Source organism: Crocodylus siamensis, chromosome 2, assembly GCF_052110815.1.
Source record: "Crocodylus siamensis isolate JL-2025a chromosome 2, ASM5211081v1, whole genome shotgun sequence".
Lineage (NCBI taxonomy): Eukaryota > Metazoa > Chordata > Crocodylia > Crocodylidae > Crocodylus > Crocodylus siamensis.
The window spans coordinates 126,932,254-127,004,342 of NC_143396.1; the positions used below are offsets into that span (position 1 = coordinate 126,932,254).

The window sequence follows — 72,089 nt, forward strand, 5'->3', positions numbered from 1 at the left end:
ACCATACTGCTGGTTCCCTCTCCCCAGGTGCAGCACCCTGCACTTGTCCTTGTTGAACCTCATCCTGTTCAGATCCGCCCACTTCTCCAACCTATCCAGGTCTGCCTGGATGCGGTCCGTGCCTGCCGGTGTATTCACTTTACCCCACAGCTTGATGTCACCAGCGAACTTGAACAGGGTGCTCTCCACACCCTTGTCCAGGTCACTAATGAAGATGTTGAACAGCACTGGCTCAAGGACTGAGCCCTGGGGGACTCCGTTGCCCACACCCTCCCAGGTCAACATCGACCCATCCACCACCACCCTCTGGATGCGTCCCTGGAGCCAGTTTGTCACTCATGTGACCATGCATTTGTCAATGCCGCAGTCCCTCAGCTTGCCCACCAGAATTGGGTGGGACACTGTGTCGAAGGCCTTCTGGAAGTCCAAGAAGATGACATTGACTTCCTCCTTCCCATCTAAGCTCTTTGTTACCCGGTCATAGAAAGAAACCAAGTTAGTCAGGCAGGATTGGCATTGCACAAACCTATGCTGGTTACCCCTCAACATCACTTCCCCTGCAGGGCTCTCACAAATGTGGAAGCCAATGAATGTTAAGATATAGATTTAATAACAATAGAAATGTAGATTTAATAAAAATAGAAATGTAAGATGAGTTTCCCAGAAGTAATCCAAAAGGACCTTTTTTATGAGATGCAGCAGGAAGTGAAAAGGAATATTATGAATTTTAGATAGGACCAGTGAAAACAACAATGAAATCATGTGTAAATTTGCTCCTTCCTATTTAATATTCAGTACTGAAATCATAAGGAGTTCCACTCCTTTTATGTTCTTCATAGGTCTAGTATGAATTCAGTTGTTTTCTAGTCATGGCCTGACAGGAACAGGAAGTTTGTCTATTCTTCTTTGCACAGAATTTTCCTTTTTATCTGTAACTGTCTGACAATCTACTGTGAACTTCATTTTAGTGGGTTTGGAGTAGCTGGGGTTCTCAATGCTGAACAAATAGGACTAGGAAAGCATCATAAATCTAATGTTTAATATGACAAATACACTAACATGACAAAGTCTGAAAAGGCTCCTGTGATCAAAACTTAAGTCTTGGAAAGGTTCCGTAAGACTGAGTTTACATTTGGTCCAGAATAGGCCCACCTTCATCAATGAGTGAAACTTAAGAAACCCACAAGCTTTGTTTGAGCCCTTCGCAAAGGGAAAAATGTGCCCTTCATTTTTTATGCTTCCCTAAGTAAAGGCCCAACCTTTTTCTTTCAGGGCTGCTGAAGACCAATAGATTCCATTGACTCCAGTTCCAGACAGATGGTCTGATTTCTCATAAAATAAGCCACATTCGCCAATATTTTTGTATAAGCAAAATTTGATTTTCAATAAAATCAGCCCTTAGATTATCCTATTCTTGTAAGAAAAAACTTGGAAATCTTCATATATCTTATTTCAAAATAATGGCATAAATTGAATGGTAGGTGTATGCATTTATATTGTGCATCTACACTGCTGATGCACAATTCATTTACATTGTAAATTTTTCCTGATCCTGTTACTGGTTTTAAAGCTGTATAATCAGCACACATACTTTTAGGCAACTGTTTATACATTCATTTAAAGGTGCCTTACAATAAAACAGATACTGAAGTAAAATAAAGGAAAATTTGTAATACGTCTAGAAATATTTGACTAATATAATGTGTTCTTAAACAACACTGTCAATGCCTGAGGTGTCTGACAACTGTAAAAACAATGTCCTTTCATAGGTAGCACTATCAAACAATTATTAATTTGCACTGATAGTGGCATTTATTTTGTCTGATAATCTTGTGAAAATTTTGTCTATGAAAATATTAAGATATAATTTCTTTGGTTGTAATACTAAATTTTAGGTGACAGGCACTATTCTCTGGGTTTTTTTGTTGACAACAGTAACAATTCCCTCATAAATAGCTGTATAATGACTACAATCTGCAAAATTCAAAGTCATTAAAAAAAATCTACATTCAGAGAACATAGTCCTCACTTCTTTCAAAGACTGTTCCCTTATTATGACTTTTTGCATTTTGATTGAGACAGATGCTGGCAAATTTCTTTTGGGGTCTATTCTTTAAAAACACAGAGCAAATTATTAACACCAGCCAGAAGCAAAATAACAACAAAGAATATGGGTTGCTATAATAATGTCAGAAAATAGCTGCCATACACCATATGCACCCATTTTTTATCCATATTTTTGCTGCTGAAGAACAGGGTCAGCATTTTAATTGCATGCACCAGGGCCCAGAACTTGGTTTAACACAGCTGAGGACTGGACATGAGAGGAGAAAATGGATTTAAGCTGTCTTTGGACTCTTGCTATACTTGGGGCTGTTGTAACTGACCCAGTTTTATATTAAATATTTCAGATGTCTTGTTAGTCAGACCCATGTCTTGTGATTAGGTCCAAGAAATAAAAATAAGTTTCGTATCAGTGTCCCTAAATGTTACAACCATATCAGAAATCGTATAAGCAAAAGCAATGACAAAACTCACCAAAACAAACATGCCCATACAACAAAGATAATCATTAACAAAAAACTTCTCTATTGTGTAGTGTATATTACAGTAATCAGATAGCAGCTGTATCACTTTCATTTTAAGTCTCAAGAAACCCATCATTGCAACACATGACATATATTAATTTTTTAAAATATAGTTCTAGCTTAATTACTTAAATACGTTAACATTTTTTCCACCATGGCAATCTATTATTAGTTGGAATACTGCCTTTGTGAAATAGCAGGTTTCAATATTTTCTGCAAGGATGTATATTAAGGATTGCTACCAGAAAATATTGCATACCCACTTTTTTTATTATGCTTACAAATATGAAGCTGCAGCAGAAATTAATGTATTATTTTATGTTAGTTGTCAGCTGAAAATTTGTGGACTACAGTGTATTTAGGATAACACCTAACATTGCTAAGTCTGATTAATTAACGGTGTATGCTTGTATAACCCTGCTTAAGATGACACCTCTGCAACCTTGTATCATGTGGCTCCAGCATAACAGGGGTAACTACAAGAGAGGATTTCAAGAAATGAAGTATCTCAGCACCTGCTCAATTGGCTGATACTATCTGCTGGCCTGCCTATAGGGTGTTTTAACAAGATCCCTGTAGCTGAGTCATTGTCTCCGTCATTCAGCAGATGTAGTGTAGAGTAGGTATATATCTGCCATAGTCGGGTAAAGTTACACCAAGAAAGGGTTTAAGTGCTGACTGGAATTCAATCTTCAGCTGGTGCATGTAGCAAGTTATGCAGGAGGCTGCGTAGCATTTGAGTGAGCAAGTAGAAGGACATCCTCTGTGGGCACTGCTTAATGGTATAGTAATGGAAGCTGTAACAATGAATGGCATTAAGTGTTATCAGTATTTCAGGAAATAAAATGGTAGCAGAGCAGGCTAAATTATTTGGTTGACTGTATATTTAGGATAGCTAGGACCATGGAGTGTGCATTTGTGAGAGGCAGGATATCCTATTGAAAAATAAAGTTTACTAAGTTTGATAAAGTTTATTTAACTGTGCCTTTCCCTTGTGTGTTTGTCTTTCTTTGATATCCCTGTTAAAATCTTCAGAAAGTGGTTTGCCTAAATCTCCTTTTCAGTTTTTCCCAGCTTCTCCACATATATACATTCTTGACTTTCTTTCCAAACCCAATACCTTTCTTTTGACTGTACTCCTAAAATATGGTAAGTTCTGCTGACCATTTATAAGAAGCTGGTGGACTTTATTTTGGCTATGTTATTTACTTTTCAAACCAGCTCATCGTTGGACCTTTACTATTTTGGTGCTGTGACAGGGCCACATGGATACTGAAAGATATTCAAAGACCTGCTGTGCCAGAAGTAGGCATGATGGGAATTAGTTTTATCTTAGATGGAATGGCTATATACTTTCTCGTGCCCCGCAGGTAGGAGTTCCTTCTTACACAGAAACCATATAACTATTAGATACTACAAACTCAATATCTGTATCTGAACATATTAGACTGCCTGATGAGCCGCATGGGCAGTTGGCCTCCACAGTAACGTTACTTTATCAAAACCCTTGAATGCCCGCTTATTCCAGTAAAGAACTAAGATCTTTATGTTGGTGAATACACAGTCTACAGTATTTCTGCTTGATCCTCTGTTAGTCAGCCAGTTCTGCACATGCAGCATGTTGTAAGTCCCATTTTATGTCTTCTAACTGAGATGCCAAAGGCTGATTAACATGACTTCAGGGAACAGTAAGTGAAATGACCATCTTCTCTGTTCTCTTGCTTGTTGCAATTCAGAAAGATGGCCTTTAAAAGGGTGCAAGTATTTCTGGCATATTTGAACCATAAGATTAATTGTAATTCTTGGCAGTAAATCCTATCCATAAATAATATTAATGTGTGAAATCAAGCATTTGAAAAGCGTAAGTTTATTCCAGCCTAACCCATATTTTAACAGTAAAAATATGGCAACAAATGAAGGCATTTACTAAGCTCAATAGTAAATTATGTATACCTTTGTCATGGTGCCTGTGAAAATTGATAGGGTGATAGCAACATCTCTGGATGTTTCTGTAAGTAGATGGCCAATGCTACGTCACTGTATAGCTGCAGGTATATATTTGTTGAAGGAAAAATCTCATCTATATTTTCTTTCTATATGATTTACTTGAAGAGAGTACTATTTTCTTTTATTTTAATGTGACATTGCAAAAACTGTCTTTACTTGCTACTATGAATTTCAGTAGCACTTGTGAAGATCTTTTATTGTCCAGCTCAGTCTGGAGTAAGTTGATGCAGCTATTCTGGAAATTCCTGGGCCAAATTCAGTGGCCAAACAAAATGTTGGTGTGAATTATACATCCTCATTTGGTAAAACCTTTCAGTTGAACTGTTGGAGACTGGTTGGGGAGGAGATGAAGGGAATACAAGACTACTGTGAACAATGATTTGGGTTGATAAGAGATTTATGTCTGTCTCTGTATATTTTGGGGAATTAGATATATTTTTGAATGTTACATTTGTTATTTTATGGTTTGGATACATTAATAAAATTTAAAAAGAAAAAAAACCTTTTCAATTATTCACTTTACATTAGCTAAGAATCTTGCCCAAAATGCACATTATTCATATTTAATTAATTCACAGATTTAGTTGTTAAAGGTACGAAGCTGTATTTTCAATGAACTCCTAATATTTCTGATGTTTTTAATGCTAAGCATTAATTGTTCTCTCATAACCTATGGGTTATATAAAAATATATTACAACCACCAGAACAAATATGGACGGGTCTAAACATAAGGGGAACTTTCGGTGGAATACTGGGCTACAGTTGCCCATTTGCTACAGAATTTTCAGAGGGTTTAGCTGCTATACTTTAATAAGTTTGCATTGATTATGTCTGCTCCAAGATGCTTCAGAGGCTCATAACTTGCCTAAATTCAGGGAAGTTTTCAGAAGAGGCTCATTCCTGAACTGTGGGAAATCTCTTCCTACCACACGTCAGGTTTCTGTTGAAGGCACTTGAATTTTTCAACAAAATGATCTTATGATCTTTTTTTAAATGGGGCAAAACAATACATTTTCCTATACCTTATTCTAAGAATAAGCCGAACTGTTTTAGCTGAAAATGCATGTTTAAAAAAAAATAGTTTATAGTAGACACCTAACACAGGAAATTTCTGCACAAGCCCTTACAGTTAGGCAAATTTAGAAGCAACTGAAAACACTGGCCTTACGAAAAAGGAAAGGTCAGGCAGCACTCTTGGTTCTTCCTATCATATAATCTTATAGGGTATATAAGCCGTGAAAGAACAAGTATACTTTCTGACAAGGCTGGCCCATCCTAACCTGTGGAACCTGAGGCTGCATGGGGCCCTGCAGCCAAAGGGCTGTGCCCCACTCACCACCCTGCCCCCCTGCCCTCCCAGCCTGCGCCATGTTTTAAAGGCTTGAGGCAGGGAGCCCCTTCCTGACTGAGCGGGGGAAGAGTTCCCAGCTCCACTCCTGCCCTGGCCCCAGGGAGGGAACCCAGGTGTCCAAAGCATGTGCAGCCCCAATCCCGCGTGCCCTGCAGCGCAGACCACATGTGCGCAGCCCAGCCCTGACTATTTTATTTCAGTGAGTTTATACTGCAGTTAACTGCAGTTTTGATTTTTTGATGAATCAGGGCCCCCAAAACTATATCTTGCAGGGAGGCCCAAAAAATTGTGGGCTGGTCCTACTTTCTGAGCAAGAAGCCAGCCAATCCATGAGAGAGGCTATTGCAATGCAGATGGCTAAAAAATAAATGTTAATCCCCTTGGCACCAAAAAGTCAGGTAGCTGCTTGAGTAAGTTGGTATAGTAAACTTCTGTCTAACAAGGGGACTACTTCATCACAGCCCTTCTTATGTGTTACTTTTCTTGATACAACATCACCCTTATTCCTTTTGTATCTCAGAGGGTAAAATAAGCCTTTGTTACAGTGGCTAGACTAAACCTAGTTCTAAATGAGCTATCTCTCTGCTCCACTGCCCGATGGAGTGTAGACATACCTTAAGAAATGGAACTGTGTTGGAGACAAGTTTTTGATGCACCATGGATCATAGAGGAAAATAAACCTGGAAATACTTAGTTTGACTAAGCCTGCCCAGAGTGTTTTCACAGCCATGTCTTTAAATATGCATTTTAATATTTTAATATTATAAATTGCCAGGTGAGGGTTGCAGTGCTAGAGGTGTGCAGAGTACTATTTCTGAAAGCTACCTTCAGCTTGTAAATACTGGCATAGTTCCACTGAAGTGAGTGGAGTTTCATTGATTTACATCAGCTGAGGATTTAGCCCTTTGATCTCCAATTATGTCAGTAAACTGGACTTCTGCCTAGGAAGCAGCAATAAAGTGACTGCACTTGAAACAGTATCAAGTCAGAATCATACAAAATGTGGAGGCATTTAAACAGGGGCCACTTTTGAAATCTGCTTTGACAGAGTAATATAACATATCAGTACTTATTCACAGATGCTTGTTGTTTGTTTCAAACAGAAGCAAGGGTTATTTGGTGATAAGGAAAGCTGTTTAAAGGGTGATGTTTGGTCTCTTTTTGCTAGCTTTTTCCATTGGTCTTTTGGCAGGTATGTGCTGTGACTTAGTCCAATAATGCAGGGATTAAGATTTCCACTAAATTTAGGCATAAACTAGCACCTTGCTGTTTGGCATTATCAGGACCTAGATGGTTCTGGGCCTGCCCAACAATGAATATTAGATGTCTATAGACTGGAAATGCATCCAGGCTTTGGTATCAGGTGAGTAGGGGGTTCTGAGGATCCAAATTTTAGGCTTAGGTACCGTAAGAGTCAGTGAAGCATATAAATCTGTCTGTGGATCTAGTCCTGAAGCCAGAAGAATGTGTACCTTTACACATTGTCTGTATTAGTGCCCCCTTAAATGGGTCTTGTTTCAGCTGTATCACTCCAGCAGTGGGTAATTACTAATATCAATATAATGTTTAGTATAGTATAGAAATCCTTATCACTCTGAAATTGTACTACTTCTTGTGATGATTTGGGTAGAATGAGTGCATACAGCTTACGGGGCTTTAAACATTTGCTGATTCACAACTGCCTCAGTGTGTGTGGAGTCATCAATGTGCTGTCAAGGTTGTAGCACCATCTTTCAGACAAAGGCTACTGGAGTCATTTAATTTGAAAAGCTGCCATTGAAGAAGGAGCACCTTAAAACAGGAGATAGCTGATGTTTAGGGAAACCAGATCTGGTAATTTTGTCTGGGTGGATGGGGTACAAAGCATGGGAATCTTTCCAGAAGCAGAACAAAGTAATCAGACATTAGTGTTGGGCCTTCAAAAACAAAGAACCCCAGAGGCTTGGGGAGAATTCAGGGTGATTCCTAGAGACACAGGAACCTTGGACAGGGAAGAGAATAGGGGAGCATGGTTGCATAGCAGTGAAATGTAATTTAAGTGTGAGATCAACCAAAAAAGAAGGAAGCAGGTTTTACTTAAAAAGTAAGCATGCTCATATTGCTTCTGCTATGCTCTGGAGAATGCTTCCTTACCTGCTCTGCTCACACCAAACTCTAAACTGAGACAGTGACACACCTCTCAAGCACTCCAGAGACAGAAGTCTCAGAAGTGACAGCAGGGAGGGTCTCTGCCACACATTTGTGTTTGGTGTGTGTGGAGCAGGAGTAGGTGGCAGGGCATGCTTATAAGCCACTTTCTCAGTAGTAGGGCAGAAGTGGTACATGTATGCCCAGGAAGGTGTCATGATTCAGAGAAGAAGCTATGTAGGGGGATTGGAGGATTTGTTACAGGATGCTATCCTAAGTCTAATGGAAAGGGAAATGCATATAGATTTTAATATGTTCTCCAAATCTGCATATTTCTTCTTATACAAATTAAAGAGCAGTTGGTTTAGGAGACCCTTACAAATTGTGTGTGTCTGTCTGCTCCAACTTATCACATTAAAAAAAAGTGAAATGTAAGCTTGAAGTAACCAAAAGATTTGAACTCTGGAAAAGGATGCACTTGAGTAATTCAGAGAGTGGGGTCACAACTGGTCCTGAGAGCTCAAGCAGCTGGGTTGCAAGATCCCATTTCTGTGCAGTCATACCAAACAGCCTGTGCCCAGGAAGCATGTCAAAGAGATCAAGGAAAAAGCCAGTATTGAAGTTTTCCCATATCAAAGGATTTAAGATGAGAGGATGCAATCATGGCATTCTCGTGAGTGTCCACAGTGACTACAGTATAGACTGGGTTTGGGAAGCCAAGAGAATTCAAGAACGAATCAATAATGGTGTGAAAAATGACCAAGTTTGTGGGTTCTAGTGAAAACTTTTACGCAAAGAGGTAATGTACTACCTCCTTTTCTCCAATTTACTTATAAAGCTTATAATATTGATTTACAAAGATCAATATCTACATATTCACTAGTGCTAGTCAGTAAAAGTCCACCAATAACATTTTAACACAGACCAGAAATCAAATTTCACAAAAGTTCTTTTTGCAGATTTTTTTTTCAGAGCAGCACTATATTGATACAAGATAGGGCAGCTTCCATGTTCATTATTCCTGAAGTAAAGGCTATCTTTTTACTTGCATTAGAAATGATAAAAAGGATTTTTGATGGAAAACAATGCTTGTGATGTTTATTTTTTTCCTCCTCCCTACTGCTGATTCTTGTAAATGTTCAAATTTTTCCCCCTCAATGTAGAGTAAGACTGTTCTTACTCTACCTGCGTGCAGATATATAGGTGATGCAGATTCTCATAAGAAAATAAAACAAAACAAAAAAAATATTTAAAAGGGTATTACAGAGCATCTGTCAGAGCTGAACTTCAATTACTAGAAATAAATAATGAAAATCTTTAAGTGTTTTTATGAAAGGAACAAAAAAGTATATATTGTGTTGTAATTTAATTCACATGACAATTATAAAATAAATGGGAAGTTCTTTTTTGTGCATGGAAAAGGTTATCTGAGTTTTTCACTTTACCCACTTGAGGTTATTAAAAATGTAACTCATTCAAAGTAATAATTTAACACAAAAAATCACTATTTAAGTGAGATTAAGGTTGGGATGACAAAGTGACAAAAGCAAAATTCAGCATTCAAGGTGATATTTTGTCTGAACTGTACTGAATGCTTTGGAGAATGCATGTGGCACACAACATTGATTTGACAGCCTCAGAATATCTTGGAAAAAAGTGGTAAGACTGAAAATGAAATTTAACACAAAATGTCCTCATTTGTGTCTATTTGTAGTAAACTTTTGGCTGTTTATGACAAAATATAATCTTTCTTCATTTATAGTCTTCTCCTCTCCCACCCCATAAAACATAAAACAAAAACAAAGAAACAAAAAAGACTGAAAAATATAAAGAAGTCAACATGACACACTATGCTGGTTACTCTGGAACTGTTATGGTCTACTGTGTGGATATATATAGAAATTTTAAAACATAGCTTGTGTGTTTTGGGGTGGGGGGGGCTAGGCTTTGATTATTGGCTTGATAGATGGTAGTGGCTCCAAATAAGATATGATGATGTATAATGTAAATATGAGTTTGGGGGATTTAAAAAATTAGATTATTTATCTGATCAACCATAAGAACTCATCTACCGTGCAAGTCCTCCTCAGTTGGTGGAACCTGGACACTGCTACTCTTCCTCACTAAATCCATGTGCTAAAATCCTTTATGACATCTTGGTTGGAAAAAAAGTTACTGTTCCTGTGCTTCTTTTCTAAATGTAGTGTGTATTTCCCCTGAAATATCTATCCCAAGCCTTGTTTTTGATGGATATCCAGGATTTCAGTGTGTTAAAAAAACCCATAAACCCCCCTTCATTTTCATAGAGGAGTGCAACAAAGCAAATGTATTAAGTCCTTTCCCTCCTTGCCTAAAATTTACAAAGGACTTAAATTATTTTTCTGGAAATTTGTAAAAATAATCACGCTCCACCTGCAACCTGAGACTGTCCATTAACTGCTTAGTCTCTCTGTTCTGCTGCATTAGACTGCAGCAATGTTCCTTTAAGTGCCAATGCTGTTAGATGTACCAGCAAGAGCTGAATGAATAAGTTGTGATGCATAATTTATTCCAAGAATATGGTCCTTTTTGTGTTTGCAAAAAATCCACAAACAAGCTGTTTTTCACAGTTGCGTTAAGTGTTCAAAACTATTAAACACATGATGTTTAGCTACATTTCACCTTCTTATGGATTCCTTGTGAGCTGTTTGTGGAGAACAGTGAGTTTTCCATATTTGTAATTTGCTGTTTTCACAGGACGCTGGGTCAGATGGTCTGTGCATCTGGCCTGTTTGGACAACTGTCACTCAGAACCAGGCTAGTAATGGAAAGCTACAGGATTACAAATTTAAATTGGAGGTAAATCACTCTCTATGACTGCTGAACCATTATCTTAAAATTCACTATTTTGCTGACCATTTCAGTAATATATAATATTCAAGCAAAACAACTATTTAAAAAAATAGTTAAACCAAAAGTTCCTGGATATATGCTACACATATTTTTAGACCAAATGCTTTATTCATGTGTTTGGGTCCTTGAATAGCACTTGCTACCATGTCTAGTCTCATGTTCAGGCAGTAGCACTCGCAGTGCCAAATTCTGCTAGCTTTAAATAAAAATCAGTAGTCTGTCCTAAGTAAAATCTAGGTAAGCGCTCTGAAGTCTTGCTCAAGATTTCTTCTAACCCATATGATTTCTAACCCATAGATTTCTTCTAACCACTCACACAGTGCTGCTATGGTTACATTTTAGTTATAAATTAAAAACAACAAGAAGCCCCCCAAACTAGCTGCATAGTAAACTCAAGAGAAAAAAATTTAAGAATTAAAATACTGCTGCAATGAGTCCTGTGATTCCCTGAACTGATGCTTCCCTAGTGAACATGCCACTGATCTCTTAGCCTTGTAGACCTCATCCTTCCTTCCACCTTTTTTGCCATCCTTTTTTGCGGTGCATCTAATTTAGGCCCTGAGGGATCTAGGTGCACATGTAAGACATAAATGATCCCTTTGCAGGACTGGAGTGTCTTGGGGGACATTAGCAGTGGTATTTTCCCCCCAGTGCCAAACAGGAGGCCATAGGCACTTCTATTTTTGCCAGGTGGGGGGGCCTAAGATGGACATGTGGAAAGTTTTAAGTATTTCAGGTGACATCTCTCTTCCCGAGAGGACCCAGGCCCCCTGTGTACTCAGCTCTAATACAAATCTCACTGGCATACAGGAGTCACACAATGGCATGTAGCACAACTGTCCTAGGACACCCTGGGTGGAGGAAAGTGCTGTGAATGAAAGGGAAGCAGCAACCTGTTGAGAAATTGGTGGTTCACAGGGTCAAAAGATAGGGGCTGGTGTGCCTGGCCAGTGGCTGCATCTGTAAAGCTCTTTCACTCAAGAGCAAAGCCAGCCATGTCCCTAATAGGTAAAAAAAAGTCAGTCAGTGAAAGAGGTGTTGTTTGTGGCTGTGGGTCTAAGGACAAGGTCCTTTGGGTAAATGCAATCTCTTTTATTATAGGTACAGGTTGTACCCAGGTTGCTCTAAAGCAGTGGTTCCCAAACTCTGACAGAGTATGCACCACCAATTTAAAATGATACAACCTTAAGTACCACCAGCACATTTTTGTCATATAAAGTCATTATAATAAATCTGTTAACGTGTAACCACTGACAGGCTGTCTGTGTACCACTGGTGGTACCCGTAGGGCAGATTGGGAACTGCTGGTCTAAGGACATAGGCCAACAAGGTCCTTTGGGTGAATGCAATATCTTTTATTAGAGGTATAGGTTGTAGCCATGTTGGGCTAAGGACATAGACAGGCAAGGACCTTTGGGTAAATGCAATTTTTTTTAGAGGCATAGGTTGTAGTCTTGGTAGTCTAAGGATATAGGCAGAGAAGGTCCTTTGGGTAAATCTGATCTCTTTTATTAGACCAACTTGAATAGTTCTTTGCAATAGTTCTTTGCAAGCTTTCCCATACAAATACCCTTGGTCAGGCTGAGGAAGCATCTGCAGTTGGTCTAATCTTTGATGAGAGCAACTAATAAACTAATAAGTCAGTGAAAGAGTGAGGCAAAACATGACCCCCCCCTCCCCCCAGGAGCACCCAGGGGAGGCTCAGGGGCGTTTGCACTGGCAGGGAGCTGAACTGGCTGAGCTGAGGGAGGTTTTCCTCCCCCACCTCCAGCTCTTTGAACTTCTGATTCAGGCTCTGCGCATTTGCAGGGCCACTGGGAAAAAAAAAAGAAAGAAAAAAAAGCCAGACTCCAGCGCAGCCACTTCTTGCCGCCTCTCAAGCTGCTGGAGAGAAGCCGCTCCTTCCCGGCGGCCGCCTGCAAATGGTGAAGCGGGGAGGTGAGGCGGGGCGCGCATGAAAAGCATCCTTGTAACGAGCGGGGACCTGCCCACTTCATTGCGCGCCTCGCCTCTGCCTGCCCCCCCGCACACGCCAGCCCCACGCGGGGGAGAGACGGAGCCTGGGAGCCCACGGGCAGTGCCTGCGTCTTGCGGAGGAGGCTCCCGGCCAGGCGGGGCGGGCAGGGCAGGGCAGGGCAGGGGAGGGAGGCGGCGGAGCGCCGCGCGGGCGGGGGGGGTTTGCGAAGAGGAGCAGTGGCCCGTGTGCGCCTCTTGTTCCCGGTGTAATTTGCAGCCAATCATCAGGAGGTGTCCGCATCCCCGCATCCTCCTCACCTCGGCGCCGAGCAGCCCTCCCCTCCCCCCGCACCGCGCGCACACACACACACACACACACACACACACACACACACATGCACACAAACAGAGACTCCCCGGCTCCCTCCCTCCCTCGCACACAGCGACTGGAGACGGACTGAGAGCAAGGCGCAGCGAGAGGAGCCCACCGAGCACACACCGCCGGGCGCTCGCACACACACGCACACGCACACGCACACACACTCACACTCACTCAGTGCCTGCTCTTTCCTCCCCCCCCACCTCCCCCTGCCTCCTCCTCCTTCTTCTCCCTCTCTCTCTCTCTTTCTCTGCAACAAGAAAAAAAAAAGCCACTTACAGGTATTTGTTTAGTGGATTGGCGTCTTTATTTATTTCCACCCCCCTCCTTTTCCACCCCCCTTCGCAGTTTGTTTACAAGTATCAAAGTTGTAATTGAGGAGCTGCCAAGACACATCTGGATATTTCTTCTTCTTCTTCTTTGTGTTAGGGAGGGATGTGCAACTAATTAAAGGCAGGCAGGCTGGGAGCGTCTGCAATTTCCAGCCCCCCAAATAAAGAGCCTGGTAAGTCATTGCTTGGTTCTTTTTCTCTCTCCGTCTTCATCGCCATCATCACCATCATCATCATTATTGTTATTATTATTATTTTTTCTTCTGGTTTTTTTTTCGCTTTTTTTTTTTTAATTATTTTTTTCCCTCTCATTTGTTCCTGGCCGCTGGGATCGTCCGAGCAGATTCATTGCAAGACTTAAGCAATAAAAGGCGCCGCTGGATTAATTTATTAATTAATCTGCGCCTGCCCCTCCTCCTGAATGTTAAATATGACCTTTGATCTCTATGTCTCTGGCAGACCAGACATGCAATATCGAGCATGTACAGTCACATTGGAGCCAAATCCTGAAGTCTGAGGTGTTTTTTTTTTCTTTCTTGGATTTGGTTGGGGGGGTGGCTGTTGTTGTTTTTCCCCCCTAATGTGGGATATAGTTAAGGCAAAAAAAAAAAATCAATAACTACGTCTTGGGTACCCTTTTCATGCTTCAGAGACGCATCGATTAAACAATAATGACCTGGTTGGTGGGCACCATTATTTTCTCGTTTCTGGTGGCAGTAAACCTTGGAAGGGGCTTGCGGGGGGGTGAAGAGGTAGGCGAGCAAAGAAGCTTTGGTGGAGAAAAGCCACTATAATCCGGTGAAAATAGGGCATAAAATGCATGTGCTGTTTCCTATTTTAAATAAAAGGCTTGTTGCCCCCCCAAACCCACCTTTTCCTTGCCAGATGCGTGCATTTCCTACACATGGTTGGCAAAACTAGTTTTATTGAGTAGTTGTTATTATGGGCAGGCGGTTACAGTTTCATTTATACAACCTGGAGGGTTTTCTGTTTTAGTTTGGGGTTTTTTGCTAGATGCAAATTTTTCGCGTCTCTCCACAAGACTGTGTTTAGCCTGGAGCTTTCCGGGGCACCCTTTGTGTTGCCATCAGACCCCTGAAGGGAGCAATAGTCTCAGGGTTGTTTTTTTCCCCTGATGTGAAAATCCAGAGGTGGTTCCCGTGAGATGAGGGTTTTTCTGTGATTGAAAGATGCACGCTGGTTCTTAATCTAGCCCAGGGTGAGGTTTCTTCCTAGATTTCCTCTCCCCTAATCTGGATTTGTTTACATAAACCCTGCTTTTTAGTGTGCAATGTCAGTGGCTAGGCAGTGAAGTTTTTGCACTTGGTAGGTCGGGCTATAAATGGTTCATTAATCTAATTATGTTCATAATGACTATAATTGATAACCATTTTCAGCTATCCATAGCTGAGTGTGAAACTAGACTCGGCCCCATTGAGTGTGCCCGAAGTAAACGTTTGTCATATACAGAAATGGAGAAATACGCTAGAAATACCTCAAATAACTGTTTTGGTAAAGAATCTGGAAGGATCTGGGAGATAAAGAGTTACTGTGGATATAATTGTTGGGTGTTGTTGGGTTTTTTTAAGTTATGTTTTATGTTGTGCTTTAAGTCCTGGAGGCTGCTATAATGTACCTTTCTCATGGATAAAAACTCAAATATTCTCCACCTGATAAGGATGGCCCAGGAGAAATAAAATGAACAGCAAAAGAACCCCTCCCCCTCATCCCAGCCTTAAACTTTTCTCAAATAAAATGAGAAACTAATCATCATCATCATCATAATCAACCCCTTAATCCCAGTGCTGGTTAGTTAGGCAGGTAATCATATACCTTGTGGAGTTGGGGTTTTTTTTTTAAATAGCCTAATGTATATTCCTGCAAGAGGTGCTGTTTTAAAATTTATTTTTAAACAGTCTTGTGCCCCCCCTCCCTTTGGCTTAGAGATGGAAAGCAGCCTCCAGAGGGATTGGGGCTTGTAGGGTCCTTAGTAGAGCTGCAGGCTCTTAAATCAAAAACTGTGAAATGCCCTGGCTTTAAATATTTTTTATCTTGTCCTTTTGTCCCCCTTGCATTTTTTTAACTATTATTATTTCTTGAGCCCAACAAGCACAAACGCCACTCCCCCCCCCCAAGGCCGGTACAATTGAGACCTGTCCTTCCTACATTGAATTAAGACCCTAACAGAGCCAGCTGTGCTGGGATTGAAACTAATGACCGTCAGACACAGAAGGACGCTGTGGCAGCTGGTAGTTTGTTTGTTTTTTCACCCCCCCCTTTCTCATTTTTTTCTGCCTCTTTAGTTCAGATTGTATGGGGGCAGGCTCCGAGCCTCTCCGTTTGCATTGTGTTTGCTACTCTAATGCATTGGAGACTTTTTTCGCAGGACTTCATTTGTTAATTTCCTGTTCATTTTCCCACCCCCTCTCCCTTCATCCCAGTGCTGCTTTCTGCTTTGCAATATTTGTACGCCCTGACAACACTTGTTCACATCTTTCATAAGGTTCCCATGCCCTCTGGTTAGAGCTGCCACAGCCCTTTCCCCCACCCCCGCCCCCAGCCGGCAGCATCTCGAGCGCGAGGCTTGGCCCCTTCCCTCCCCGGCTACTGCCGGCGATTAGCGCCTCTGCGGGGGGGCCGGGGCGAGCGGCGGCGCGATCGCGGGTTTAGTGGCTTGTTATGCAAACGAGCTGGCATGACTGCTCCGTGTGTGTGTGTGTGTGTGTACCTATGGGGGTGTCTGTGTAGCTGTCTCTCTGCGTCCGGGTGTCTATTGTGTGTCTCTCGCTCGGTGTGTAGCTCTGTCTGTTGTGCGTCTATCTGTGTGTGCTTGTGTCTGTATATCTGTATCTGCGTGTGTCTTCTGTGTATCTGTGCTTGTGAGCGTGTGTATCCGTGTGTCCCTGTGCATCAGTATCTCCCCTGCGTGTGTCTCTGTCTCCCTGTGTAGCTGTGTCTGTGTGCACTTGTGCCTCCCCGCGTGTATCTGTCTGTGTATCTGTATATCCGTGTGTGTCTCCCTGTGTGCGTGTGGGTATCCGTACTGTATCTGTGTGTCTCCCTGTGTGTGTCTTCCCGTGTGTCTCCCTGCGTGTATCTGTGCATCCCTGTGCCTCCCCGTGTGCGTGCCCGTGTGTCTGCGTGCCTGCCCGGGTCTCCCAGCGTGTCCCCGTGCGTGTGTGTGCCTCGTGCCCTCACCCCGGGCTGCAGCTGCAAACGCCTCTCTCTCTTGCAGCTGCCGCCGGCCGCCCGCGCCTGAGGAGGAGGATGCAGCAGCGGCGGCTGCCCGGCCCTTCCCCGGCTGCACACACGTCGTCCCCCACGGAGGATTAACCCCCCTCCCCTCCCCTCCCCTCCCTCCCCCTCCCCCAACCACCCCCCTCGCCCTGCCCTGCCCTGCCCCTTCCCCCCTCCTCCTCGCCGCCCGGGGCACCATGAACACCAACGTGTGCGTGGAGAGCGGGCCGAGCCCGGAGGCGCCGGGGCTGCCCAAGGAGAGCCACCTGCCCGACGGCGCGCTGGGCGGCCTGGTGGATTACAACTCGGAGATGGAGCGCTACCGCTCCTTCGCCACCTCCTTCTACAAGAGCGGCGGCGGCGCCTTCCCGCAGGCGGCCAAGATCGCCCGCATCACCACGCCCATCTTCCCCAGCGCCGCCGCCGCCCGCATCGGCATGTCCCCCTGGAACTGCGACTCGGCCACGGCCGCCGCCGCCACCGCCATGCTGTGGGGCAGCAGCTGCAGCAGCGGCGGCGGCGGCGGCAGCAACGCGGGAGGCGCCGCCCGCAAAGCCTCGTCGTCCTCGGGCTCCCCGCCGTCCGGCGCGGCGGCGGCGGCGGCGGCGGCGCTGCAGGCGGGCCGGGGCATGGCCCCGCGCGGGGAGGCGCCGCGCCTGGGCAAGCCGAGCTGCAGCGAGCAGGAGCAGGCGCCCGGCGCGCTGCAGATGGCCAACAACAACTTCCTGTCCCCGCTGGCCCCCGAGCACTGCCGGCCGCTGGCCGGGGACTGCATGAACAAGCTCAAGTGCGGCGCGGCCGAGGCGGACATCATGAACCTGCCCGAGCGCGTGGGCACCTTCTCGGCCATCCCGGCCCTCGGGGGCTTGTCACTACCTCCCGGGGTCATCGTCATGACGGCCCTGCACTCCCCCGCCGCCGCCTCCGCCGCCGTCACAGACAGCGCCTTCCAGATCGCCAACCTGGCGGACTGCCCGCAGAGCCACGCCGCCGCCGCCGCCGCCTCCTCCGCCTCCTCCGCCGCCTCCTCGCTGGGCGGCGGCGGCGCGGCGGGGGGCGGCGGCGCGGGGGGCGGCGGCGGCGGGGCGGGCAACCCGGCCAAGAAGAAGAGGAAAAGGTGCGGGGTGTGCGTGCCCTGCAAGAGGCTCATCAACTGCGGCGTGTGCAGCAGTTGCAGGAACCGCAAAACGGGACACCAGATCTGCAAGTTTAGGAAATGCGAGGAGCTCAAGAAAAAACCGGGCACTTCGCTAGAGGTCAGAGGAGATGATTTCTTTTTCCCCACCAGCAGCAGCAGCAGCAGCAGCCTCCCCCCGTCGGGCCTCAACCCCCTGCCCCCGCCCCTGCAGTGCTTCTTGTCCAGCTTCAAGATGCATCACCCCTTCTCCGAAGCCTCCTTCAGGTTGTGAGGGGGCGGGGCGGGGGGCACAAGTGGCGCTCTGGCTTCTCTCTCCCTCCCTCCCCCCCTGCCCCGCCCGCCCGCCCGCCCTGGGCTGGGCCCCAGGAGAAGCAAAGCCACAAAAAAACACAACAAACAAGCAAACAAACAAAAGCTGGTAGGGAAGAAAGTTTCACCTAGTAGCTAAGGTGCCGTGCACCCATCGGCCCAGGGCAGGGCGGTTCTTTCAGGACGAGCTGGGCCCAGCCCATCTTACACACTGCTTTGAACAAAGTCTGCCAGTCTGTCTGTTCTGTGAAGGAGCTCTGTTTGGTGCCCTGTAAAAATAATACACACACACAGAGTTTTCCGTACACTGATGGAGACACACACACACACAACAGTTTTCCTTCCGCTGACACACTTTTCCCTATGTTGATGGACACACGCATGCATACTAAGTTTTCCTTACATTGATGGAGACACACACACAGACACACAAAAGTTTTCCTTCCATTGACACAATTTTCCTTATATTAATGAACACAGAAAATAGTTTTCTTTACATTAACACACTGTTTTCCTTACACTGATGGAGACATGCATACACACAAAGTTTTCCTTACGTGGTTGGAGACACACACATACACACAGTTTTCCTTACATTGACACAGTTCTCCTTACATTGATGCGCACGTACACACACACACACACACACACAAAAGTGTTTCCCTTACATTGATGGAGAGTGAACCCTTTCAAAAACCTGGAAGCAAATGAGGTGTTTATATTTTTCTAACCTACCTGTATTATAAGACAAACCTTTGCTGGCTTGACCCACTGTTTTCTGTGAGGCGGATGGATGCCTTTCTTTGCTTAGTTTTTTCCCTTTCTTTCTTTTTCTTTTAGTGATGGCAGGGGAGAGCAGGAAAAGCCTCTAATAGCTAAACACCTGTCTTTCAACAGTCAGCAGTTCAGAGCACAGGAAAAGCCAATTCATTTTCAAGTTGACCAATAGCATTTTGATTCAAGGAAGAGAATTTGGTCCCAGGGTTCAAATAGTTTGGTGAAATATGCCAAAGTAATTTTTGTTTTCTTTTTGGGCAGTACAGTCCACAAAGTAACCCTTTCTGGTGCATAAAACACGCTGACAAAATAAGCCCCTGGTACGCCTGAAATTATTTCTGACTGAACTGTATATACGTTTATTTTTACAACCGTGTCCTCAGAACTGACAATGTATTGAGTATCGCAGAGCTGTAAAGACAGGTTTTCAAGACTGCTAGACGTACACAAGACAGATATGATGTTGTGGAAATTTCAGTTCATGTATTGAGTACAACAGACAATGAAAAAAAGAAAAATACAAGCATATAAGCAAAATGGCTATTGGGTGATATTTTTAGACAAAGAAAAACAAGCAAGAGGAAAGACTAGTAATCATATTTAATCCCTTGTCATTATTAAAATTATAGTGTTGCTGGTTAGATGCACATATCAGATGTGTCTGAAGGTGTCAGGGGGATGATGGATTTAGCACAGAGGAGAACTGTGTATACTGGGTGACATTCAGATTTGCAGTCACAGAAATTTAGCAACATTGTTTAAAAGATGAGAGTTGCGAACCCTGTGTCGCGGTGTGTTTGTGTGTCAGTGTGTGTCTGTGCAGCAGTTCGTTTTTTAAATCATTGCTTGCAGGAGTCCTCTCCCAAGAAATGATGGAGAACAATATTCAAGAAAAAAACAAAACAAAAACAAAACAATATCCCCCCCCTTCAGTTTATTCAGTACCTGAATACTACCCTTTAACTGAAGGAAATTTGGGGGTGTTTTTTACATCAATCTTTGGCTAACACTATTTATTGTTTTGCAGTCAGCCTCACTGAAATATTCTGTTAATTCTCCCTTGCAAGAGTGAACTGTTTTTGTTAAAAGTTTGATGACTGGCCCATATTTATTGCATTTTCATTAGCTGCTTTTTGTGACTATATGGTAACCCAGTATTACACAAATGCAACAACCTCCATGGATTTTTCAGGTGCTAGAAATCAGCAGTTAACTTTTGGTTTTACCTAGCCTTTCTGGTCAGCAATATAGTCCTCAGTCCTTTCTCCAGAAGATTTTGAAAGAGTGTATATTATAACCCACTCTGTAAATAAACAGTTAATGCTGATTTTTCACACTGAACTACAGTTTCAAAAGAGGATATAACTTTTTTTTGGTGGCACTAAGTTCAATCTCATAGAACTTTGCAATCCCCTTGAGGTGCAAACTTCTTTCCCATTAGACATGCAAACTAGGATGCCATTGTGATTTAGCTTTTATGGTAAATGATAGACATGGATAGATTATCAGTTTGTTCAGAATGTGAGATATCTCTGGAAAAGCCTAATTTATATATTATCAGATCTTTGTCTAAATTTGGGTGCATCTCTAAGCACATTTCATGAACTTCCTCACTCCTGAGAGAGGTGTTCTATAGCCTTAAAAATTGTTCAGGCATGTTATGAGAATGCTGCCCGTTAAAATTGTTTAACCACTGTGACTAGTAAAAACCATGGTTTTATTAGCCACTTGTGTACTCTCATAACCACCTGCTTTCACTTCTTTTCTCCATTCTCTTTCTCGCATTCACTCTCATTGATACACATGCACACACACGCACACACACACACCTCTATTACTCTGTCATCACTGGAAGGAAGCATATTTCTCTCTCCAGCTGTACAGATATCAGCAGACATTCCCTCCTCTGCGAGTCATATCCAGTCACAAAGTATGTCACAGCATGTGGCTCATATTTATACAGACATTTTATTTGTCAGTAGGAAAAGAAAAGTTCCCAAATTGGATAACTTTCTATTTTGGTCATTTTTCTTATTTCTTCTTTTTTCTTTTTTTTTTTAATTAAATAATAAAGAATGACAGCATGACTGCCTAAAGCACATGTGCAGCAACACTGTTCTGGTTGTAAGGCAACCAGCTGGAAGCTTGTCAGAGAGTGACAGGGCCTACATGACTGAACTGAAGCAGCAGCAGTGGTTGCAGGTGGGTGAGAATAGTCTCCCTGCTGAACTGGCTTCTCAAGCTAGTTTGTCTTATGGGCTTTGTAAATCAGCAAATCTTGGGTGATACGTTATGGTCAAGATAGGCATCTTGCTGAGAAGTTACAGTAACTCCAGGGCCTGAGTTCTATATACATTCATACATACATTATATATATATGAAATTGTGGTTGATAGTTCAGTAGCACAAATAGAGTTGGCCACAGTGTGGAAATGATTAAAGATGCAAGTGAAACTAGCTTAAAAAGAAATATCCACTGAAATCATTTCTCTTCTTTTCCCTTGAATCGATTCTTGTCCTGGTGCGATGAAGGCATATGATATAACTCTCAAGGTTAGTACACTGAGTTTAAGACAGATTTGCATTAATGCTTTTAGATTTCTGACCCCTGCATTTTTAATTAAAGATTCCATGCTAGCATTTTTGTTTAAACTGCTTTTATTTTTCCTTGTTTTTCCTTTGTTAGACTCACCTAAAAACTTTTCAAGTGCTCTAGTATTTTTCATGGAATTTTATTATTGCCAGGTGATTTTATGTACAGGAGTAATAACTATATAAAGAACAGATAGACATTGTGTTGCACTCTGCATACTTGTGTATGTATAGATTGCATTCATGTACATTTACAGTTAGCTCAAAGAGGTATAATCATTATTTATTCAGAAAAATTACTTGTTTTCTTCCTGTTAATGTACAGGTATATAGCTTCTCCTTTATGTTAGGAAGATTAAAGGCAGGTCTTACTTTGCCTCCTGTCTTTGAACACTGTAGGCTGGATTCAGATTTTCATAGTTTCATAGTAGGGTTGAAAGGGACCTGAGCAGACCATCTAGTCTGACCCCCTGCCATGGCAGGAAAGAGTAGACCCCAGCAAGATGATTGTCAAGCCTTGTCTTAAAGACCGCAGGGTAGGAGCCAGCACCACTTTGCTTGGAAGTTGGTTTCAGATCCTAGCCGCCTTGACAGTGAAGTAGCACCTCCTGATATCTAATCTGAATTTACCCTCTGCCAGCTTGTGACCATTATTCCTGGTCACTCCTGGTAGTGCTTGGGGAAACAGGGACTCCCCCAGTGCCTGCTGGTCCCCTCTGACTAGTTGGTAAATGGCCACTGGATCCCTCCTCAGCCTTCTCTTGTGCAGACTGAGTAGGTTCAGGTCCTGTAGCCTCTCCTTGTAGGGCCTGCCCTGCTGCCCCCTGATCATGCGAGTGGCCCTCCTCTGGACCCTCTCCATGTTGTCCACATCCCTCTTGAAGTGCAGCGCCCAGAACTGGACGCAGTACTCCAGCTGCGGCCTGACCAGTGCTGCATAGAGGGGGAGGGTCACCTCCCTGGACCTGCCTGAGATGCATCTGTGGATGCATGACAAGGTGCGGCTGGCCTTCCTGACTGCACCCCCACACTGTCAGCCCATGTTTATCTTGGCATCAATGATGACTCCAAGATCCTTTTCTGCCTCTGTACTGACAAGAAGGGAGTTCCCCAGCCTGTAGGTATGCTGCTGGTTCTTCCTCCTCAGGTGCATCACCTTGCACTTGTCAGTGTTGAATCCCATCCTATTCTCCTCCGCCCACCCGTGTAACCTGTCTAGGTCCGATTGCAGCCTATACCTCCCTTCTAGCATGCCCACATCCCCCTACATCTTAGTGTCATAGCAAATTTGAACAGGGTGCTTTTTACCCCCTCGTTCAAGTCACTGATGAAGATGTTGAACAGTGTGGGCCCGAGGACTGAGCCCTGCAGAACCCCACTGCCCACATCCCTCCAGGTCGAAAATGACCCATCCACCACCACTCTCTGGGTGTGGCCCTCCAGCCAGTTGGCGACCCAATTGACTGTGTAGGTGTTGACATCACAGTCCCCCAGTTTCTTAATGAAAACGGGGTGAGAGACAGTGTCAAAGGCCTTCCAAACGTCCAGAAAGATTGTCTACTGCTACCCCTGCATCTAAGGATTTGGTGACCTGGTCATAGAAGGCCACCAGGTTGGTCTGACAGGACGTGCCGCTAATGAACCTGTGTTCATTGCCCCTAAGCATAATCTCCCCTGCTGGCCGCTCGTAGACATGCGCCAGAATAATTCTCTCAAAAAGCTTACCCAGGATCGAGGTAAGACTAACTGGTCTATAGTTCCCCAGGTAACCACACTGGCCCTCTTCCAGTCCTCTGGCACCACACCAGAGCTCGTAAAGTGTGCCAGGGGTCCCGCAATGACCTCAGCTAATTCCCTCAGCACTCTAGGGTGGAGATTGTCCAGACCAGCTGATTTGAATACATGCAGTCCCTCCAGAAGTTTCCTGACTAGATCCTGACCCTTGGCCTAGGTGCACCTCCCGTGGGGCCTGAGAAGGGCCCAGCGTGGGGGCTGATCTTGTCCCTGCTCTGGAAAATGGAGGCAAAGAAGTCGTTAAGTAGGTTAGCTTTGTCGTCTGGTGTGAGGACCAAATTTCCTAGCGTGTCTTGCAGGGGCCCCACGTTACCCAGTATCTTCTTTTTGCCCCCTATGTATTTAAAAAAGGACTTCTTGTTGTTCTTGATCCAAGAAGCTAGTCCCAGTTCCATCTCTGCCTTGGCCTTCCTGACCTACCCCCTGCATCCCCAAGCAACTGCAGTATAGTCCTCCCTGGTGATGGCCCCTCCCTTCCATTAGGTGTACGCCTCCCTTTTAGCTAGAAGACATTCCCAGATGGTTTTGGTGAGCCATGGGGGCTTTTGTGCCCTCCTGCCCCTTTTGATCCGTGTTGGGATTACCTCCCTTTGGGCTTGGAGGATCGTCTTCTTAAGGAGCAACCACTCTTCTTGGACACCTGGCTCCCCTCCCCTATTAATAGACCAGGGTTCTGTTATGCTGGGTTCTGTACAAACAGAGCATGAATATGGTACCTGTCTCAAAGTAATTGCACCAGTTTCTTCTGGGGAGATTCAAGATAATGATTATCAACCAAAAGCGCTGTCTTGCCCTGGACATTATTCTTCTGATCTCTTCCTTGTTTGTGGCAGTTGCACTTTTACAGAAACCTTGTTTTCCTGTCTCCAAGACTGAACTCCTAGGGGAAGTGTTTCATTCTTAGCAGAAGATCCTTAGCTCTGGAATTCACTTTTGTTTGCAGTGTATTTGACTGAGGGTCTGGTGATTTGATCGTACTGCTTTTTGGCTCTTCAGGAAGAGAACATAGAGCTTGCGTTGATTCTGTATTGTTTTCCTTCTTAAATTAGGCAATTATTTTGCAAATGAGTGGAGGATACAGAGCCTGGAATAGGTTTGATTTTTGTCAAATGTTTGCAATAGTTGCTAGAATTGATTTTTTGTAGGATTTACCCAGATAGTCGAATGATGGGTGGGATGTACATAAATTAAATAATTAGCTCCTTTTGGTCATCTGAGATTCCATAAAAATATGCATCACAAGGACTCCTGCTGCTGCCTTAAGGCACAGACTGGAATAGCTGCAGGCATTCTCATTCACTCTGGGTGTCACATGGCCTGATCCTGCAGTCACTCAGAGATATTACTGAAGCCATTTGGAGTTCTGCACCCAGGATGGGAAATAAGGACCCATTGTTAAGCACCTTGCACTATCAGGTCTGTGGATTCTTTACAGTTCTAATGGGTCTTGATCTTTAGCACCCTGGAGGAATTGGTATGCTCTTAAAGAGGGATTACATTTACTTTGGTACAGTTCCATACATTCTTAATATCTTCATGTAATATTTGCAAATTAATACAAACAAAACCATGCCAAAACATTAGATTACCATTAAATGTATGCATTTTATATACCCACATCCCTGTTTTTCAGGTGTTTTGATGGGGGACGTGCAAAATACTGTTTGATATAGTACACTAGAATGTTGTATTTTGTGAGATAGGAACACAATAGAAAGTGAAACGAAAGAAAATTAAGTGGTTACCCATGAAAATATCTAACATTACCAAAATTAAGTATTACACTGAGAGATAATTTTGAAAGAAATCAGACAAAAAGCATGCCCGGTTTTAACTTACGGTTTTTACAAACTGCTTTTTACTCTCATTAAAAAAAAAATTGTATTAACTAGTCCTGGGTTTATTTCTTCATCTTTTCTAACCAGTGATGGTACCTAGCTAGTTAGAGAGATCAACCAGTTATGACCATTTTATATTTTGCATGCATTGAATATTACTTTGCATATCTTTAAAACAAAAAAGTATTGTAGTATAAGTACTCATGAGTCAGGATTATTAGGTTCTATTTTGGATTATGTTCTTGGCAACCTATTTATTTTAGTGAGACTGCACGTGGTTTAGGTCACAACTTAAATTTGGCTCAGTAATCTTGTGATATTTTACTCTGTATAAACAGAGTGAGTGAATTTCTGGCCCATTGAAGTCAATGGGATGTTTGCCAAGTCAGTAGGAATTCTGCCATTGATTTCAGTGGTCCAGAACTTTTCCCACTGTTGCAACTGATCTTTTACTGCATATCTACAGTTTTATACAGATTGACTCCAGTTAAATTGTGCATATTGATTTTGTCAGGTGAACTGTGCATATTGATTTGGTCGGGTGAATTGTTTTATTTACAGTTTGTATGGTGAATAAGGCCAGATATTTTTCTAGCAGAAATAATCATGAAGGCTAAAATTTTCCAAAGCACTTTAGTGTATTAGTAGTTTTAGTCTCTGTTTCAGAAGTGACAGGCACTTATGAATCAATGGAGTTTAGGCTTCAAAGTCACTTACAAGCATGACATTCTGTTCTTTTCTGGAAACCTAGATGGAGAGATTTGGTTGTCTGTATGGTTGTCTAAATCCCCAAAATGCCTTTACGTACAGGTCAGGACATTATTCCTCTGTGTGTACCCGTATGCATGTGAATGGCTACATACATGCCCCAAAATAGAGTGCCACCTTGTGTATAAGCAGGATTTGGGGTACTTAGATGTCCAAGCAGACTACCAAATCTAATCGTCTAGGTACCCAGAAAAAAAAAACCCACTTTAGAAGAGATTAGCCAATTTCATGCTTGTCCAGTGCTTTGAATGGTTAAACTATATGAGCGTATAAACAAACATAGACACTCCTAAATAATGTGAACTACAGCCTCCTTGTTTCACTCCAAGAATTTGCTGAGGTGGGTTGTAAGTATTTATATAGTTATTTATTTTACTGGGACAAATCCTAAAATGCCTATACAGTTCTGTCCTTTACTTAGCTAAAACTCTGTCAGTGGAAACTTTGCTTGAATGAAGAATGAATTAGACCTTCAGTGGTTGGTCCGTTGTGGCTGGTGATTTCTTGGTAATGGCATTATGTATTTTTTATATTTAAAATAAATGAATCCAGAGGGTTGATGCCATATTTTATCACATACCACACAATGCCAAATGTGGTCTCAAATACCACAAAAACCTTGCTTTGGGAAGGCAGAATGATGAACAAAGATTTTTCTAGAGTCATGGCTGAATCCTGACTAGGGGATCTTGACTGCATAGTTACATTCTGACTGATGCTGCTCAGCCAAAAGCTACAGTTTGAACCCTCTTACAGTTGTTGCCAAATTGGCAGCAGCTTTTGGCTGCATCTGAAAGCATTAAAATTGTGACAGGGTACAGTGCACTCTGCCCCTCCCTCTCTGTGGTCATGGAGAGTAGAGCCCCAGCAGTAGTTACGGAAGCCCAGTGCTTCTATCCTGATGCAACATTCTGCTTCCTTGCTTAAGACAGGCACCCCAATTTTGGAGGGCTCATTTTTGGGGGAAAGGCATGTGTAGTAAATATAATAATGTCATTGATAAAAGCCAAGTATTAATTTCTCTACACCCTTGAATTTTTTTTTTCTGTAATGAAGATTAGACTATTGGTATGACTGCAAAGCTGAGAACAAATCATTTCAAAATAAACTAAAAATGTATCAGTGAAAGGAAAATTGGTAGTCTTGTAGATGTTTATTACACATGTTTTAAAGTTTGGGTCTGACTGACTAAAATATTTTTATGCAGGCAAACCTAAAGTGTTCACCTTAGAAGTTTAACAAAAGATATAGGATCGGTACAATTACCGGCTGCAGGTTGAAATAGGCTTTGAGCGTATGGCTCATGTGGTGAAGGTATTAATGATTAAAAGTATACAAGTGAGGCAGGGTATTTTCAAAAGTGACATAAGCATTTTGGAGCCTCACAAATGAGTCTTCACGACCGAGGCTGTTTTGAAAATGGGGCTCTTTAGTAGCCTTTGTACTTTTCAAAGTGTTACCCATATCTTTCATTATTTTCAGGAATAATAATTTTGTCCTAAGAAAGTATTGTTTCTGTTGCTGTAATCTTTCTTCTTTTCTTTTCTTTTCTTTCCTTTTTTTTTTTTTTGATACTTTACTTTTAGAGTTCTCACAGAATAGTAACACCTTAAAAACATACAGTTCACTTGACACTATGATGCTGTAGTGTCTGTCTGTCCTTTTCTATTTTATTTCCCTTATTTCTTGGGTGCTTTTATATTTTTGTAGCCCTGTCATCTCATCATATGCAAACACTTGTCCTAACATTGAATTATTCTGTGAGGTAATCTAAAGCCTTCCCCCATTCAGTATCATATATATTCTGTTGTTTATTGAGTTATCTTGCACCATACTTCAGATGCGACAGCCATTTAATAATGTTGAAGCCTTAGCTCTGCAGGGGCTAAAAAGATCCCAGCAGGCTTGTTAACTTCTACTCTCAAACATTATGGGAAATATTTTCTCTTCCCTGGAATGCCTAGGCATCCTCTTAATTTATTTTAAGACCATAAAAATCCACAGCCAGGTATGTATTAACCCTATTGAATTTTTGCAATTTTCTTAAGTTTTTCTCTTTCTCCATATTTAACCAGGCACTCAGATATTGCAATGAAAAGTGCAATATAGAAATTTAGATAGAATAGAATAGAACCAGTTCATGTCATGCTGTGTGCTGTGTTCTTAAAGCATAGCCGAATCATGGAATACCTTCTTACTTGGCCACAGCTGAGTTTCATTCTTTTCTCTTCTGTATTGAGAGTTGTTTTTACTGAGATGATTGAATAATGAACATTTTAAAAACCTTTCTTCTTTGCTATCTCAGGAACAGCTCATGTTTCAGCTCCATGTCTACTTTCAGTGTGTTACAATTTATTTTTTATGTAGCACCTTTAATACTCAGGATCATTAAGAATTTTACGAAGAGAATTATTTGTAAAGGTAAAGAGAATAGAGATGTTTTAAAGGGAGGGAATTATCTGTGGTTCGAAGAGTAGGGAAGAATGAGAAAGAGAGACAATTCCAGATGCAGGGGTCAGCAGAATGAACTCAAGACAATTGTGAATTGTAGCGCAGGGAGAGGAATTCAAGATGGGTAAGATTTAAGAGAATCAGGGGATACATGGATAGAGAAGGGTGGGACATGTCTACAGAGTTTCCACAATCAACAGTTTTGATTTGGATTCAGAATCGGTAGGAACTCGCAAAGGATGGAGGTAATATGGCTTTGTCATTTAGAGAAAAATAATAGTCTGTTATGCTTAGATCATAAAGGAGACAATGACAGCAGTCGGGGCAAGAAATGGTAAAGGCAGGAATAAAGAATTCAGCAGAAGCTACATCTAAGTAAGGAGGAATTCCTGTAATGTTCCAAAAGGGGTGGTAGAAATAACATGCCCTTAAAATTAAGGGAATGTTGTGTCACTGCCAAGGTCTCTTGCTACTGGGGCAAAATACAGGTCTGATATAAGCGAAATAAAAGTTCAGACTTTTTCCTTTAGGAGGAACATTTCCGTATTGGATGTGTTTGGAAAGGGAGCATGGTGGTACAGGCAGGAGTTGACAGAGCCAGAGAATGGACTGAGAGAGATGTAGAGCTGGTTATCATCTGGAAGGGTGATGGAGAAAGTAGCAGTCAGGCATCTGAGTGACAGTTAAATGAGGCACTGAAAGTGCAGGAGATGATGGTGGTTTCAGGAAGGGTAAAATGATTGATAGTAATAAAAGTTGCATCAATATCAAAGAGGATAAAAAAGAAGAACTGTGATTATGGGCAGGAAGTGTGTCTTTAACTACCCAGAAAAGGGCATTTTCAGAGGTGGTGAAAAGTTTAAAAGCTAGACAAGAACTTGCTGAGAAAAGATGGTTAAAGAGATGGGTTACTGCTTTCTCAAGAACTTTGCTGAGACAAAAAGTGAGGCAGTGAATAAAGAAGGGTCAGACAAGACCCTTTTAAGTTTGTGTGGTGGTGGTGGGTATACCTCTGCAGTTTTCAGAGGAATGGAGGCTGTGCTTAATGATACTAGTATGAAAAGGGTGTGACAAATTGTACTGGGAAGGTGCTCTGAGCTGTGGTATTTGTTAATATTTGGGAATTAGTTCTGACAGGGACAGCCATGAGCATTATGGAAGGGGAACCTGGCTCTAGGAGAACAAGGAGATGATAGTAGGACTAAGAGTAGTAATACTATCATAGTACTAGAAAAAATATTGTAGCAAACACCTCTGCAGTGGTCAGTGGAGAAAGAGAAAGTACAAAGTGTCATTCAGGTGGTGGGGGTCAAAAGTTTGGATGCATGCTTGATTGACTCAATTGATTGACGATTCGTACATTATTAGAGAAGTATTTTTAAAACCATAAACTGTGCTTTCCACCTGTCCCAGACGAAAATGAAATCGAGTTTATTCAACTTCTTTTCCAAGCACTGACTTGAGTTTATGGGGGTGATATGACTTCCAGGTGAGCAGATGGAATGGGAGGAGATAAAAGATCACAGAGGAACAAGTTGTTCAATCGCAAAGGAAATGATAAAGTTGTAAGTACTGACAAGCTGATAAGTGTAAGGGGAGAGATGAGGTTAGCAAACAAAGGACTGAGAGTGATGATTCACGGAGTACTGTTCAATCTGTGTATTTTAGGGAAATGGAGGTTTACGTGTTTTAGGGAATTAGAGGGCACCCATACAGAATACTGAAATTTACAATGATCTGTACTTATGCAGTACACACAAATCTGTTCCAGCATCACAAATGAAATGCCTGAAAACTTAATCATTATACTGCAACAATCAAAACTAAATAACAGCCTGCCTTCCCTCTGCCCACCACCTGAATGATTGGTGAGCAGTAGGCTGGTCATTGCGGTATGTATAGAAGGTTAACAGATGTAGGCTCCAGCAGACTAGGAGAAGGAGAATTTTAGTCAAAGACGCAGCAGCTGCCAGTTATTTATAAGGTTTGAGGAGTGCAAAATCAAATGACCTGAAAGAGTGATAATCTTGATACTGTATCAGAAAGAAAGAGAGGAAGAAGATTAGTGAAATGTGGATTATATTAATATATGACCTCTGGAGCGGATGACAGTGAAAAAGTAAAAGCCAAGGATACTGGAGAGGGCCAAAAAGTCAGAAGCAAAATGTCTGGAGGGGTCACTGATATCAAAAGGCAATACACCAGTACCTAGGGGGTAGTTGTCACAAAGGATTGATAATGGAATAGAACCTGTTCCCTGTAAGTCACCTGTTCAACTCACTCTTGGATGGTAGTGCTTAGAAGTTGTTACAGTCTGATGGTTGTAGGGAGACCTGTGTAAAATGCTCTGGAGACCTAAATCTGGTGCAAGTGGCCTCATTACAAAAATCTTTGGCCAGGTATGTGCTAATTATGATCCTTTAAAGTCTCAGAAGATAGGCAAGGATTGGACAAGTTTAGAAACTATATATTACCTTTGAATCTCTAGAAATGATTCTCCCACTTGGGAAATTTTGTTAATACACTAGGGAAATTTGTGTTGATGCTCCTCTCAGTCTCCCTGACCTCTGGATCAGTACTAAGTTCACCAGGCTTCTGGACAGTCACTCTGGCACCCTTAGTAATCACTCCAGTGAGTACTGTCTATCACCGCTAAATTGAAAAAGCCAGTACAAATTAGTTCAGCTTGTTAACTTTTTCTTGAAATCTTCATACAAACAAACAAGCAGAAAGCCTCATTTTTGCGGTCATTTTTTATTAGCTCTGATTATTGTATCGCATGAGAAATCCCACAGGATAAAGTTAATTGGCCCTGATGTCCTATTGATTTGTTAATTTTAGGTTTAACTGTGGGGGGGGGAAGGAAGAACAAGAATTTCTCAAAGGCAGAGTAGATCTAGGTCTACAGAAAAGAAATGTAATTTTAGATTCGGTGATGACAGCTGTACTTACCCTGTGTCTAGGAACAGAAGTTCCATAGGAGAAACATACCCTGGAGCAGTAGTCTTGAGGCCAGGAAAGAATTTTCAGAGCTTGAAGGCTGAGTCTTATACCAATGGACGTTGTACCAAGAGGGATTTCTTCTTAATGGAATGAATGTTAACTAGAATAATTCTGTTTGTAAATTTGTGGAGGGATAAATGATAGAGACTGCGGGAAGGTCTTCATAGGGATTACATTATAAGAATGACAGTGTCTCTGCATGGTTGGGGATACTGAGTTTGTAACTTATAACTTCTGACAAAATAGAGTAAGAAGAAATAATAAGGCAGATTTTAGTCAGCAACAGGGATTGAGCTGGAAATGGTGATGGTGATGGTGCGGATTTCATTTTTAGTGTCTTCTATTATAAAACCTCTTGATCTTTACATTACGTTGATGTGACAAATGCAGTGCTTAGAATTTCTTTTTGAACTTTTCTTGGTAACAGAGGATCTAACGTAAATTGGATGCTGCCATATGTTAATCTGAACTGTGATTACGAAGGTAATAATTTATATCTTGTCTGAGCTGGTTAACTTTTTTCCTAGCTGCTAAAGAGCATATATACCGCTATGGTGCTAATACATATCTTTTCTGTTTTAAAAAAAAGGCAAATTGTCAGGAGCCATGCAAAGCCAATAAAAATAACCCTTAGTTCTGTCTGAAGCCTTTGGGCCCCACTGTAGTGCAAGGGATGTATATAATAATGGCAACTCATCAGCATCTGAATAGCTGCCTCTGCCATTTGACTGGTTCTGCCCTCAACTGCAGGTATAAAAGACAATCAGCAGGAATTAAAATAGAGAGTTTTAGCAGCTACAGAGTAGAGCGGAGTCAGCAAAAATTAAAAATGTAAAACAACATGCATCTGGATAGAAGAATGTCAGTTTAAAACATCTTTTCTCCTGAAGAAGGGTGCCTGTGCCCAAAAGCTTGCAAATAAGGAATTATTTTTGCAAACATCTAGTTAGTCTAATAAAAAATATCACCTCTACCATGAGTTACTTTAAAACATCTAGATTTTGATTTCTACTGATGTATGCTTGCTAAGTGCTCTTGTTTGGAGTTGTATCTTGGCTCGCCCTAACATGGCTACCCTATAGTTTATTTTTACCCTATAGTTTATTTTAGAGTTTACAGTAATGTAAGAAGAGACACAATCATCACCAGTCTTGCCCAGCCTTCCTAGAAGCTGCTCTAGGATCGAGGACATGGGGAAAACAGGCTCCATAAAGCTGCTACTTCCCTCCATGAACAAGTCGTGGGGACATTTGGAACCTTGGCACCACCGCTCAGCTAAAATGATAGTGAGAGTGTGTTGGAAAGGCATTGTGGCAAATTATTCCAAACTCAGGAAGAATATGGGGAAATTTGTCACTTTTCAACACTCTTCCTGCTTCCTGGAGTGGCATATATGTGTGCCAACCTTAATACAAGGCAGTGCTTAACAACTCTATCTAGACCGAAAGATTTAGGGCTAGATTGGAGCACAGGGATTTACTCATGTGAATAGTGTCATTGAAACCCAGTGAGATTATTCATTGGACTCTGTTCTCACAAAGAGAAGTGGCTCCATGATCTGATTCTCAGTGTATTCTGGCTGAGAGTACTTTTCCAAACATAACTTCTGGCTCCATGCAGTTATTGATCCATATCTGCTGTTTTCCATCCTGACACTGTACATTTATATTAAAATGGTAAATGATTTGCCCATTTCCACAAATTTAATTTAATGCATTTTAAAGATACCCTCAATTACATTCAAGTAAATGAAAATTAATATATAAAGTAGCTCATGTCAAATTTCAACTATTAATAAGGGCTGCATCTTTTCATCCATACCCCTTATTGGGAAGCACTTTAGTCCTTGAGTAGCAGTATTGCTTTCAGTAAGAGCTACTTCCTACCAGTCACTACTGGCAATTCATAGAGCAACAGTCTGTCCCGTTAATAAGAAGTCATTAGTTCCCTACTGACCGTGGGCCCAGTTCTGCAGCTATACTTTATACCTCAAATAGTCCCAATGAAATCTCTGAGTCTGCTTGCTAAGTAAGGTATTCAAAGTAGAGAACTGGCCTGGAATTAGTGATTTGCAACTTTTAAAAAATATATATTTTATTTCTATGTAATATTCAGTGTAGCAGTTTACTTTTTTTCGTTGTGAAGTTGGTGGCAGAGAAAGTCAGATGAGTTTCCTAATCTGGTCGTTCTAAATCTGGTTTGTGTCAAATACAGCATGGAAGATATGCAGTGCAAGTGGAAAAATAACTGCCAGTGAAAAGATTCATGTCCTCTCAGAGCAAATAAAACTGACTTCTAAAATAAATGTTAAATCTCATCCCTGGTATGAAGGAAGACAGGAATGTGCTCAGGTATGGTAAGAGTTACTTTAAGTCAGGTCTTTAAAATAAAATTTCTACTGAGTTTCTGACCTGAAATACCTGTCCTGTTTTAACTAGTAAGTGGAAACACAAGTGGGTAATTAAAGAATGTCTGTTATAGTATGATAATATTCACAATAAGTAGACATCCAGGGTCTCCAAGTGGAAGGCAGAGACCAGGGTGTCCTAATAGATGTGAGGAATGACAGCTTCATATCCTACTACCATTTGTTCATAGCCCACAAAATCTCTTCTGTGGAGCTAGAGCAAGGGTCAGCAGTGTTTTTTGGTGCAGTGCCAAAAACACCCACAACCTGGACTTGTAAGGTGTTAGAATGCCAGGGACAGATGGAGGGAGAGCTGCAAGGGAGCTGCAAGCTGATCCTTTTTGGGCAGCGTATCCCCAGCCCCTTCCCCACCACCCACCCCAGGGCACACATGCCAAGCAAAATGCCTTTGCATGCCACGTTCTGGCACCTGTGCCAGGGGTTGCCTACCCTTGCACTAGAGTTTTGTAAGGAGATTCCAGGATGGAAGGAGAAGGAATCACTCCTTTACAAAACACACCCTCACAAGCCAGTGGATATTCATGCCTAAGTTGCTATTGTTTGCAGGATCAGTAATTTGGCTTTGAGTGACCACAGATGGCCTGCTCTGACAGCACACCTTAACAGGATCCACACTATCATGGTAGCTGGGAGGTAGGACAGAGCAGTAGTTTGAAGAGGCAGCCTATCTGATTCTTAATTTTTCTTCCTTGCCCATTTCTAGGACCCTTCAGGGTCTCCTTACCTCTGTAGTCTGAAAGGAGAATTTTAAGGAAATTCTGTCAGGTGAATCTAGAAGAGCCATTCCTGAGGTCTATGTATATTCATGAGAGGGAAAAAACCAAAACATAAATATACTCTTAGTGGCTAATCCAATACAAGGTTATGCAGTGCTTAACTGAGTGAGTAGTGGAATTCTATTCAGACTACATTTTCAGGCTAGCAGAGCAGCCATGGAAAGAAAACTGCATTCCTCACAGGCTTGCTTTCCATGGCTGGAACTCATCTGCCAACACAGGAGTAGATGAGCCAGGGCAGTGGATTAGTGGCTGCTCCATTGCTTGGAGTGTTGATGACTGCAGCGAAAGTGCAGGGACTTCACCTGCTTCATTGATGGTAAAATTTGACTCCATATTGATGTGTTTTAGAGGAGTCACTGGTGTGTCCTGGGCAAGAAGGGTGTGCATACAGATATACACGTTATGGGCCCTTTTCTAGGTAAGAGGCTTCAGATATCTTATGGGGGGGGGGGTGTAAACATGTACACACACACATACACACCAGTCCTGCCCAGACTGAAATGAGCAAAGATTTCTTCTTCCAAGTCCTTCCCTAGTTTCCTGGGGACAAATTTCACTATGTGTTCATGCTTACCTTGTCCCTACTTTTCTTGGCTTCGTTTCAGTAAATGTAGCACTCGAAAGGGGGCTAGTTGGGGTCAGAAGGTGGTTGAGTTATACCAGATACTTGGCTGCATATATGTTGGCAAAGACCATTTCTTATTAACCTTAAAAGTAATTTCAGGCAGGATTAAGTTTTCTCCTGCTAGCCTTGCAGATGAAAGGTTTCTCTTAGTGGAGTGGATATGGGGAATACCACATCCTTGAACGTATCTCCCTTGCCTCCACCAACATTCTGGTTTTTTGAGACAGCTTTGTGGATTCTGTGGCATTTACTCATTTCTTAATTACAGTCACTCTTTGCTGTCCATGTACTCTCCAAAACATAAAGAACCTATTCAGGAAGAGTGTTGGTGGCTAGCCACAGATTTTAGACTGGTCTTTGGTGCAAAATACATTCATATACAGGAACTGTGAATTCACTTCACCTTGTAAGTCTAGCTTCTCTCCTTTTAGTAAGGCTTTTGATATGGTCTCCCACAACATTCTCGCAGGCAAGCTAAGGAAGTACAGCTTGGATGAATGGACTGTAAGGTGGATAGAAAACTGGCTGGATCATTGTACTCAGAGGGTAGTAGTCAGTGGCTTGATGTCTCCATCCCATCGGCAGCTGGTATCAAGTGGAGTGCCCCAGGGGTCAGCCCTAGGGCCAGTTATGTTTAGTATCTTCATCAGTGACCTGGAAGATGGGATGGAGTGCACCCTCAGCAAGCTTGCGGATGATACCAACCTGGGGGGAGTAGTCGATATGCAGTAAGGTAGGACTAGGATTCAGAGAAACTGGAGAATTGTGCCAAAAGAAATCTAATGAGGTTGAATAAGGACAAGTACAAATTCCTGCACTTAGGATGAAACAGTCTCTTCCACAGGCTGGGGGCTGACTGGCTGGGCAGCAGCTCTGCAGAAAAGGGCCTGAGGGTTACAGTGGACAATAAGCTGAATATGAGCAGACAGTATGCCCTTGTTACCAAGAAGGCTAACGGCATACTGGGCTGCATTGGTAGGACTGTTGCCAGCAGATTGAGGGAAGTGATTATCCCCCTCTGTTTGGCACTGGTGAGGCCACATTTGGAGTAGTGTCCAGTTTTGGGCCCCCCACTACAGAAGGGATGTGGACAAATTGGAGAGAGTTCAGCAGAGGGCAACAAAAATGGTTGGTGGGCAGAGGAGAGGTTGAGGGAACTGGACTTATTTAGTCTGGAGAAGTGAAGACTGAGAGGGGATTTAATAGCAGCCTTCAACTACCTGAAAGGTGGTTCCAAAGAGGATGGAGTTAGACTGTTCTCAGTGGTGGCAGATGACAGAACAAGGAGCAATGGTTTCAAGTTGCAGCCGGGAAGTTAAAGATAAATATTAGGAAAAACTTTCTCACCAGGAGGATAGTAAAACACTGGAACAGGTTACCCAGAGAGGTGGTGGAAGCTCCATCCTTGGTGGGCGTTTAAGACCCAGCTAGACAAAGCCTTGACTGGGATGGTCTATTTGGGAATGGTCCTGCTTTGGGTTGGACTAGATGACCTTCCAACCCTAATTTTCTGTGATTCTAACCACACACTCCCTTAACACCAAATTCTCCAACCCTAACTAGAATTCTGTAGGAACTAAGTAAGTCTCACTTACTGGGTCAAAACATGGCATTTAGCCAGGGACCAGACTTGAAACTTTACCTCCTATCTGGGAATCTCAGGGGGGGACTGTCTGTCAAGGAGACATTCCATTCCTGAGTTCCTGAGCGCACAGGGTAGGATGTTTCAGCCTGTTTTCCCCCACTTTAGCTTCTCCTTCGACTTCAGTTTGGGAGAGAAGCAGGGACCCCAGATCCTCTCTCCTCTGAGCCCTGTAGTAGTGATAGGCTATGCCAATGAGAGAAATAACTTCTTACATGCACCCAAACCTCTGTACACCTCCATAATGGTCTCTCATAGTTTCGTCTGATTAGTGCAGTGGGAAACTTGTATAAGTATTACTTGACACAAATAAGGGGTTCAGAATCTGACCTGCAAACAACTGTGTATAGGTTACAACTAAACTGTTACGACAAGCAGAGGTTCTTTGTTCATAGTAATATATGATTTTTGTCCATAGAGCAGCCTTATTTAAAATTCACAGATTAACAGGTCATTACCACGTACCCTTCTACAATTTTTTATTTTCCAATATTTATTTCCATGTGTTGCAGATACCTACAGAACTGTTTCCCAGATGCCATACATAAAATAGTAATAAAAATACATAATCTAGCATCTGCAAAATCATGAATTCCAACAGTGTACATAGTTGCATCCCAGCAACAGTGTACGCAGAATTAATTTAAAACAGTTCTATTTCCTTACAGTAAAACTGTAGTTCAGTTAACGTTAAAATAAACTATAGGGTAAAAATTATAAAATCTGTGATAGCAGTACATTTCGCTGTTCTAATGTATTGGAAGTGTGTGTGTATTTGTGTACACATATAAAAGGCCTGGTCCCACTAGAGTTAATGGACATTTTTGCCCATGGGAAGATATACAGGCCCACATATATTTAAGTTTTAAAATATTATTTTTGATGCCTGTCCATTTAAGAGAACTTCATTGTGTTTTTCTTCTCATCTCAAAGCCAAATATGTAATTCCCTAGGCTCTTTATTTGAAGCTGACTTAAAAAAATGCAATTAAAATATAGTTTCAAATGATTGAGTGACATCTTTTACCTTGGTAGCAAACATCCTTTTCAGTTAAGGTAGGCAAGAAGAAAAACAAAATAGAAAGTTTTAAGATTGAAGGTCATTTCATATCAGGTTTGTGTAGGGATAAATTCTCTCAAACACCATGCTTTATGGAATTACCTTTTAGGAGAAGCTGGGGCTGCAGTTTTTTGACTTCCCTCACGGGAACAAGGCTGCTGTTTGTCAGTATTTGCACCTGCCTGAGCAGTGAAGGCTGCCTTAAACAATGCTGATCAACTCCAATTCTGTTCCTTACTACCCCTCCCCCTAACTTCCAGGGGAATCTGTCTTTCCTGTCACTCAGGATAATGATTCCCTGCAAGCATAACTGAGATCCAGAAACTCACTGTAATCTCATCAAGTGTTTGATTCCCCAGCTGGGACTCTTGAATTTATACAACTGGAAAGTAGCTGGTCATTGCACTTAAACTTGTACACTGGTAAGCTGAGCCACCAAACCAACTGAAACATCTCTTTTCTCCCAGATACAGCTGTTTGTTGCAGTCATAAAATCAAGAAATTTCATCTCATAAATTTGGTTTTAACTAACTAGATCTACCTCTCCAGTCAAAGGGATTTTTGCTTTTGTTTTTCTGTGGCTTAATAACTGAAAGTAGTCATCAGCTGATTTCCAAATCAGGAACTAGTGCAATGAATATTTAATTATATAATATCTTAAATTACAATTTCATATTCTGACGAGAATGCCTAATCTTGTAGATTTTCAGAAGTAAAAGCACTAAAGAATAGCTTTGCCCTTCAGAAATATTATTCTGTGTATTTAAATGTCTGATTGACCTTTTAATCAGACATTGCACCTTTACTTCCAGCTGATATGATAATGTCTGACAGAGTAACTCAACCTGATGCTTCAAGAAAGTAAATAAAAGCCATTTCAGCCTCCGGGATATAAAAATAAGTAGAATCTATAGTAGAATGTTTAAATTTCCTTTTTAAACAAAAGCAATATATACATGCAATACTTATATATGGTTAACCAACCATTCTTTTAAGATTGACTTAAACCTATAGTTGCTTATTATTATTCTAAGCTCAAGCTTCTTTTATAGTCAGCTTCTTTATAAATTATAAATCTGTGCACCTCATTTATTATCAGCAGCCATCTTACAACGCTGAACTGTGTGGATGGTCCGGCAATCATATTAGCTCGCCCCAGTATACCTTGTGAGGAAGGTTTGCTTTGCTTTCCCATTATCAGCTCTAGAACTGTGCATGTGTGACAGAACAGAATAGGGATTGTTTATGAGCAATATAATAAATTTGTATTTTGGAACATACCTGCACAAAGAAAAGTAATATTTCAAGTATGTTTATTCAACAAGCAAACTCATTGTCTTTGGAAGCTAATTTTCAAATGAGTTATTAAACTGTAGATTCATAGAGAGAAGTAGGTTATTGAATAGAATAGTTTAGAATTCTGGTGACACAGCAAAAATACTTTCTTCTCTGATATTTTTGTGTGTGTATGAATGACAAAGGTGCAATGAGAGGAACTCTGTTTCCTTTTTATTCCTTTGCTATATTTATTAAACTATTTAAATATTTCATCAAGTAGACCTGTATAGTGTTTGAGCCTGAATATGACAGCTGGCCAAATTTACAGTAGAAAATGTTTGCTATAGTATTTCTCAGTTCTGTAGAATTTTGAAAAGATGCCTTAAAACTGATGTGAATGACTGGAGGTGCATTAAAGCTCTACCATAATACCCACAAATTTTCTGAGTGCATGATGTTTAGCTGTATGTAGTGCAGCAGTGGAAAACATCTAAAAGTCCTCCATCAAAAAACACTATAGATTAAAGACTATGCTTCTTTTCAGTGGCATTTTTTAATTATGGCTTCAGCATCATCTGCAGGAACTATTTTAACACAAACATATTTATGTGCAGTTTCCTGCAAGAAGTTAAACTTCTTCAGATGTGACATTTGCAGATGTGGGCAGTTCTTAATGAACCAAATATGGCTGGTTGGGGATACCTGACATGAACTGTCATTTAGATGTTTAGACAATAGTAAGGGCCTGATCCTGCCCTTAGTGTTGTTAATGTAAAATCATTAACTGTGGTGAGAGTAGAAATGGACCCTATGATTCCAATCCTTTTTGATGCTAAGCACTTTTAATCCCCACCAGCTTTGAATGGCCTTGGTACCTCATGGTAAACACTTAGCACCTTGCAAGATCAGGGCTGAAGTCCCTTATGTACATTACGTTTTTCGAAACTGTCTGCCCAAATGTGTACTAAGGCACCTAAATAAAGTGACATAACATTTTCAGAGCCCTTGCCTGCAACAGGAGTAATGGGAACTTAGCCACATTGAAATTAAGACCATTTATGTTTAGGCCTGAGGTGTAGCATGTGGTCCAGTTGCCTGTGAGCGATCCTCTTAAGTTAGCTGGATGCCTCATGATTAAACTAAGCATCATGCTTAAGTGTGTTGCCGTATCAGAACTTAAATATAGAATGAGGCAGTCAACCTGATGTTTGAAAACATTGTCATATCTTTTCTAGATGTCAACACAGATACACCAGCTTATTGTGCATATACTGACGGATAGATTAATGTCTTCATTATTCTTCCAGTGAAAGAAGTGTCTCACCAAAGAGTGTGTCTAGCCTACAAAACCACCCTATCACAATCATACACCCAATATGCCAGTGGATAGTGAAAACCTTTCCAAAATTTTGTGGTAATTCCAGGACTACTGTCCAATTTGAGAATATACTTCCTAGAATTTTTATATTAATGTTTACATTTCCATGGCTATGCTATTTAACTAAAGAAGAGGTAGTTAGCACACGGTGTACATATATATTATATATATGCATTGAATATATATTTTATATATAATCGATCCTAAAATGGCACATTTTTAGAAGACGGATGTTTCTTTTAATTGTCAAGTATGTGAGGCATCATGTTATACTTAGATAACTAAATCTATGGCTAAAATGTAAAGGAAAAACAGCTAAAAGAAATCTAATTTTATAATGCCACAGAAAGAAAGCTTAACTTGTTTTCTTGCTTTTTTTTATAGAGAACACCTGTTCCCAGCGCTGAAGCATTCCGATGGTTCTTTTAAGCAGTAGTATATCTTATTTTCAAGGCAGTCCGAAGTGAATGGCAAGCTAAAGTCTTGTTTTAAGAAACTGCTTAGTTCACCATTGAAGAATATACTCAGATACTATTTTCATTTATGTATAGGGGTTTCCTCAAAAACAAAACATAAAAAATCTGGGAGCCTGGGGAATTGGCCAGTTTATTCACATTCAGTACACTGATTCTTTCTTTGATGTAACTTAGCTATACTAGTGAAGTTGTTGTCTATTTTTAAAGTGGCTGTAAAAAAAAAAAAGTTTGGGTAAACCCCTGCTATAAAGTCATGTATCTTTGAAAAGTAACATAACTATACTTCATTTTCAAATATATGTGTTTCAGTACTGTAAACTGTACAGATAGCAGCTTGTATTTTGTGTGTTTAGACACAAGGAGACAATCATGTCTGAGCATCTATGGAGATTAACGGTTTGTACACAACAGTGTGGTTCTGCGAGTTAAATCTGGAGCAATAAATTCTAGCTTTAAATATTATTTTGCCAGTTGTTTAGTAGCAGCAGCAGCACTGTTTTACCATGCATCCTTCCATAGAGACTTGATGCCAAGTTTTACAAGATTAAAAGATTATGATGCATCTAGCAATTACCTTCAGTTGTATTGTTGTAAGAGGGGAAGACATAAAATTTAAAATTAATCTTTTTGAGCACTATATTAGAGTAGTGGTTATGCACTTGCATTGCTTCCAAAGGAGCTTTACGGAAGGGTGTCCCTCCAAAGTGACGTACCATAGTGGACTTGCTTTTGATCGAGCTGTACAGTGGAGTGCACAGCACAGATAGACATGCAGAACCAGTTATATATATATAAACCGTGTTCTAGGATACATAATGAAAAAAGTACCATATGTTCAAAAAAATTGTGATGCAATATATACCTTCCCACTAAGAATTGTTATGTAGGTTTTTCGATAGATGGAATAATAACTTTATAAAATATATAAAAATATTTTCGCTCCATGTGCAACCTATAGTGGTTAGACAAGTTTACAAATGTAGGGTCTCTCCTGCAATTCTGCAGGATGTGAGAGCCTAGATATTTTTTAAATTATGAAAATTAACCCTTTTTTTAAAAGAGTGGCTACTTATCCCCACACATCTTTCTTTGTCCACTTATCCCGGCCTTGCTGAATCACTGGTCCCTGAGGCCCTCGATGGAATGCTGCACCATTCTTTCTCCTGTTATGGAGGACACTGAACTTACGGACACTTCATAAAGATTACCTCATCACTTATTTATAGTCTGGCTTTGTCAGACCACTTATGATTGAAAAGGCCATCCCATCAGAGTAAGAGAATGCTGTTATGTCATGTACCATATATATTTATTATTTTATATACACAATAAGATTAGAAGTACTAGTAGCTTCACAGACCAGGTACCAACTATGAAAGTAATTGATTAATGATGCAGAGAATGTTCAAACAGTGTATTGTATGAGCACAGTCTCCATTATCTGCTAACTATTTCCACTGGCACGTGTTCACACACACTTGCTTGAGGAACACTGGATGGTAGGGAAAGCAGCAGAGTGTGTCATCCACTGACCACGGAGAGTCGGAGTCTTGTGGGGGTGCAGGGAGGTGTTGTGATCCAAGGACTGAGGAACATTGAGAATGGTCAAGAAACCTAAGACCAGCAGAGATGGAGGAAGAGCAGCATCTTAAATTTGTGTTTAGGCAACAAAGAATGGTAGAACACAGGTCTGCTAGGACCAGAGTAGAAGAGCATCAGAGGTTGAATGTTATGAGATGGAAGAGTTTACATATGCATTTTCAGCAGTAGGACTGAAATACATATCCTGGGTCTTGTGTAGTATGACATCATATATATAATTTCTGGAAAATATGTCATATTTGAAATGCTCCTAGTTTATGCCCCTCTCTTATATTTTATAAAACTCCATGAATTAAATGACCATAGTGTGAGCTTACATGTGTTTACTTGGCAGCTTTGTACTGGTTGTTATTTAATTTGAGACTTTCTGGTCAGGGCCTCTGTTATTTACTGCTGGACCAATAAGAGCTATGTAAGATCTTCTTTACCAAATTGCTAATTGATTTAAAAAAACGATGGAAGCCTTATTTGCACATCTGGCTGGTGAACTTGCCTTGCTTTTTTGAAAATTGTGATTGCTCTTACAGAAGTAGAGAAAAAAGTTCAGTTCAGGCTACATTAGGTGTACAAAGATATTCATAGCAATGTACTTACTGTCTAATACCCTAATGTTGCATGTCTTGATGTGGTTTTTTTGTTTTGTTTTGTTGTTTTGTTTTAAAAAACTGATGGATCTGTATATTGTAATTGTGGTGTTTTACATGTCAATTCAAAATTGTTAAAAAAACCAAACCTGTTGATTATTAAAAATGAACAAGGGTTGATTTTTTTATTATTCCCACTTACGTTTTTGATTTTGGATATTATTCCTGAACATCATCAAGATTTTACAATTTGGTAAAACAATATTTCTATAATGTATGTATAGAGATTTTTTTCATTATTGATGTTTGAAGAAGGAAATCTCTTTTCTGGCCTCTCTCTTTCTCTCTCCTATACAAAGTATATTAATACTTGTAAATCAGATTATTGTCAAATTCTAATGACTGAAATTGTGCTTTTCATAAGATCCTAAAATACTTCATAATAAGAATATTTTTATTCCTCTATGTTTTTCTTTTCCACAGCACAAAAAATGCAGAACACACCTTTGGTCTTCTAGGTGTGAGCACTAAGGGTGCATAATAGATAATTTCTTTTTGTCTTACCCCAGAAAAATCTATTTAAATTATAAGGCTGGTAGGGAGGCACATATACATACACAGTGTGTGAATTAATAGCAGATACTCCCTCAGAGAAAGACAATATTCCCTTTTGTTCAGAACCCCTGGTATGTAAGTCATACAATTAATGCTAAAGAATATAAAGTCTTTAAACTGGCTCTATCTGTAATCAAATAATGAAGAAAGAAAGTAGTTAAATGAACATACCATTCAGGGTCGAATACATTCAGCAAAAAGCAGTAGTGGGTCTTTGATCATGGTTAGATGCATAGTGATATCAAACAGTTGGTTCTCATGTAACAGCTAAATGTTTCAGATTTTGTTTTTATTAAATTTGGCAGTTTCACACTGAGATCTACTGTATTCCTAGTGAATAAAAGACAGCGCCTCTGTTAGAAAGTATTCCATTTTCACAATTGCAGGGAACTAGGAGATTTTTCAGAAACATGGGCCACAGAAATGTACTCCTTTCACAGTGTTCTCCTATTTCTGAACTGTGCAGTTATCTATTAAATTTTCTAATAGATATTTGTGTAAGGTGTATGTATGCTTGTGCAATTATGAAAAAAGCAGTTTTGGAAAACAGTGTATTTATTTAAAAAAAAATCACTTATGGGGCATGTACAAAACTGTATAAAAACATTCAATTTGCCCAGTAAAGTTGTTTTTGTGATATTTCTGTGTTGTTGAATAAAGGACTTTAGTATTCAAAAGATCTCTCTTTTTCCATAAACAGGTTTTTGCTTGTGGGATTATAAACAATGAAAATGTTATCCTTAGAAAGCTACTCATCAAAATAACCAAGTTGGTTCAAATGCTGAACTGAGTCATTTATTTCTGAATGAATGCTTGTGGTACAATAGCTGCAAAAAGTTCCTGTTTTTAGTTGACAATTGACATAAACTCCATAAGTTGCGTACCAGGAAGGAACATAGTATAATGATGTTTTCATGACAACACAAAACAGACTTTGTAAAGGATTGGAAAATGTTACATTAAACTTTTGAAAATATGAAAAAAAATACTCAAATAGAAACAAAATGGACTAAGGAAAAATGCTTCGGCTCATTAATATGGAGACTCGTGTCTAATGGAGAAACAGTTGTGAGGTTGATACTTACAGAATTATATAAGGAGAAAGCATTCAGTGATTACATTTCATCCATAATACTGCTATAACCAATGGTAATCCTCAGGAGTAAACTATAGCTTTGTTATTGAAAAAGTTTGGACTATGAACATGGTTTATTACAAAGTGGCAGTAGCACTCTACCCTTCTTTTGCTACTTCTCAGTGCAAAGTTCTGCTCTTTAGTCACCTTGTAAATTACAAGAAGAAGAAACAGGTTCCTGTATGTTGTAAATTCTGCTGTGCTTACAGGCTCTGGAATAACTTCAAATGTGTTCCTGAAGTTCTTGACTACAGAATACAATGACAACACATGACCAAGTTTTTATAAAATTTGGAATCATACTTTTCTGTTACTATTCCCTTGATAAACATAATACCTAGGCTACTGCATCAAAAACTGATTGTTGAAGGTTCAGAAGGAAGACAGATCATTTGGTCTATGAGATTCCCTGAATACCTAGCAATTTTTGTCAAGGAGTCAATGTATCTCTTGTTAGTTTTTAACGTAAGCAACAAAAATGAAAGGAATAGAAGTAGAATTTTCACTGAGCCAGCTTTCATTCATTGAAATCTTTCAGGATATATGTTCTTGTGAGCTTCAGAATTTTCATTAAACAATACAGAGCGTGCATTGTGAGTACGATCTGAATACAGTAAGAGGGCTGCATTTTACTTAGAATAGACGGTGATCTCTGGATTAAGCATAGTATTCTGGCTGGCTAAGGAATGATATTCAGTTGTTGAGACGGTTGATTTGGATACAGGAAAGGTCTCTGTGTTCTTGCCCTTTATCTCTTTTAATGGTTTTCTTTCAACTTTAAAAATATGAAAAAAACCCACTGGTTTGATCTTTGGGATGCACCTGATATAAAACACTCCTCATCTTGGGGAATTTTGACCTCAAATCTGACTTTTCTTGTTTAGACTTACCCCTGCTTTTTCTAGGTGTATTTATTAATTTTAAGTAATTTTTCAGAACAAGGCATGACAAACATTTATAAACCAGGATGGGGGAAGGAATATCCTGTTACATGGAAACTCCATTCTATTAAGAGTTCAGCTTTAATATGCTTTAACCACTACCCAGTTCAGCTTCTGAGCTATTTCTCCAGTGAACAAGTCTACAAGCCTGATCATGGAAGGTGCTAAGTGCCTTTTGTGAGGTTCCAAGCATGCTCAACAAACTTTATTAGATACATAGCTGGATTAAGCCCTACTTAGGCAATTCAGTTTTGCTTTCAAGGAAATGATAGCTATTTAACTTAACAGAAAGTACATGCTGTCATCAACATGCTGCAGAACTATCATGCATTGTAGTGTGTATGGATATATGTCCCCAAAATTTAAACAGGTAGGAGATACATCTCACTGATAATAAATTCTGGAACATATAATAAAGACTGAGATCAATAGAATTACTTGTGGAATTAGGTATTATTCAGCATAAAAAGGTAGTAGAACCAGGTTCTAAATTAGTTTTGATCTTCTGATTGCTCAGATAGCCTGGTGGTGGTGACCATGATAAATATGCTTAACTTGCTGGTCTTTCTGGAAAGTGATTTTTTGGGGAAACATGGTGTGGGAAACCTGTCTAGAAAATTGTACCCACTTTCAGTACTGGTTTAACCTTTCTAAAACAACTGTAATGTTCAGAAATTAAACATCCCCATTACTTTTGTGAAGGTAAAATCAGTAGTAAAGCAGGATGGACATTCATTACATTTGATGGCTAGGAGTAAGCTGTGTACTTCTCCCAAGCCTCCCAAAATGGCTGTGTCAGTGCATTTCTGCAGGGGTTTAATTTCCCATTAAACTTGGAAGATTAGTTCTTGACCTAGCATCACAGTTCCTTTCCATCAATGGTGGGGAAAGATGTGTTATCACTGGGATTCAAATGGTCTGCTTGGTTTGTTAGGGAACTTTGTGAGAATGAAATTCAAAATAACAATGCAAAAGTGTGCATATGTCATGAAGTAAAACAGAGCCTCAATTAATTATTCAATGCGGGTCTGCCTATTTAAACTTGTAATGCATGAAAAATCTGTGCAAGAAGAAAACCTTATGCCCTTGTTCCTTTTTTCGTTAACTCTTCCCTCCTTACAGAGCTAATAACAGATAGTTACACTAACTGTCTGCACCTCTCCCAGGGAGCACAACTGGGATAAATACAACCCTTGCTTGCTAGTTGGGGAGATAATTTATGTTCAAAAGAAAGAAAGGAATTATCCCAGGTTGGAGACTTCTGTTATTTATCCAAACCTCCTGACATTAATTCTTTCTGCACCAGATGTAACATGTAAGTGAACACTAATCCCCAGCTAGAGGATCCAGAAACCAGAAGATGACCAGCACTGAAGTAGACAAGAACCAGCACACATTCCCACCCCCATCTTCTTGGCATGCACTATGCTTGACACCAGTGTTATACATCCAATCTCTTCCCCCTTCTACACACACACTTTATTTTGGGTACCTGGACATTTGAGTTTCTGATATTCGTAAGATGCAGGAAAACCTCACAGAACTTGATGACCATGCAAAATATTTGATGACTTTCATCTGGAGAGAAAGGATACTGTATTGTTTTCCAAAGTAAAGTAAGATAATGAACTCAGGAGCCCAGATCAGCATCTCTTGTATAAACACACCCTGTGTCCTAACCAGGAATATCTGAGGCCAACAGCCTTTATGAGAAATACGTGATACTAAATATATTTGGTATATTGTGCCTTCATTTTTACTCTCAGAATTTGATTAACAGTTAATCTAACCAGTTGTAGTGCTAAATCAGAATGTATCATTTAATATTGTAACTGTGTTATAAGAAATGGTTACAAACAAGTGGCTTCCAACCTTTATTGGAGAATTAATAGGTAAATAGCTGATTTAAAGTTATCACTCACATTAGGAAGTGATTTCAATTATTGCTTGCTGATATTCTTCTGCTACTTGTTTTGCCTTTTATGCTGATTGTTTGAATTAATAGAATTGATTTGCCTCTTTGATGGTGTGTCATGTGATCTGATGATTAATTTTTGTGAGCTATCATTAACTCCAACCTACAGCTAAATTGCTATATTTATTCATTTCTTGTGAATACCTTGTGGAAACAGAATTTTACAGGTTAATAAATTTGGACTTGAACTGGATTAAAAGTTTCTGTTTGTCAGTTCTTTCCTGCTTTTAAAAAACACAGACATAAGGGACATAAATCTGGCATAAACTTCAACTCGATTTAACCAGATTTCTGTAATTGTCCCACAGATGCTATCAAGAGCAAACTCAGAAATAGTACTTGTAATGGAAAGCCTTATTTTCAAAGTCATTTTGCATTTTAGCCAGAGAAAGAAATGTCCTCACCTTTTGTAAACTTTCAGATAGCAAGGCTGAGGGGGAAAAGTGCTTGGAGTTTTCTTTCAACAAGTTCCTGTTTCAGAGACCTCCTTTCTTAAAAAATACAGCACGTAAAAAGCACTGATGCATTAACTGTTCATTTTCTGTGGCTAAATTGAAGTCTTAATTCTCTATATCCATCAAACTGGTGTGTTGTTTTTTTTTAAAAATATCTCAAAAATTGTATTGAAAGACTGTAAGTCAACCATTCAAGCATTCGGAAATACCTGAAGTGAAGCTTAATTCAGGTGCTGAGCATATGCAATATGATAGCCTTACCAAACATCACATGGGAAATTTGTGGCAGAGCCAGAAATAGAAATCAGCTGTCTGGTTCTTAGTTTCATGCTTTCAACAAAGAAGAATGCCCTTTGTCTTCTTGTAGATTTCTGCCTTGCCTGTCCATCATGCCCACTGAATGAAGTCAAAGTTTTGTGGAACACATAGCACAGTCCCATGAAATTAAAGACTGTATCATAATGCATATGGACTAGACAGCAGACGTAAAGAAACAACTTTCAGTCTGGCATTTTATAATTCAGAGCATGGGAGTTTACAACCTAATATTTAGCATATTTTATTTTGATTCCTTAGTATTTTGAAAGGAAATTGAAAATATGGAAATTCTATTGTGTAGAAACATATTTACTCCTTCTTGGTCATCACAGTACTTATTAGCAGGGTTTGAACCCAGGTCTTCTGCTCTCTGCAGTCCAAATTTCTAACATTTGAGTTTAACAGTAACTGTCAGTATTAGGTTGTTGGGATTGCTTTACAAACTTGTCTCTAGGGAGGAATGTGACATTCACACTGGTGGAGGTTTACACAGCTATTTGTACTAGTCAGTGCAGGAATGCTAAGAATCAGGATTCTCTGATTCTAGCCCTAGTTCTGCAGGAATATATATTCCTGTGGCACAGCCAAGTGCATACATTTGGCACATGCATTGTGAAAGACAGGGATGAGATTTGTATCTGCCACATTAAACTGCTGGTGCTAGAATCTGGTCTCTGCTATAGCCCCCCTTTGTTCCTCCAGCATTATACATGAGGAGAATTCTAACACAGGCAGCATAGAGAACTGGTACATGTCACATCCAGGCCCTGGTATAAAGACATACTAAGTGGGCATGTCCAGGACTGAAGGAAAGTGGGTGGTGTGCAAACACCAGAGAAAATCACAGGCAGGGAGTACAAAACTCCCTCTGTAATGTTCTAATCTGTATGGCCTCCAAAACAGCCCAGAATCTGGAAGACACAAACATATCATATGAGCCACCATCCTCCACCTTGAGCTTTATCCTTTTTTCCACACCAACATGACCTCTGAATTCTTTTCCCAGTCGTGCCAGAAATGACCCAAGGTAACTTTGTAAAATGGAAAGTGTTTTACCTAATCTTGCCTGACAGTAAGGATTTGGAGTGTATTAGCATTGGTCAGTGGAAGGAAGACATGAGATCAGAATGACTGGGTTTGCATCATAACCCAGCACATCTTCCTCCAATTTTAAAGTACATTAGCATGCAAGGGACTCAGGTAATATGGTGCTGAAGATCCTGTAGGGCCTGAATAGAACAGTATAGAAACTAACCTAAAGCATGGAGCAGAATTAAACCACCTCTTAAATTTGTAGCTACACCTCCTAATGTAAATTGTGCTGTTTGTTTAGACAAATATCACAAAGCACAAAGCAAAGTTGTTCACATTGCAAATACATTAATTTGTTCTTTTACTCTTGTTAGTATGTCTTTATCATTTTAAATTATCTAATACCCCAACCCTTTATTTTCATGTGCTTGTAGGACACAGAAGAAGCAGATCTCATTCAAGAGGATTGTTTAAAGAAAACTCCTGCTATAGGTAACAATGAATTGCACTGGGGCCCATCACCGGCCCCCTACTCAGATGTGATCTTCTGCTGTGTTTTGATTTGATATTTCACTCTCTTCTTCCAATACATTACTCTTCTCTTTATATTAAAACAAGTAACATGTTTAAATATTTTATATAGATAGAAACTCCAGAAAGCAAGTTTCATTTGTATATGGCTGGGATTCTTTTCATTAATAATAATACATTAATCCTTTTTTAATGGATTGTTCTCTACCTTGTCCTTTGCTTTCCATGGGCATCATGGAAGCCAAGTGAAACACAGTGTGGAAGGATTAGTACAATGCATGTTACTGTATTAAATGTGCCTTGATTGTACAGGTTGTTACTATTCATGCAAATAATTCACATTTGAAGGCTGGAATTCAAACACATACTGTTTTCATGTGCCCAAGTTGACTTTTACCCCAAAAGGGTTAGCTATGATCATGTTCTACAGCCATTATAGAAACTGTGGAATAATGGGCCTATTCCTACTCATATAGAAGTCCCTGGCCAAACTCCTGTTGATTTCAGCATTAAGGATCAGCCACTTTGCGACACCATTTGGCCCACTCTTATATATATACTTTTTACTTTATAAGTATTTCTATTCAACCCATGTGGCAATGATTTGGAAGTGTTCCAAGCTGTGCCAAGCCTCAGTGGTCCTTAATACATCCACTAAACTTCACAGTGTGGCCTGAAATATAGAGCAGTATAAAAACAATTTTTCCAGTAGTGATGGGTTGTTTTTTTCCTCAAGTAAGTGGAAGTGAAGAACATTTTTTTCTTTCATCTAACTTTTTCTCCATTTTGTTTTTGTTTTTTAAAAACAAGGGGCAATTTCCATGGACAGGAAACTGTCCTTTTAAAATGCAAATGGTTAATTTCTGCTTGGACAAACTCATTATTTTAGTCCAGGAAAGTTTCCACTTTAACTTCCTCCTTTCTATACCCTCCTGTCAGCTGCCTTTGCTACTTCTCACTCCTCTTCTGGTTTCTTGGCATGTAGATAACTTTACTAAGCCACATTCAGACATGATGTACAAGTTGTCAGACTTTAAACATGAATACATGGATGTGAAATGAAAGTATTTCAAAAGGAAATACCTTTCAGAAGGAAATACCTTAGTTTCACTGAATTAAAACTGGAGTAATTTACATACTAAAGAAGAGAGAATGGGCATGTCTACACATGCTTTTACAGGTGCCTAAACTTAATGCACATTTACCTAATGTGCATTAAGGCGATTTAGATGCAAATGACACCAGATTAAGCTAAACTCTGAATTCAGACCTTAACCTGTATCACGGCAGTGTAGCTCACCTCTAATATATACATTTTTAGATAGCAATTTTGCAAGGCATGGCATATAGTCTGTTGTACCAGGGAAGGAAGACACGAGAAATTCAACTTCCTGAATGCTGTCTTTGAAATGTACCTCAATTTTATTTTAACATTTTTCATAGGCTTGTGTTTTAGTTAACTAATGGGACAATCAGCATCATGAAGTAATAAAATACACCTTATCAAGTTCAGGTATGCATTTGTAAGTTAAACATTAGAGAAAATACATCTATGTGGGTATCAAGTGATGACTCAGCTCTTCAATACTGATGTTGTTACTGGTAGGCATAACTAACATTACCTTTTACTGTTGTCACCAGACTAACAGCACTAGATAAGTCATTTTTTGAGAGGTATAAGTAAGGGGGAGAGTAAAGGTAAAGGTGACTTTCTATAAAAAGTCTTTTGCTTTACAGTAGATATCATTCATGCCCTCTCTCAGTTTATTCTCTTGTCCTTTTTTAGTGCTATATAGTCTACTCCTTCATCTCTCAGTCTCTTCAACCATATCCTTTTAAATGCAAGCAGGATATTATGGGCAGAAAGTCTGTTTTGGGCTGTGTTTCCACACTATACATAATGCAGGTACATTATGATTTCCTGTCTTTCTCCCTGTTGTCTGTCAACTGGTGCCTTTTCATTATTTGAAAAGACTCTGATTAATTAATGAAGAGCTCTATATAGATGTTAGACTTGCTGGATGTCTTTCCTGCATCATATTCCTTCTAACAGCACTATGAGGTGAGTCCAAAGAAGTGTCGAGCTGAGTGACCAATTTGAAGGTACATCTAAACTGCAATCAGAATAATTATTGTACACCCATACCCATGCCAGCTTTAATCTGATTAGCATGGCTAATAATACAGGTTTCCCTCAGTTTATGCGGGTTTTATATATGCAAATTTGCTCTTATGCAGCTATCGTATTTAGACCCATAATTTGTTATATGCAAGACGAATTCACTCTTATGCGAACAGCATAGATGCCCCCCCACCCGAGCAAGTAAGTCTGTGGGGAGAGAGGAAAGGGCTGTGGCCCTAGCCCCTGCTGCAGCAGCTCCAGGAGTGGCCAGTGCTAGCTGCCTGCAGCCGTTGGGCTGCACCATACTCCACCTGTCCCCCTGCACCTGGGCTCACCCCAGCTCCTGGGCTGCACCATGCCATGGTGCAGGCAGCTGGTGTTGGCTGCTCCCAGGGTCACTCCAGCACAGTTTGGTGAGAGCGTAGACAAGCAGATCCCCAAGCAGCATGGGGTGCAACACAAACCCCACCTCCGGTTGCAGTGGCTCCAGGAGCAGCCAACACCAGCTGCCTGTACCAGGGCACGGCACAGCCCAGGAGCAGAGGTGAGTGGGGACAGGCAGAGCACAGTGCAGCCCAGCAGCTGCAGGCAGCTGGCTTCAGCTATTCCCAGGGCCACTGCAGCCAGGGCTGGGGTGAGTGCCACTCTGTTCCCTCTGCTTTGCTGCCTTGTGCAGCCCTGGGAGTGGAACCCCACCCCTTCCCTAGTCCCAGCCTCACTCCATCCCTCACTGCCATGGGAACCTATCCCTATTTGTTACATTGTAAAATGGGCACGTACAGCCTAAATCGAGGCAAACCTGTACAAATGAAGATGTAGTTCCACAAACGTCAGCAGGGTCTAACCCAGTGACATATCTAGGCTCTTACAAAGACTTTACTAAAGTTTCTGACAACATGGCCCAAAACTGACTACATCTTTAAATGGGTAAGTAGTAGCATTTACACGAGTAATGTAGGCCTCTGCTACGTTACATATATTCCACTATTAGCTGGTTAATCACACAATAAATTTAGACAGGCCACACATGCAAAGTAATCATCATGCCATAAAAGTGTCCATCCAGTTGTAAAAGGAGCCAAACAGATACAAAGTTAATGCTTGAAAATGTGTAACAGCTAGTTTCTATCCAGCTTTAATTTGAATATGTGACAGGGCCCTTACCTGGGTAAGTAGCATTTTGGGCCTTTTACACATGTTTCAGAGGCTATTCCCATACTGGAGAGACACAGAAGTCTATCTAAGTAGCCAAAAATGCAAGGAATGAGCTCCCTCCCAGCTTTTAGCACAATGGTTAGGGCACTTGCTCAGTGAGCACCAGAAACAGGTTTAGTCCTCCCTCCCTAGAGAGAGTTTGGACTCAAATCTCTTATTTCCCAGTAAAACACCCTCATCAGAAGCCTTTGGCAATGTACTGCTAACAGCACCCTCTGCTTATCCTGTTGCAGCTGGTCTACTAGACAGCCAAGTAGAAAACAAGCTAAAGGGAATGTGGCTTAATGGAATGGATGTGGCACTGGAAAGAAAGAGGCTCTGGCCCCTGGCTCCACCCCCAGTGGTGTTTCTGCATTTTACAGTTGACAGCCACTGGATAGATAGCATTGAGGCAGCTTTGTCCCACAGCAATAGGAGCACAGGGTAGGGGCTAGAACCAGAATCCATAGCCCTTTTGCCTACAGGGCAGTAGTTATTTCACTGAGCCACATACCTTCTGGTTTATGTTTCTTCAGGCCCCATATGTCTTCTCCTTTTGCCTGTGCAATAGACCAGCTACAGTATGAGGGGTGGAGGCTGTTGTTAAGTAATGCCTAGTCCATGGTCTGACAGTTTCTGCTTTTTTCTGAGAAGTAGGGGATATAGTCTTAACCATCCTGTCCAGGTCTAGACCCTTGGTTTCCCTCTCCCAGGCAACTGATCCAACCACAAGGCTATTGGACTAAAACATGGAAGAAACCTGGTCCTCCTCATACCTCCAAGTCCCTAGTTGACATCCTTTTGTAACTACCATGTCCAGAATTTTACATAGATTTCCTTGGAGCATAACTGCCCAAAGTAGGTCATTCTGAGCATGCTCAGAAAGACCTGGTGAGTTGCACAGTGTGGAGTGGCTCAAAAGTGTAACCAGCACGGTTTCATTAGAGGCAGGTCATGTCAGACCAACCTGATTGCCTTTTATGATCAGGTCACAAAAGCATTGGATGCAGGTGTTGCTGTGGACGTAGTCTTTCTGGACTTCAGCAAGGCCTTTGACACCGTCTCCCACCCCATCCTCATTAAAAAATTGGGCTACTGTGGCATTGATACCTACACAGTCAGATGGATTGCAGATTGGCTGAAGGGTCGCACTCAGAGGGTGGTGGTGGACGGGTCATATTCGACCTGGGGAAAAGTGGACAGCGGAGTCCCCCAGGCCTTGGTCCTTGGGCCCACGCTGTTCAATTTCTTTATCAGCGATTTGGACGACGGGGTGAAAACCACCCTGTTTAAATTCACTGATGATACCAAAATTTGGGGTGAGGTGAGCACGCTAGTAGGGAGGGAAAGACTGCAGCAAGATTTGGATAGGTTACAGGGGTGGGCTAGCAAAAACAGGATGTGCTTCAATACTGACAAGTGCAGGGTGCTGCACTTGGGCAGTAGTAACTAGCAGCACACTTGTAAGATGGGAAACACCCTTCTTGAGAGCACAGAAGCAGAAAGGGATCTTGGAGTCATTATTGACTCCAAGATGAACATGGGCCGACAATGTGAGGTTACGGTCAGCAGGGCTAACCAGACTTTGTCGTGCATCCACAGGCACATCTCTAGCAGGGCCAAGGAGGTGATCCTCCCCCTCTATGCAACACTGGTCAGGCCACAGCTGGATTACTGTATCCAGTTCTGTGTGCCCCACTTCAGGAGGGATGTGGACAACATTGAGAGGGTCCAGAAGAGGGCCACCAGAATGATCCAGGGACAACAGGGCAGACCCTACAATGAGAGACTGCAGGACCTGAACCTGTTCAGCCTTCACAAGAGAAGGCTGAGGGGGGACCTGGTGACAATCTATAAACTCACTAGGGGGGACCAGAAGGGTTTGGGAAAGACCTTGTTTCCCCTAGCAACGCCTGGCATAACAAGGAATAACGGCCACAAGTTATTGGAGAGTAGGCTTAGATTAGACATCTGTAAAAACTACTTCACAGTTATGGCAGCTAGGATCTGAAACCAACTTCTAAGGGAAGTGGTGCTGGCTCCTACCCTGGGGGTCTTTAAGAAGAGGCTTGATGCCTACCTAGTTGGATCATTTGAGCCCAGTTTTTTCTCCTGCCCAGGCAGGGGGTCAGACTTGAAGATCTACAAGGTCCCTTCTGACCCTGCTTCTATGATGCTATGATTCTATCATTCTATGAAAAGTGCTACATATGTGGTAGTTAGCCATGTAAGTGTTACTTACTTTCCCACCAAAAGGGGAGCTGGATTTATGTCAATATCTTTACTGCTAGCACTACCCATGCTGCAATCACATCTGCCATTGCAGAGTAGAAATACCCTTCATGGCAAACTGATGTGCAGTGCTTTGTTTTTCTTTCTCTGACCTCACATTTTCCATTGATCAACAGCTCTGTTTGCTGAAGGCCATAACCTGATTGAGCTGCTCTAACAGTCCTCAGCCTGTTTTGCAGAAGCAGCAAGGAAACTGCATAAAGAACAGTCCAGTTTCACTGGCACTGAAGTTTTTTTAAAATAATTTTCCAAATTTTGCATTGCATTGAATACTAAAATCACCCAGATTTATCCCAATGTAACTGAGAGCAGAATTTAATCCACTTACATGAAATGTACTTACAACAACTGTGTTTAATGGTTATCCAACATTGTTCTACTGGATCCATGCTTGCTCGGTTACGCTTTCTGAGCTTTCACATTTTGAGCATAGTTTTTGTGCTTTATGAGACAGGGAATATATATATATATATATATCATATAGATAGATAGATAGATAGACATTCCTTCTTTTAAAACTCTTCCTTTAGCAATTGCCATATTTAACCCTGGGCTAAAATAGCCAAAGGCCCAGGGCAATATCCCATTTTTGGTAAAGAGTAGGATGGGATACATGCGTCTTTGAGAAAGTTGTTTCTATGTTTTATTTGATTTGACTCGTATGTGTGTTTTACATCTCAGAAAATCACACTTGTGGGATATTTGATGCATTTGCATCATTGAGATGCAACCTTAGAAAATTTACTCAAAGGCTCTCTTGTTCATAGTATTCTGTGCCGGTATATGAGACAGAACTAAGCACAACAGCATGACCTGAGGAATAGGCCAAGGGTGCCTGTACCCTTCACCATTGCTGAACTAAGAAGTGGTGACCTTGCCCACTGTGATTTGTCTTCATGTGCTGCAAACATAAAAAGTATTATGAGGAAATAGGGCTACATTGGAAAGCAGTCTTGCTTTATCATTAATTCTATTTTTTAATGTATGTTGTACAATAAATCTGCCCTTTGATTGTGTGTGTGAGCACTAGTTCAATATCTATTTGCCCTTTTGTGGAGAAAGCTAGAAAGGATCATGAGCAAAGGGCAAAGGAGAAAGCTAATCCATAATGAGTGCTATCACAAAAAATGTTCTAAATTACCTATCAAGTAGTTCCACTGGGCTAAAATCTGCCAGCACCAGACAGACTGTGGACCTGTTTCCAGCAGGAGAACAAGTGCTAATGTAGAAAAGGCTTGGATATTTTTTGCCACTATATCGTGTATAATTTTATTATTATTATTATTATTATTATTAGGTCACTAGCCAATTGCCCATCAAGAATGATGTCCCCTCCCACCATACAGGACTGCTCCTCCCTTCCCTCCTGCTGCTTGGGGTCAAGGCCTGTTCTCCCCCTCCCTGCCACAGTGGCGGGGGGAGGGGAGGGGAGGAGCAGGCCTGGGTCCAATGTGGCTGCCATAGCTGTTTGTCAGCCAATCAGAATGTGAATAAACTGTTACAAAGAGACAGACAGATAGACTTAGGCTTTTATAATATTAGAATTGCTAGTACCATTGTAAATTACTGATTGAATTAATTGATTATGCGGGGTACAAATCTTCCCCAGTTCAACACTCTAAATAAGTTTTGCCAGGTTGTCAGTTTCACAGTATTTGCTATTGCTCCTTGAAGCAGTGACCAGTGGGAACTCAGGAAAGGGCTTCTGGCAGCAAAATAGAATTGTGGGAGATGTGGTTGAATTCTCATAATGTCCTTAGAATCACAACAGGAATATTTTCCAAAATATATTCTCAGATTAAATGCCCAGAGCTTGTTCTTTGGTCAGAAAGATGATCTACTGCTGGAGGGCCTGAAAATGAATTATCTAGTATCTCAAGAGGCCCGAGAGTAGGGAAAAGTGTTACAACAATATGTGTAGTCATACATAGAATTTAGGGTTCAGTCTTCATGTATCCCTAAACAAATAAGCATTGTGACATGAGTTACCTGGAGGATAATTTTCCCAGTTGGAGACCTGCTTTGGGTCAAGACCATGATCACAGATAAGTAGTATGACCCAGGCCTGAGTTGAGCGTTAGTGACTGCAAAACTTCTGATTGAGGAAGGAAACTTTTCTATGATGATAACTTAACAAAGAGATAAAATGGTGGAATACAACTTTATGTAACACCAACATGCAAGGCAGCTTTAGTCATTGCCTTAAAAATAAATAACTACACAAAACATCACTCTCAGGGACAGCAAATACATTCTGTATATGTTCCCTTTCTCCTTTCCCACATCACAGAAATGGTTGCCAAGCCATGAAAATGACCAAAAGGAAATGAGAGAATAACACAGTGTTGCTACTTTCCCATGGGGCCAGGACATGTGGGACATAGAGGTCTGCAAAGATAAAAATTGTGCCTTTGGCTTTGCATGTGTTTTCCAAAGAGTGATTTCCCGCTACCTCCTTTCCTTGTCATGATATTGCACAGCTTCTCTCTCTTCCTTACATTTTTCTTTGACAATCAACAGAGCAGTTTAGTTTGTCCTTTTTCAGCTTCTGTTTCTTGACTTCCCTTTCATAAATTTTGTCACTGTCTCCCCCCTCCATCCCCCCAGTTCTTCTGAAGGTTAAAAAATAGTTCAACTCTTGTTCTCCTCCTCTTGGAATGGAGATCAGTCAAGTACTGTGATCCTGCCGCTAGACACCTGGTTTGTGTTGAGCCTCCATTTTCAGAATGGGCTGTGCCTTGTGCAGTACAAAGGAAAAAAACCTTGAGTTATGGCACTCTGAAAAAGGCCTGGACAGAATAATTCTACTGAGGGTTTCTTCAAGGGGAAGGAAGTCTCTGTTTTAATGGCCTAGGAAAGCAATGCTGAAAAGATACTAAGCTACTCTTTTGAATAATAACAAAGGCATACTGCAGAGCTAGAGAGATGCAGTGAACATCATTAGAATTGTCTCAGTTTCATTGCCAAACCAGAAGACTGGTTTTACTGGACATATGGGCCACATCCAGACATGCAGGCATGTGTGGTTTATGGCACCACAAACCTCTTTGTAGTGCTACAAACTGCACATGGGGAACATTAAAATGTGCCTCACACTGCAAATTTGCAGCATGGGGCCAAAATTTTCTACCAGGAAATCTGGCAGTTAAAAAAAAGTGCTGGGAAAAACATGGCCTGGCACACATGATAGGAGCATGCACCAGAAGACATGGAGGCTGAGTCCTCCAGGGAGACACACTGGTGGCTGGCCAGAGCATCTCCACTCCTGCAGTTATGCATGGGCTTCTCCAGCATGACAGGAACCAGGAGGAGCCAGGCAAGGGCAATTTTGCTGAAGCAGGACAATTTGTCCCTCACGAAAGCACACATGCAGAGGCATGTTCTGTGGCAAAAAGTAGTGGCACAGATTTGTGCTTCAGCTATTTTTGCCACTGAAAGCACATGCCCCCTGCACATCTGGATGTGGCCATGGATTGTAATATCCAAGGTTCATTCACTTGCAACTCCACCAATGTCATATATGCCACAAACTGCTTACAGTGCCCCTCTGCAGTCTATATTAGGCGGATTGGGCAATCCCTACATGACAGAATGAATGAACACCACTTTAACATCAGCTTCAGAAAGACACAAAAGCCTGTGGCAGAATGCTTTAACCTCCATGGCTGGCCTGAGGGTAGCTGTTCTGAGATGACAAACTTTTAAAAACCGATTTGAATGGGAAATTGCAGAACAAGTAATCATCCATAGACTGAACTATGTTAAGTATGGTTTTAAAAGGGCCTGTGGTTTGTTATCCCATTACCTGGGTTAGCTTGGGTGACTGCTTTGTTCCTACGGATTTACTGCTTGCTTGTTTGCCTCTCTCAGGACTGCCTCCTTTCATTGTCTTGTGTACTCTAATTTCTCCCTCCTTATAATCTGATTTCTGCACTTCCTTTGACAGCATCTAATAAGTGACATTCAGCTCATGAAAGCTTGTGCTATATATATCTACCTATATATATACATATCTATCTATACATAGATATAGAGAGACACAGATATAGATATAGATATATAGAAGTTGGTTAGTTTATAAGGTATAAATCTACCCAGCTTTCTACTTTGCTGTAGATTTCTGAAGACTTGGGAAAAAATTAATTCTAACCTAAAGTAGATTGCTGCTCCTGACTTTCTGGTCGGTAGTGAATAACTGAACAAGACTGTGAATCTACCCCTACTTCTACCCCAGTCAGTGTTGTTTAGGGAAAAACACCATCTGATATTATAGTAATAATGGCTGCATGTATTTCAAAGAAAGGGAGAATTAAAAGTCATTGTTGCTTAAAAGGAGCCCTGGCTTGGTTTTCAGCAGTGGTATGCAAGCTAAATGACCCCATGTTATGTGTATACTGGGCCATGGAGTTAATTGCCCTGATGGAGAGCAGCTATTATCATCCTTGGCCTTGCTTCACTGGTATTCAAGACCTATGACTATACCTCTTAGTCAACTAAGGTATTTGCTTGATATCTGCCTCATGCCACCTTGCAGTATTTTAATATTTTTCTGAAAAATACCGTAAAACTTCTTTGAGGATTGCTATACTGGGTACTCATGCAGCAGCTGTACTGAAGCCAGATCTGAAGTCCACCACGTTCCTGATTTGTTGGGGCTGGACAGAATGTAACTATACAAAAAATTATAAAAGTCTATATAATAAAACCCCTTTCCTTCAAGGGTCCTAACCAGTCTAGAAACCATTTGGGTTTTGATTAACCTTTTCATGATCCCAGGATGGTCTTCTCCACCTAGTTTGGTCTTGCTTATCTTGTTTTGGTTGGGGAGAGAGCTACCTTGTCCTAATGCACCATCTGTTATGTTTCTCACCTGGTCAGTCTGAAAGCCACATCAAGTGACAAGGTTCTCTTATCAAGTTATCTTGTGCTTAGTTATTGTCTGCCTGAAATCAAGACTGAGAAATCAGTTTCTTGCAGATCAGCCAGCCCTACAACAAATTCATTGTGTTGAAAAGATAGACCTTTCCAAATATTAGTGAGTTTTGATGTCTTGTAACAGCTGTCTAGCTAGGGTCTACATAGCATATGACAGAACCCCTGTCAGAAATTTGATGATTCAATATACACCAAAACATGATGATACATAGAGTTTATAAAATTAATGAGAATTTTTAATTTTTCCATAAGCTGATTTCCCAAACTGTCACAGGAGTTGCAAGGTGGATGATGACAAGACCTATGGTGTATGCAGCACAAGTTGAACAGGCATAAGGTTTTCATTAAAACCTCATTTGGGACAGTAGAGTGAAAATTTACCCACTATTGAATGACAGATAAAGAGCTGGGAAAGCTAGTTCCCAGGGCTTACTGTCTACTCTGGTGGATCTACATCAGTAGTACTGCTAGAAAAGACAAGGTATCTGGCAATGGTGTTTTAACTACCATGTAATGAAGGGCTGCTCTTAGAAAGATGAGATGACACGGTGGTTAAAATGCTGTGACTAGTCTACGTTAGCACTCGTTCCATGACCGTCACTGGTAGAATTCCATTACACCCATTTTACCTTGTCTTATAACAATGTCTCTTTATAATGCCCATGTTGTTAAAAATATTTTATTGCCATAGAAGCTGTAAAAGTACATTTCCATTCAAGTACAATTTTTATCTGCTCTCTAAACTTTTATGGCAGTTGCAGGCACACAGTACAGGTAATGCGGACTAATAGATACCTTGGATTTTATGACTTCTGGTTCCCACTTTCATAAGCCCAACACATCAAAGTCAACTATATTTCAAATATTATGAAAAATTGGAGCCACTATAACCAGAAGTTGTAATGAGGTCCCACTCTGAAAAGCAGTGAGGTGTGGTGATTTTAGCAGGTGAAACCTACAAAGGGAAGAGGCTTTGGGTACATGCAGATGTTATAGTTTGATTTAAATGTGCAGACATTTGGGGAGGTTAAATTGGGCAAAAAATGGCAGGCCCAAGAAGAGGTGAACTAGTTTATACTGGGAATGGATTAGGCACATCTAGTGAATGTCTTCATGTGTTCAGAACACAACCTCTCTCCTGAGCCCTGGGGCTGCACTTCTCATAACTCCCACACCCTGACCAGGCTATTTTTAGTCCCCTGATCCTCTCACCCTTGGATGGACACCCTCACTACAAACCCACCACCCCCTCTCCAGGTCCTGCCAACCCCTCCCTGATGTGCCAACCCCAGCCCACAGACCCGTTCCACCCCACAAAACCCATCCACTCCTTCCCCACAGCCTGAGCTACTTACACCGGGTTCCCAGCACATCTCCCTGCACCAGCAAACGTCTGCAAACACTACTCCCAATCTACAATCATACAGTTTAAAGTAAGCTGTGTAACTGTAGACTGGGTGCAGCAAATGTCCATATGTGGAGATGACATTGCTTGTCAAATCCTATCTTGAAAATCTGGGACATTAAGTAGAGGCCCTGGCAAAAGAGAGACAAGGCATCATTATACAATTTCAGGAGTCTGTCCTTCTAATTCTCTTGATGCAATGGAATAAGCTGAATAATGCTGAGAAGTTTGACTAGATATTGTTTACACCTAGTAGTAAGTTGCTTCTGTTAGTCTATCAATGGCTGTCAGTAATAATTCAAATTAATTTGGGACATGTACACTTCTACAGCTCCTGCTTTGTGTGTCCTTATAATATTTTATACCACAGCAGTTCATTTGCACTTCATTTCATATTGTTCCTCTCTTTCTTCATTTTGCTCATATCTGTGTAACCAACTGGGTTGATTTTTGTAGCACATGTTACGTGCTTAGAGCTATGAACTTCTGTGTAAAATTTAGTTAATCCTTTATGTCTTTTAAACTTTTGTAGGAATCATAGTTGGGTCAGCCCCTCTGAAAACTTGACCGTATGGTTAGTGTTTAAATATAGATTCAAGTAGCTAAGTTTGAGCACCTAAGTTTGAACATTTTTCTCTTAGTGTCCAACACAGGCCAAAACAATTGTACCTCAAAACTCATTTAAACCTGGCTCAAATGGCAAATGCAAGTCTGCTAGGTTCCCCAGAAGACCCTTGAGCTGCTAGTATCTATGCAAGTATGACTGTTAAAAAATAATAGAAGGAAAGCAGGTTATTCCATATTTATTTTCTAGTTCCTCTTTCTTCAGCATTCAAGGATAAATAAAAAAGGAATGCTCTTTTGTGCAGAGCTGTGTTGTTATAGAAAAGAAGGATTCTATACTCAGACATATTTGCTATTCTATGACTACTGGCAAAGCAACGATGTATCACAAACAAATGGATTTTTGAAGGCCTGTGTGATATTGAAGACAGTAGACAAAGTTGATCAGAAAAATATAATTGGAGAGACAGATATTTCACATTCACACATAGACCAGTACTATAAATAATATTCACACACAGTATGGGAAGGGGGAAGGAGGCGGGTTCTGCTGTAAACAGTAGAAGATTAAAAATCCCAACTTTGGGTGGGCATAACATTTAACAACACATGTTGTAAAATTAAAAAAAAATACCAGCATCTTAACTCATTTTTTGATGTCATGTTAAAATGTTCCCCATTCAGACAGGCATGCTAATATTATAATGTGAAAGGTTTCTGCCGTGAGCTACTGGTCAGGACCATTCACTGTGTGACTCTTGAGAAGACCACTATCTGCATTATTATAAAAACCCAGAGAATTATTTATAATGTCTGCTTCACAAAATCAACCATGTTGGGGAATCTGTTTATAGCATGGGGTGGGGGAGGGGTTGTACATCTCTGAAGCATGCGAAAAACGTGCTGGGGACAACCACATTATAAATGAGTCCCAGAAGAACTGACTTTTCAGTACAGACTGAACTATATTTGTCAGAGCATTCTGATTGCTCTTTTTCAGCATTTGTGAAAAATAGTTTATAGTTTACAAAGACCCATTCAGCTCCTCTTTTCCCATTAATGCATGCACATAGCCAGTACTTCACACCATTACACTTCCTTAGGAGATGCAGAAAACACATAGGTTGGTTGTTTTCACATATACCTACCTAATTGATGGGTTGAGAAAGGGGAGGTGGGAAAGGAACTTCAGACCTATTAAACTGCTGGGAATTGCATGTGTTAGATTATAACTGTTTGCATTATGAATACTGCTAGGAGCTCAAATAGCTACTGTGCTAGCAGGCTGGCTGGTTCTTCACATCCAGGATAAAGCTTCCTACAGTGGTAGAGCCCTTTATAAACATTTGCATTTTTCAGTGTGCCAGGGCTATTTAGTACAAACTATATGCCTGGAATTCAACTTCAACTGAAGATGATGTACTTTGCTTTTCGGCTGGGACAAGACCACAGAACTCTGAGAAGGGCTGAAACCTGAACAGGGCTTTTATCTAAATTTCAGGCCTGTCCCTTTCTGTCTAATAAGTAAACTACATCCCCAGAAATAAATATCACAAGTAGTGAGTGTAGGTTTTAAAATCCAGAGCAACTCTCATCTATGGAAACACTACAAGCGAGGCAACTGTTTTTAGGCTAGATTTCTCAGAACATAGAAGAGATTCCTAGATATTACTTACATTGTAATCACTGGAAAAACTCTTCAAAGTTATTTTTTTCTCTGAGGACAAGTAGCAAAATCACACTGAGCCTTGTGAAGATGGCAAAAACTAGCCCTAAACAAGGGTCTGAGGAGCCCCAGTATGTTTTTTAGACAACATTAACTTTTATTTTATTTCTATATGTGGGGTAATATCCTGCTAAGGTTCCAGCAGGGCCTGGGCACCAGCAAAAAAAAAAAGCATTAAAAAGAAAAAGAAAAGCTAAAGAAAAATAATCAACTGGTGCATATTTTAATTTCAACGGATTGTGAAGAAATTCTAATGGGTAAAACAACCCCTTAGCATCTCTAATTTGTACCCTGACAGGTCTGATCCTATATTGTCAGAACATTTATAATGCAGGCATTTCTCCCCCATTTCTCCGTAGACCCCATATCCTTAATTGTAGGCTACTGCCTCACACCTACTAACTCCAGATAAGGCCAGACAAGCAGTCAAGGGGATTTCGAAGAGTTGTCAGGTGAATTGTGCTGTGCTAAGTGAAGTGTGCAGGGAGGAGAGAAAAAAAAAATACAGGGCTGTACGCCAGTTCTTCAACCTCTGGTAGGGTGACAACCTCACAAGGGCAAAAGAGCCAAGTGTGGCTAAAAAACCATTCTCTCGGGTGATGGCTCTCTACGTGTTATCTCTAGCAGGGATTTGAACTCAGCTTTGCCATGCATAAAGCCAGATGAATGTATGCATGGATTAGCGATTACCTTTACCCTAATAAAATAGGAAGAAAAAGAGAAAGAGAGGGAGAGAGAGGTCCTTTTGCAAGTTATTGCTTTTATACACCACACCTCTGTGCATTGAACTGAAACAGCTTCCTCTGTGCATTGAACTGAAAACAAAGAGTGAAAAGGAGAATAAAAGAGCACGATGCAGCGTTCCCTGTACACAGCTCTCAGACCCGTACGTGCTGAGGGCTGCTGAAGAAAGGAGAAGGTGTAGTCAGCAATGAATGTATGTGTATGGCGAGGGAATGGAAGGCTAATGACCCTGCCCACTTTCATCACCCAGGGAAGTGAGGCAGAGAGAAGTATAAATGATGACATGACATAATTGTACAGTAATGAAAAAATAAAAATTGTGAGGTTATTAGCTTCCTGCCCTCCTCCCTTCCAAAAAAGCAAGTCTCTTGTGGAATAATTTTAATATATATACATTTTACTAAAATGGAGAACACCACAGAATTGTAAGCTTATCTTTTATATGTAAAATGGGTGCATTATCCAGAATAATATGCAATCTTGCTCTTTCACCTACAATGATCAACTGGAACAAACATGATTTTAGAGAGACAATGTGTGAACCCCTCCTCTTCCCCTCCTCCCACACTTCTAATTTTTTTTCCTCTCTATATACGTGGTTTTCCTTTAAAAAAAATTAAAGCCTTTCTCAGAAATTTAAATATTAGAATACTCCCCTTAATACTTTAATCCCCATCGTTGTTTATAACCAGGTTACACACAAGGTTACACAGAGCGCTGACTGATTTATGAATATAATTTTTTTGTTTTAATTGAAACAGCAACATTTAGGTTCCACCTTAACAGTGCACCTTAAAAGATTATCTCGGTTATTTCACAGGCACCGAGCCGGCACTAATAGTCCAAGGCAGATATTGAAAAGCAGCACAGGGCCAGGCAGATCTATTAGAAATTCCCATCCACGCGCCTCATACATATTGATTTCTGACACCAAGCAGCAGTGAAAGCCCCCGTGGGAATAATATATTTAGCAGGGTTCGCTGCGAGGAGGTCACAGAGTGCATACAGATTAGCTACAGAGGACCAAGGCACTAGTGTTGGAGCCAAATGCTAGATTTTATATCATTTTAATCTGAACTTTTATAATCCTTTTAGTTCTTCTTTCTCTGGATGGCAGAGGGAAGGCTGCTCTACATGTATCATGCATCTTTTTTCTTTATTCCTCCTATAAATGTGCAAATGCTGTTGTAATGGGAAGGAATGTACCTTTAGCATAAGCAGAGACACAAACAGATTTGGTATATTTAGTGTGTGTGTGTGTGTGTGTGTGTGTATGTGTGTGTGTATATACACACACACACACACACACACACCATATAGAGAGATTACATATTACATGTATGTAGCAGTCAAAGAAAGGCATCTTTATTTAAAGATTTCCTTCCAAAGTGGAGAAAATACACAAACCTAGGACTGCAGTTTTAACATATAAAACTGTTAAAATATTGCCTTTACAACATCTTTTTTTTTTTATCCTAGAGCTTAATTGAGCAGAAGTTGCATTATGCTGTTGAATCAGGAAAGCAACAACAACAAAAATATCTAAACATTTTATAATTACCTTTCTGCCTTTGCTGATGGGTAGGCAATGCTTGCTCGTTATGCAAAGAGGTGTTGTGACTGTATCAGATAAAGGTGTCAGATGGGAGTCAAACAGGCATTTTGGAGACTGGAGAGATGCCAGCAGTGCAAAAGGAAAGGTTAGAGTTGACACACTTTGACACAAGAGTGAAATACATTCAGACAACAAAGAAAACCAGGCGGTTTCAACTAAACAGACACAAAGGCTTATTGTTTTCTTATGGGCTATATAAATTTAGTGGGTTCCATAAAAAAAGTTCCCTATTCTTAGTGATAATCAGTAAGCATACCTATTGGTCTGAAATCTCTTTTGGAAAATACACAGTTTTATTCACTATAGCAATCAGTTAAAATACCCAATGAAATTAAATGAGTCACGCAAAGATTTACAGGTTTTTGGTATCTCTCACTAAAGAGAAATCACTTTTAAAGACATATAACATAAAGAGTCAGTTTTGTCAAGAGTCCTGGTTTGTTATCAATCTGGAACAACTGATGTAACCAATTAGGACCTGGAGATTTTACTTGTCTGCATGTTTAACTAAAAAATGTCAAACACTCAGGTTATTCTCAAAGGTTTGTTCCCTAAGAAATGTTAGCATCTCAGCTGTCAATATTTTCAGACATCCATTGGGTCATTCAGGAGCAGGAGGGCAAGAAGGAGAGAGAAATCATTGTATTTAAAAGGTAACATCTTTATTTTGACTTTCTGAAATTAAATTGCTATGTGAAAAGAAGCAACAGTCTCTGCCTGACATGCATACTTTGTTTATTTATTTATTTATTTATTTAGGCTTCAGCAATATTGTTTGAGAATGTATCTAAAAAATGATGGAGATGAGATCTGCAGGAGGTGCTGGGGGAGAGTGGAAGTGTTGAGAAGTCCAGGGGAGGAAGGTATATTAGTTTTCACTATGTCTGAGAAACGGACACTGAAACTCCTGTCTGGCACAAGTTGGTGGAACTCAGCCCATAAGATAATGCATCAAGGAAAATGTATAAGGAGCTGAGTAGCAATGACTTGTTTTGCAGCAGTTTTGGCTAACCTTGCCAGAAATGACAGAACTTCACTGGACATCCTGCTTCTGACATTAGTGGGCATCACACAGCACATGTGGAGTTGGGTGGAAGAAGAAGAGGCAGCACTTGGCCACGCTGAAAAAGAGAAAGAAAAGAGCATTGTCTCCCCATAACATGAAGGGGGAGGAAAAGTCTTCACGTCCCCAACAGTAAACTGATCTTCTACATCATTTCATGCAGAATTCCAAGAATTACATGCTAGATTAGGGACTGTATAGTTGTTGGGTTTTTTTTATTATGGAGGGATGAGATTCTTCGGAGGTGAGGTAATATTCGATCATTGTTATGGGAGAAAAAGACAATCAAGTGTTGACCTTGGGCACCAACTCAGTCAGGCCGGCCACTTTTTAAATTATCATTAGTCTGTCCCTTCATTTCACAAAATTCCTGTGGCCTTCTTTACCCCTGACTAAAATATGCTCCTCCAAAATGCAGAGTAGGAACACTTACAGCCCTACACCCATGTTGGTGCAGGGTATTAAGAGGAGAGCGGAGAGAGCAAGGTCATCCAGAGAAAAAGCAGTGAGGTCCATTTCACTCACCCAATAAACATATAAATTAAAGAAATTATATTTTATGGGCTGTCCTCTGCTTCTTAATGTTCGATTTAGGTGGATTTGGTTTTTAATGCATTAATGCTTTGGAGGGGTCATCCTCTGCTAGTAGCATCACATGGCATTCAAGGCCAACTGGTGGCTAGTTAAGCAATCCCACTGCCTTCAGTGCCGTGCCCCAGAGTCCAGCTCAGTCAGTCCACTCAGTTTCCAACCTTGGCATTTTTATTGCTGGCTGGGGAGCTCAGCACTTCAGTGGGCACTTGCCCTCATACACAACAAAACAGGAATCTGTGGCTTTTCTTCTCTTTTCCTTAAGTCATGCATTCTGCATCACCTTCAACACCTGTTGTGAATTTTAAGAAAGAAATGCCCCCCCCAACCCCTCTTAATGAGTTGCAGTAAATCTCCAGCTCAATTAAAAAGAGGTGGCTTCTTCCTCTCACCTCCCAACCTTTTATAACAATTGAGCACCAGCCCCTCTGCAGCTAAGCAGGCAGGTATGTAAAATCGTTTAATTTCCAGACTCATAGTGTGTGCTTGTGTGTATTTTTAAAAATCATTTGGGAAGTCTACCCTTCTTCCTGGGATCCCCTCTTTCTTTTATCTGCAGGAGGAGCTTAAAAAACCATGATGTGTGTTTGTGTGGGGGAGGCATAAAATGGAAGTGTCTGTGTGTGTGTGTGTGTATATAAAATGAGAGGTGTGTGTTTATACAAGAAAGTGGGTGCGCGTGCATAAAATGGGAAAGTGTGTGTGTGAAAAACAGGGAAGTGTGTGTTGGTGGGCGTAACATAGGAAAGTGTGTGTGTAAAACAGGGAAGTGTGTGTGAGCATAAAACGGGAAAGCGTATGTGCATCTGTGTGTATAAAACAGGAAAGTGTGTGCATGTGGAGGCATAAAATGGGAAAATGTGTGTGTGTGGGCATAAATGGGGAAAGCTTTCAGCCAAGACTGCGCGTGTGTGGTCTCTGCTGCCAAAGGCTGACAGGCCGGGGGAGGAGGGCGAGGTGCCCAGGGACTCTCCACAGCTGCCTGTTGTCAGGGCAGGCAGGGGCAGAGGCGGAGGGGGCCCTCGAGTGGCTCGCAGGAGACGGCGCGGAGCCCCGGGGCGCGCCGGGCGGGGAAGGGGCGGGGAGGCGCCGCCCGGGGCCGGGCCTGGCGCGGGTTGCGAGGCGCGGCGGCAGAGGCGTCCTGCGGGCTCATTAGAGGCGGGCGGGGGCGGCGCGGGAGCCCGCTGCGGGCGGCCTTCCGCTGCACCTCCCCCAGCGCCGCGGCTCCGCGCCGCCTTTTCCCAGGCAGCTCGAGTCCAACCTCCCCACCCGGGGGACGAGAGCGGTTGCTTCCCCTCCCCTCCCCCTGCGCTGCTGCCCCCTCCCCGCAGCCAGGCCGCCAGCAAGCTGCCGCCGGGAAGGAGGCGGCCCAGCGCCGGAGCCTGTGGCAGGGGCGGGGTGTGCAGCCGCCGAGGGAGCAGCGAGCGGCTGGAGACAAAGCCCTGCGTGTGGCTGCGGGCGGCGCCGCCTCCTCCCCTGGCTCCGCAGCGCTGGCAGCAGGGCCCGGCCGCTCCTGGCGAGGTGGCCTGGGCACTGCAAGTGCAACACAGCCACAGTCCCCTGGGGCCCCTCCACAGGAGATGCGTTAATGCCATTAACCCAATTTCATGCCCGGTAGGGGCCCACATCTACACGTGTGCATCTCGCGTGCATTAAAATGAAGGGATCGGGCCTAAATTTGATACCTGCGAGCAGCGTAGTAGCAAGGGAAGGGGGGCCAGTGGGGTGACAGCTCCAAGTGCCAAAGCGAAGGGGCGTCAACAGGTGCTGCCCAGTGGGGACATGAGGCAGAGCCACCAGCCCAGGGGCTGCTTTCAAGGGGTGTGGGGGAAGGGCAGCTTCCCCCCACTGTGTGCACCCTGGGGCAAGCATGGGGCAGTGCCCCCCACCCCCATCTCTGCACAGGGCGAGGGTTGTTGCCCGTACGGGCTTTGCTCTGGGGACCAAACTTTCGTTGCTACAGCACTGCCTGCAGATGCAGGTATTATATTTGGTTGCAGGTAGTTAAAGTGCATTAACACATGTAGACGCAACCTGGCACTAACAGTGTTCAGCCACTAGGGCAGGGGTGGGCAAAATGCGGCCTGCGAGCCAAATGTGGTCCACCAGGCCATTCAATCCAGCCCGCGGGGCCCCTAAAAAATTTAGAAAAAGTATATTTATCTGCCCCTGGCTGCCTGTCATGTGGCCATCGATGGCTTGCCAAAACTCAGTAAGTGGCCCTCTGCCTGAAATAATTGCCCACCCCTGGCACATGGCAGGGCTGCAGGGACTTGGCATGCACTACCTTTAGTGCCAAGTCTTTGCACGTGTAGACACCTGCCAAAAATTGTTTAATGCGCATTAAATTCAGTCACACTTAAATGCATGTGTAGACGCGCCCCTTGTGTCTGTTCGTGTGTGTGCTGAGCTGCAGTGGGGAGAGCAGAGCTTGTCTTAGCACCCCCTCAGCGGCTGCACACCCCACCCCTGCCACAGGCTCAGGCCACGCATCCCAACGTGAGGACACTGTCTCCACTATTCGAGTGTTTCTACATGCTCATTAATGCACCTTAGATACTGCACATTTAGTTTAGTACTTGCTTAATAAAGTAGTAACTAAATGTGCAAAAACTAGAGTTACTGCACAGTAGCACCAACGCACAGTTATTTTGTGATGCTTACTGTGCATTAGCCTAATACCACTGTACGGTAGGCTATTAGCCATTTTGAACCACAATGCTACTATGCAGTGGTATTAGGCTAATGCGTAGTAAGTGTCTCCTGTAAACATGTCCTTTGGGTCTCAAATTTTCTTTCCTCCCTTCCCCCCGCTCTTTCCCTGTCTTCAGGAAGAGCTCCTTGGGCAGGGGACATGGTGTGAAAAACAGAATGGTTTAAGGGGCTGGGGCACATGACTTCTGAGGAGAGGCTGAGGGACCTGGGTTTGTTTCATCTGCAGAAGAGAAGACTGAGGGCAGATTTAATATAAGCCTTCAGCTACCTCAAGGGAGATTCAAAAGCAGATGGAGTTAGACTGTTCTCAGTGGTGGCGGATGACAGAACAAAGAGCAATGGCCTCAAATTGAAGCAAGGCAGGTTTTAGGTTGAATAATAAGAAAAATTCTCTCACTAGGGAGGGGGAATCACTACAACAGGTTACCTAGAGAAGTGGTGGAATCTCCATCCTTGGAGTTTTTTAAGGCTCGGCTTGACAAAGCCCTGGCTGAGATGATCTAGTTGGGGATGGTCCTGCTTTGAGCAGGGGGTTGGACTAGATAACCTCCTGCCTTCCAGCCCTAATTTTCAATGATTCATGACCAGCCCGCTGCGGGGAGGCTCTCTCCCTCCTGTGGTGTCAGATATCAACTTCCAGATGTATGAGCCACTGTCTGGTATTGTCACTCATTGTGCAGATTCCATCTACCCCATCTGAGCATTTGTAGAGATTGCAGTTTGCAACGAA

At 41.5% G+C, this 72,089-nt stretch overlaps 1 protein-coding gene across 1 annotated transcript; it reads left to right on the forward strand.

Annotated features, from left to right (window-relative positions):
• The first annotated feature begins 12,990 nt into the window (after nt 1-12,990).
• On the forward strand, nt 12,991-45,743 carry CXXC4 (CXXC finger protein 4). Its single transcript, XM_090036772.1, has 4 exons — nt 12,991-13,582; nt 13,731-13,806; nt 16,869-18,272; nt 41,114-45,743. Exons 3-4 carry the CDS (start codon nt 17,068-17,070, stop codon nt 41,163-41,165), a joined length of 1,257 nt encoding a protein of 418 aa, XP_089892898.1. The 5' UTR covers nt 12,991-13,582; nt 13,731-13,806; nt 16,869-17,067; the 3' UTR covers nt 41,166-45,743.
• Nucleotides 45,744-72,089: the final 26,346 nt, after the last annotated feature.

Excerpts from the sequence above, each read along its gene's own strand:
- CXXC4 (XM_090036772.1), top strand. The coding sequence starts at position 17,068 with ATGAACACCAACGTGTGCGTGGAGAGCGGGCCGAGCCCGGAGGCGCCG. Across the intron at positions 18,273-41,113 it reads TTCTCCGAAGCCTCCTTCAG|AGAACACCTGTTCCCAGCGC; the intron begins GTTGTGAGGGGG and ends TTTTTTTTATAG.